The sequence below is a fragment of the Sarcophilus harrisii genome, chromosome 6, assembly GCF_902635505.1.
Source record: "Sarcophilus harrisii chromosome 6, mSarHar1.11, whole genome shotgun sequence".
Classification (NCBI taxonomy): domain Eukaryota; kingdom Metazoa; phylum Chordata; class Mammalia; order Dasyuromorphia; family Dasyuridae; genus Sarcophilus; species Sarcophilus harrisii.
The window spans coordinates 228,454,729-228,526,817 of NC_045431.1; the positions used below are offsets into that span (position 1 = coordinate 228,454,729).

Genomic DNA, 72,089 nt, shown 5'->3' on the forward strand with positions numbered 1-72,089 from the left:
TGTTGCTGATACTGTGAACAAAGGTCTGAGTACAAAGATTTGCTTTGCACTGGTGCGTGTAAATTTTTCCAGTTTTTTTTAAATTCCAATTGGCCTTGGAGTTTCAAATGCCTTAAGGTGCTTAAGATAAAAGTTCCAGTCTCCTACTTACTTGCACTAGCCCCTAATTCTTATTTTGAAGTCCTAATCACAGGGCCCTGTTGAGATCTTCTTGAATTTGTTAAATTACAAATTAGATAAATTGCCACAATAAAAGGATTCCCCAGAATTCAGGATTTACTTGATAATTATGATCTATTGTGGGAGAACAACAAAACCATTAATAGAGGACCCCTTGACTTTCAGGACTGGGGTCTTCACAGTGATTTATTTGCTTTTCTCTTCTTTTTTCTTTCTTTTCTTCTTTCTTGGGGAGTAGGGAATTGGGTTAAGTGATTTGGTCCAGGGTTTCACAGCTAAGAAGAGTTTCATGTCTGAGATCACATTTGAATTCAGGTCCTCCTGACATCAGAGCCAGTGCTCTATCCACTGCCCCTGATTTGTTTGCTTATGAATTTTGTAACCATTTTTTCCTTCTACCTATTTCTCCTTTACTAAAATAAGAATGGCAAATTATGCTGGTAAAACTAATATAAGAATTCAAAATAAAAATTAAAAAAATAAACAATTGAGGTCTCTATTTTTTGAAGACCATGGGATTTCATTAAAGAACAAAAAAAAATTGATAGAGACTTCACACACACACACACACACACACACACACACACACTACATTGTATATCATAGCTAAATATACTAGGACCTATATAGCATGACAGGTAGAAAGATTTAACACCTCCATGAAGTAGAATCCTGATTATAGATTTATTTATGCTGTTCCTTGAGTCTGGAGTTTTTCCATGCCTTTGCATAATCTGTCCCATATGGCTGTAATATGCTCCTGTCCCATAGTCACCCTTTTAACTCCTGACTCTTAAAATCTGTAGTTTCCTTCAAGACTCAGTCCATATCCCACCACTTTTATAGAACTTTTTTTATAAATTAAATCTACAATCCATAAAGGTCCTCTCTTAAAATTCTCTCATTCCTTTCCTTTTCTCCCTCCTCCCCGTCTCTTGTCTGCCTCTACCTCTCTGTCTCTCTCAATCACACACGCACACACACACACACACACACACACACATAATGCTGTATCCTCCAAGTGAATATAAACACTCTGATTTTGTTTTCTTTTTGTTTCTTTGTTTGTTGCTGTTGTTTGCCTTCATGTATTCAGTTCTTCTGGGAGTGCTTTGGACATTATAGATGGTAATACATTCTTGTTGAATTGAGTGATGGTAATGAAATGAATCAAAACTCAACATATGGATTATAGTATTACTATCTGAAAATATTAACTGCACCCGAGTTTCTCCTGTGGAATACAAGTTATGAAATTTAGCCAGCAGCAAATTTGCATAAAGCATATTATAGATTTAGAGGTGAGAGAGACCTGAGATGCATTCTAAATACAATCTTTCTTTTACAAATTAAAGATTAGTAAGTGATAAAATTTGATCTTGAACCTATATATGAATAAGAACATACATTTGAGAAGATATGGGTGGATCTGTCCCAATGGAGAGGATAGCCACAATGATGAGAGGATTCATGACCCAAAGCATCATAGAGTTTACAAAACCTTCCTCCATAGTCGGTGGTACCAGTACTATTTTCCCATTTTACAAATAAAGATTTCCTTAGAGAGGTTAAGTGATACCTTCTATGACAAAGTTACTAACATCTGGGATTTAAGCCCATGTTTTCCATCCCTATTTCTCAGTTTTTTACCCTGACATACTTGTATATTCAAGGACAAACAAGTGTTTGTCTATAGATATATACACACATGTACATATATATATATATATACATATATGTATGAATGCATATAATACTTATGTGTGTATAATGGGTGAATGATGGAGAAAGGGGAAAGAGGGCCAAAAAAAAGTGAGTGTTGTTGAGAACTAGCTGATCTAATTAGTATTTACTACTAAAATGTCAAGAGTGATAGAATGGAAGAGAGGCTAGATTTATCCCTTCTCCTACTGGAACTAAGGGCTTGTGCTCAAGTCTGCTTCATATACTTTAATTTTCCTGAAACATAGGTTCCAAAACAAAGTAAATTGGCTACCTTTTCTTGATAGCATGGAAAAAGATGGCTACAGAAAAAAAAAAAAAAAAAAAAAAAACACCAACAAAAACAATATTGTTTACCAGCTTATTTCACAAATTTATCTTGAAGGTGAACAAAGAGGCTTTAAAAAAAATTAAACAATAATTAGCTTAAAGTCACATTGTCTCCACAAAATGGCTCTTGCTGCATATCAAAGGAGAGCCACCTTGGAGCATAGATAAAAAGAGGGATATAGAGTTCACAAGATGTGGGTTCAAATCTTATCTCCACCATTTAACAGTGGCAGTGTAGTACAATAGAAAGAATGGTCCAATTCAACAAGCATTTATTAAATACTCACTCTGGAGTCAGAGGATCTGGGATTACATCCAGCTTGTGATAATGCCTCCCTATGTGACTTCAAGCATCTCAATTAGTTTTCCTGTGTTCACTTGATGCATCTCTGAAATAAGGGGGTGAACTCAAGAGGGTTTTATTCTTTATTCTAATGAAATCACAGGTCTCAATAAAAACTATTACATAAATATGATATGCTATTATTCTCTTTTTATTCAGGGATATACTTGTAGGTTTCCTTTTCTTATTTAAAAATGTGTCAATGTTTATTTCTTTAAAGATATTTATACTAGTCTTGGGTATGTCTTGGTAGACTTATTCTGATGTTTTATGCATTTTGTACAAATTGTTTTTTTTTTTTCTTTAGCAATTTTTTCCTGAATTTTGTTGTTGCTCTGTTGATTTTTGTAGGAAAAATAAAAAAAATAAGAGAATAAACTATATAACCTCTAAGATCCCTTCCAGACCTTAGAAACCTTTTGGCCTCAGACAACTTACTATGGGGTAGATAATAGGTTGCAACCTTCACTGATGGAAAAACTTTCTCCAATTGGAATCTCCCACAATGATAAAACTCAGAGTATTCCCATACATAATAAATAATAGTATCAGGCTCATAAAAAATTCCTTTACTTTATATTCAGTGAGGAATATACATGTAGGGAGCAAAGGTCTATATTATCATCCATTTTTTTTAATATGCAACTTTTGGACAAGAGCAATTACCAGGCTCTTGACCAAAGTCATAATTACTGAGCTCCTTAAATCTTGGCTCTGCAACTGGGGAGTTGTATAAAATTGGGAAAATCATTTCACTTCTCTAACCCCAATATATAAAAAGAGAAGAGTGGGATAATCAACAAAGGGTGTTCTATCTCTAAATCATAGGAAATTAGAAATATGAAACTTTTCTCTGACTTTGTACTATAATAGATGCCACCCCTAGGTATCTTATAAGATTATTAACCTGGTCATTTCATGTCCTGTGCATTTTTGTCATCAGTTAGAGTCAGTCAAGGAACATTCAGACTTATCAATCATTTTCTCTTATTTTTGCTACATGTGCAGACCACTGTTCTCCCCACTCATAAAAACCCTGGATAATTCTTTTGATGTTTTTTGTAAATGTTTACTTTTTTTCTCTAAGTCATGTGGATCAATCTAGATGTTCAATTCTCTAGAGCTATATCAATTATGCTAATTAGGGTATAGAGACATTTCCAATCAATCTAGCTTCAAAATATTATGGAAGTTGGCAGAAACATGGGATTTTTTGAAACATCCAGTTAATGAGACAAGTATTTATAATTTATTATGATTATGCATTAGACATAATGTGATTGTGAAAGCAGTCCTTGCCCATTGGACTGTGAACTCCAATGCAGGACATATCTATTAAGTTATTGGGCATAGAAAATGTATACAGAGGAGGTGCAAAGTCATTTCAGAAGAAAGGTGTTAAAGAAAGGTGCTAACTTCTTTTTTTTTTTTTTTAATAGCCTTTTATTTACAGGATTTATACATGGGTAACTTTACAGCATTAACAATTGCCAAACCTCTTGTTCCAATTTTTCACCTCTTACCCCCCACCCTCCCTAGATGGCAGGATGACCAGTAGATGTCAAATATATTAAAATATAACTTAGATACACAATAAGTATACATGACCAAAACATTATTTTGCTGTACAAAAAGAATCAGACTCTGAATTATTGTACAATTAGCTTGTGAAGGAAATCAAAAATGCATGTGTGCATAAATATAGGGATTGGGGATTTAATGTAATGGTTTTAGTCATCTCCCAGAGTTATTTTTCTGGGCATAGCTAACTCAGTTCATTACTGCTCCATTAGAAATGATTTGGTTGATCTCGTTGCTGAGGATGGCCTGATCCATCAGAACTGGTCATCATCTAGTATATTGTTGAAGTATATAATGATCCCTGGTCCTGCTCATTTCACTCAGCATCAGTTCGTTAAAGTCTCTCAGGCCTTTCTGAAATCATCCTGTTGGTCATTTCTTACAGAACAGTAATATTCCATAATTTTCATATACCACAATTTATTCAGCCATTCTCCAACTGATGGACATCCATTCAGTTTCAGTTTCTAACCACTACAAAAGGGCTGCCGCAAACATTCGTGCACATACAGGTCCCTTTCCCTTCTTTATAATCTCTTTGGGATATAATCCCAGTAAGTAACACTGCTGGATCAAAGGGTATGCACAGTTTGATAACTTTTTGAGCATAGTTCCAAACTACTCTCAAAATGGTTGGATTCGTTCACAACTCCACCAACAATGCATCAATGTCCCAGTTTTCCCATCCCCTCCAACAATCATCATTATTTTTCCTGTCATCTTAGCCTATCTGACAGGTGTGTAGTAGTATCTTAGAGTTGTCTTAATTTGCATTTCTCTGATTAATAATGACTTGGAGCATCTTTTCATATGACTAGAAATAGTTTCAATTTCTTCATCTGAGAATTGTCTTTCATATCACTTTGACCATTTTCAATTGGAGAATGGCTTGATTTTTTATAAATTAGAGTTAATTCTCTATATATTTTGGAAATGAGGCCTTTATCAGAACCTTTGACTGTAAAAATATTTTCCCAGTTTATTGCTTCCCTTCTAATCTTGTCTGCATTAGTTTTGTTTGTACAAAAACTTTTCAGTTTGGTATAATTGAAATTTTCTATTTTGTGATCAGTAATGATCTCTAGTTCTGTTTTGGTCATAAAGACCTTCCACAGGTCTGAGAGGTAAACTATCCTATGTTCCTCTAATTTATTAATAATTTCATTCTTTATGCCTAGGTCATGAACCCATTTTGACCTTATCTTGGTGTACAGCGTTAAGTATGGATCAATGCCTAAGGGTGCTAACTTCTTAAGGGACTGGGAAAGGCTTCCTGAAAAAGGTAGGTTTACAGGTGAGTTCTGAATGAGGCCAGAAGAATAAAGAGGTTTCATTGAAGTGGGAAAGAATTCAAGTCATGGAGTGACTGATTTTTTTTCAGTCTCCATAATGATTTTTGACAGAATCAATTATTATCTAAAACTTAAATTATTTCAAAAGGTACTATGTCATCCTCATTTTCTTGAAAGATTATGAAGTAGAATTTTCAAGGCAGGAAAAATAACCAAAATGCCAGATGGGATGGAAGAATTCAGTAAATTCTATTCAACTCAAGGGCCCTATATTAATCACTTACTCCGTGTTAGGCTCTACTTGGAATACAACCAGAGGAATTAAACAATACTTGTCCTCACGTAGTTTATAATGTGCAGGTGAAAACAATTCATACAAAATAACTAATTATTCAACATATTCATTATAAATTATGAGGTCCTAAAGAAACTAGGTGAAGTTGGCAGAGAAAGCTTGAAGTACTGATAAGATTATGATACCCTGAGGCAAGCAGAGAAGGGCACTGATGGGCATCAGCTCAGCCTTAGAGTCCCATCCTTGTGGAGGGCTTGGATTATCCTACCTGGCTTTATGCAATCAGAAAGTCAAGTTCTGATGTCAACCCACCCAAGTTAAATTTCCCCTATAAATCTACCCATGGTCTATGACATCTTTACTGAATCCCTTTTAGGTTAGCTCACTAAGGTGTTCTGCCCCCATGGTGTCTTTCCTCTCCCCCTCGCCCCCATACCTTATGGTGTCTTTTTCTTTGCTATAACTAATTCTTTTAGGATAATGAACTCCTCTGTGGATTTAGCCTGCCAGCGAATGGCATTTTCCCACTTCATGGCATATTCATTTTTTCCTGGTTAATTGTGAGTTCCATTGGAGAATTTGTCTGTTTCATTGTTAATTATCAAAACCCCTTTCCTTGCTAACTATATGCGCTCCCAAAGCTATTTCATATTTACCATTCCTGATATCTTCATTTTGTCTGTAACCTCTTTTCATACATAAAGAAGAAAGCCTTTGTGAGTTCTTCATAGGTGAGTTACTACTGAGCCCCATCATTTGAATCCCATTCCCAACATTTGATCTTGGATTTCAACCTCATCATTAGATATCTGAACCAAATCTCTACTACTGACTACAACATCTGCAAAGGTTAATAGAGATAATAAAGGTCTCCTTAGAGAAGTGACTCTTTAGCTAAACCTGGAATGGAGTTTGGAAGTTCCAAGATTCTTTCTGACTTGAACATGTAGCAGAACTCTGATGAATGTCCCCTAGGTAAGAAGATCCATATCTGGAGTTCCAAGAGGTAAGAAGGTAAAATACAATAATACTGAATGAACAGAATCTTTGGGATAAGGATAAGAGCCAGACATGATTGAGCCTTCTATAAAAAGTAAAATCAGAATACCAAAAACAAAAATAAGTTCAATTAATGGAAAAAGAATTCTGATTCTGCTCATCTTTATCAACACAGAGTGAGATAATGAAATTGCTTTGATGAGTCAGTAATGAATCCACTCAGATAATGAGATCCTATAATTGGAGTGCTAGAAAGAATCAGGAGTGGGGGATGGAATCCAAGCCTCAGAAACTATCCTCTCCAGTCCATTGCAGTTTCTAACTTTTTCTGCTTCTCATTAGTAATATTGATAGACTGATGGTGTTTTCCTTTCATTCTACCCAGGATCTCTCAATTTAAGGTCAGTTTAGTTCAATCCAACCAATATTTTACTTATCATTCATGGTAATATGTTCAGCATTAGGAACAATAACTGTCCTCAAGAGGCTTACCCTGAACTGGGGAGGAGATATCCACAAACAACTTTTGCAAGAGAAATGTGCATTGTACTAAGAAGATATTGAAATAAAGTATAGGTCAAACAGGAGATAAGTTTCTTGAGGAACTTGCATCTCTATATCCTCAACATCTACAGAATTTAAGCTATTAGAATCATAAGGCCCATCTGGGGATCTCCAGATAAGGGAATGAGTAAAAAAACAGGTTTCAGATGAGACAATGCAAACCACCATCAATGACCTCCTTTGGTTCTTCAGCCCTTTTATCTAGGGAACAATCATTAGAGTTCTGGCACATGTTCAAGTCAGAAAACCTCAGTGTATGGGAACACTGCCCATAACCAACCACTCCAAGGAATAGAAAATTGAAAGCATAACAGGAACTCTATCTACATCTGGTCCAAAAAAATGATAAAAGAAAAAATCTGGCTGACCAGACAACAAAATCCTGGAAATGCCTTCAAAACTCATTGTACTTGGCAAATGAGTCCCATTTCAAATAAACATTCATGAGGACAGAGACTAGGCAACATTTATTCCTAAATATTTACTTAATTAATTAACTGATTAATGTATTGTCACCTTTTTAACTTAATAAAAGTATGCTAACATGATTCCTTTGAATATCAAAATCCTTTCTACATCAGTAAATCAATGGATCTACCATTATATTCATTCTGCCTTCACTGAAGAGAACCACCCATCCCTTCCTTCTTAATCCTTGCTCCAATGTTCCTGCCTACAAACTCCCACCAAAGACTCTAGCTCATACCTTGGGAATCCAGTAGGCTACATTCTGCCCAACCCATTGTTTTGTGCATTTGATTTCCTGTGATAGTAATCAAAGCAACGCTATCATTGCTAGAAAGCACAAGCTAAACAACTGTCTTAGGAAATTCCTTATTATCCCTATGACCTCTCTGACCAAAACATTCCTTCCTAATTACTATTTCTCTATAAATCATCTACAATTAAGATATAAGCTATTTTAGAGAAGGTAGGTAGGTATATGAGCAGCAAGCATTAAGTGCTTACAATGTGCCAGACATTGTGCTAAGACCTGGGGATGCAAAAGCAAGGAAAAAATACGGACAGCTTATATTTTTACTTACATTCTAATGGAAAAGACAATACAAGAAAGTACTTCAAAAGCAGGGTGGGGTGGTAAAAGTACTTTGGATGTTAAAGTCCAGAAAATAAGAAGCTCTTAAATAAAGGGAATAAAGATTGGACAGCCTAAATCCCTTTCCAAAAATGAGTCTATGAAAGCAACTCACAAAATAGAAAAGGGCAGATAGCTATTTCAGGATGAGAAAGTCCCAAGTGTTGAGCAGTGCTCCATTATGACACAGCAATGGAGGCAGGATGTTGAAGTCTGAAAAAGGACCGAGTTTCTTTTTGTGTTTGTATGCCTAATCTTTGGCATAGTATTTGGAACATCATAACATCATAAGCACTTAATAAATGCTTATTCACAGGTTTTAAAAGAGATTTTCTTCAAAGTATACATGTGGGAAGCAGAGAGAGGTCCTTTCTAGTTCTTTTTCTATGTACCAATGGAGCACTTGATCTATCTATTATCTTGTACTTTCACAATAAGATATCTCCATTTCCTTTTCTCATCATAAGTTTTCCCTCTCTCTTGGGCCATTTACTGAATATAGATCACCAAAGGAAACATGCTGCAATTTACTTGCACCCACCATGCCTTTCTCAGTTGTTCCTCAAGTTATTCTTCCTAATTCCTAATGAGGAGGTTTTGAGTCACTAGATGGGATTGGCAGAAAAGTCCTGAATTACTGATAGAATTATTCCCTGAGACAAGCAGGGAAGGGATCCACTCACTTACAGCTCCACCCTTATGGAGGTCTTGGGTAATCCCTCTTTACTATAGTCTATTGGAAAACCTAGTTACATCAAACTCATCAAGGCTAAACTTCCCCACTAAATCTGTCCATGACCTAGGCTACTTTGCTGAATCCTTTTTGGGGGTAGTCCATCATGGAATTCTTTCCTCTCAGCTCCTCCTTCATCCCTCGCAACGTCTTTCTCCTTCTGATAGCTAACTAACGCTTTTAGGGTGCTAACTTCCTCTATGGATTTAACCTTCCAGTCAATGGTGTACTCCCTCCTCATCATGTATTCCCTTTCTCCTGATTAATTGTGAATTCCACTGGGAACTTGTATTTCCATTTTTAATTGTCAAAACCCCTTTCCTTGCTAACTATATGCTCTCCCAAATCTATTTCAAATATACCACTTCTGGTATCTATTTTACTTCTTCATTTTGTCTGTATTCTCTTACCATAAATAAAAATACCTTTCATCAAGGGAGAGAGGTCATTGTGAATTCATCACCAAACCTCAACATTTGGTTCCCATACCAATCTCATCAGCATCCCAGCAAAATGTATTTCTTCAGCCTCTATAGGACACCAGCTATTTAATCTCCCAGAAAGCTATCACCAAACCTACAACTGTAGGGAAACCAGCACATCATTAACAGCTGATCTCCTGCATAAAGAAGGAGGTTCACTGGCACCAGTGGTTACCGACTACACAGACACAGACCACCCTGCAAAGTGGTAATCCAGAACTTTGTTTGAAAACCACCTATGATAGAATGATCACCGCATCCTAAGGCAATCTATTCTGAATCTCTAAAGGTTGTAATGATTAGGGAGATTTTTCTTATATCAAGTCTTTTTGCATCTTCTACCCACTCCTTCTACCCTCAGGAACTAATCAATACAGTCATTCTTTCTCCATTTGACAGCCTTGCAAATAATTGAAGACAGATATCATGTCTATTCTCTTCTTCTTTCAAGTTTTTTTTCTTAGGTAAAACATCCCTAATTCTGTAGAAGCTTATGCAAAAGTAGGTTTATCCCATGATATTATTGTAATTATATTGATGGAGGATGGAAAGAGTAGATGGACCCCACATGAATTTAACCTTCATATCTTGACAAAGTTCTTGAAATCTACCCAAAAGGCCTGCAGAGAACACTACAGATCAATAATGGAAAGCATTACATAATCCATTTAGTACCTAATGGTCCTTTTCAAAATCTTAGTCTAAGGAGGAATTTTGGGGTCACAAAGAACAGGGCTTCTTAAACTTTTTCTACTTGTGACCCTTTTTCACCCAAGAAAATTTTCCATAACCCCAGGTATATAGGCATATAAAATACATATTTGTCAGAATTTGAAGGTATCTAAATTAGATATCAATTAAGAAATTTGAGGATTGGTAATAATCAAATTAAGACAGAGGAATGAAGAATACAGCATTTCTTGTGGCTTCAGTGTTTTCACTTGTGTCCACAGGCAGGGAAAAGAAGATCAGCTTTAAAATGAGAAAAATAATCCAAAGAGTGCAAAAGAATGGAAAGACTGACCTTGAGAAATTATCAAGGTCTGGGGCCCAAACTCAAAATGTACTTCATCTTGTTTGAACTGGTGTTCTTATTTCCAGTTTTTCATTAGGGCTATTTCAGAAGACAATCTGAAATAGAGAGAGGAAATCAATATCACAGTTGATCAAAGCTAGGTACAATCATAATGCCACCATTAGTGTGAGCACTGATGGAAAGCAGAATTCATTAGTCATATAATAACTGCAATAACTAAGACTTCTGCAAGAGGAACAGAAACCATTTCTCATACATTATCTCCAATTGATCTGCGCCACATGCTTGGGAGGCATTGCAGGCATAAGACTTGCAGCGAAGGAAACTGAGACCTGGGCAGCAAAGAGACTTCAACAGCATCACATAATATATTGATTCATTTGACACCTTTCTATTGTGTGAGATGCTAGGAGCTGGTCGGAACATCTTTCAATTCTCTCATAAATTGTGTATTCTCTTTCTTCCGGTAATGGATTTTTCCCCAAGCAGCCAACCAGTCAGCACATGGACAAATCATCAATGAATATTAGCACTTATTATCATATTTGTAAAACAAGGACCTTTGTCACTGCCCTAATCAAAAGTTTTCCATGGCTCCCTATTGCTGCTGTGATATTTTTTTTAAAGCTTTAATTCACATTGAAAGTCATCCACAATCTGGCTTCCTCCTACCTTTCTAGTCTGATTTCCTATTATTGCACTTCACACATCTGTGTTCTTGCCAAAGTAGTCTAGTTAATTCTCATATAGCACTTCATCTCTATGCCTTTGCCAGGCTATACTCCCTTACCCTGAATGCTCTCCTTCCTTCCCATCAGGTTTTAGAATGCCTAGTTTCCCCAGTGGCACAGCTCAGGAGACACATGCTATCTTGATAAAATCAACTATTAGTCTTCCCCTCCCTTTGAAAATATTTTTATATTAAATTATTCACGAATATGGAATATCAATAACCTTTCCAAAGTTCATAAACACATAAACCATTTTTTTAATTTTTAAAAGATTAAAACATTTTAAAAAACATACTATTTAATTTTTTTCAAAATTTCATGCTTATTTATTTTTTTCTTGTCTTTTCTTTTTTCATTAATGACAAAGCAAAAAGTAGATATAGATTCATAGACAGATAAGTTACAACAGTGAAATAAATTTGATTTCCCTTGCAAACCAATTTATTTTATTTTATGCATTTCAAAACTTTTTTTGTAAGAAGGGGATTCATAGACTTCACCAGAATGCCAAAGGGCTTCAGGATAGAAGGATCCCCAATTAACAACACGAGCTTTTTGAGGGCAAGAATTACCCTGGAATTGTATGTGTATCCCTTAGTCTAGCTCCATGGCATAACGTACAAATTTAAGAAATGTTGTTTGAATTGATGTTGGACATATGACAGTGCATGATTCATTTCTGCTTTTTCCCAGAGAATACCAATGTTATGAAGAGAGATAATGAAAAAGAGAACATCACTAGATAACTATTGTCATAGTAAAAGAACAATATCTCAGACATATTGCTTATGACAACACCTGTTCATTTTGATAGTGTTTCCCTGATACACTTGGCACTCACTTTCCTGACATATGACCATTATAACAAATGCTTTCCAATTTTTATCTAGCCTTTGTTGCCCATTAACTCATGGTTGATTTAAGCAACATTTTATTTATTCTTCCTACAGGTCTTTCTTAAAACTTCCAGCTAGTAGTGGTGTTTCCCATATACTCCTCCAATATTTCTTTGGATTAAGGTATATATATTTTGCATAATTACCCACTGTACAGAGTTTCCTCCAATAAAACATAAGTTCATTGAGGGTAAATTATTTTATAGTTTTGACATGATATCTCCAATACCTTGTAACCTACTGCATTTTTTGTTCTTCATGATCCCATGGACCATAACCTTCTATCTCCACTATCCCACAAAGTACATCCAAGTTCGTGTTCATTGTTTCCATACTATTACCATCTCATCCTCTATCATCCCTTTTTATTGTCTTTATTCTTTCCCAGCATCAGGGTCTTGTCCAATGAATCCTGTCTTATCATGTAGGCAAAGTATTTAAGTTTCAGCTTCATTATTTAACCTTCCAGGGAAAATCCTGAATTAACTTAAGTATTGATGGCTTTGATCTCCTTGCTGTCCAAGGGACTCTCAAAAGTCTCCTCCAGCATTACAACTCAAAAATCAGTGCTCGGCTTTCCTTACAATTCAACTCTCTCAGTCATTCATTAAAACTGGAAAAATCACAGTTTTGCCTTTCCAGAGCTCTGTCAGCAAGATGATGTCTCTGCTGTTTACCTTGCTGTCTAAATTTGACAGTTTCCCTTCCAAGGAAGGGATTTTAATTCCATGGCTGCAGTCAGCATTTGCAATGATTTTTGAGCCCAAGAATCTCACAATGCTTCCTTTTCTCTTCCCTCCGTTTGCCAGAAAGTGATGGGGCTAGTTGCCAAAATCTTGGGTTTCTTGATATTAAGCATCAAGCCAGTTTTAATTCTATTCTTTCATCCTCGTTCAGAGACTTCTTAATTCCTCTTCACTTTCTGTCATTGTCTCCATATTTGTGATTGTTATTTCGTCCAGCAACCTAAATTCAAGCTTTTGATTCACTGAACTTTTTCAAGTGATATACTCTGCATAGACGTGAAATAAAGAACTCCTTTCCAGTCTAAAACCACTTGTTCCACATTTAGTTTTGTTACTTGTATACAAGTATTTCTAGAGATATATAAAATGATCTGGTACTCCCTTCACTTTGAGTACTTGCCACATTTTCTTATGATCCACACAATTTAAGTGTTTAGGGTACTCAGTGAAGCAAAATAGATTTTTTTGGGTTTGTTTGTTTTTTTTCTGGGACTCCCTCCTTTCTTCATAATCCAGCAAATGTTGGCAATTTGGTCTCTAGTTCTCTGTCTCTTCCAAAAAACACCAGGCTCTTCTTCTGGTAATTCTCAGTTCACATATTACTGAGGCCTACCTTGGAGAATTTTAAACATAAGTTTCCTGGCATGTGAAATAGGTGTAATTGTTTGGCAGTGGTAGCATTCCTTGGTATTGCCCTTCTTTAAGATCGTGACATAAACAGATAATTTCCAATCCAATCACTATTATTGTTCATATTCACTAACTTATGGAGTACAGCATTTTAGCAGCAGCAGCATTTAGGGTTTTAAATAGCTCAGCTAAGAACTCATCATTTCCATTAGCCTTGTTTTTTAATAATGCTTCCTGTGAGGGATGTGGAAGATTCTTACTCAAAATGATTACTCAAAGATCACTCAGTAGAAAGCAGAAAAGTTGTTTATTAAAACCTCTGGAGAATGAGCCGTCCCATCACGAGATAAGAAAGAGAGAGCTCGTGGTAGGAAGGCTAAAGCATTAGTAAAGATATACAGCTTTTATAGGTTCTGTTATAAAGGTAATCATCATAATCATCATAAGTTGGGGAGCATTGAGAAATAGGTGCCTTCTCCCCTAATTGAATGTTAAATATGGGTGCCAAAGGCAGATTAGAACAGAAAGCTTTGTTTCCCTGATTCTGAGAGGAATCATCCATCAGACCTTCAAAATTCAGATTACTGAGCTCACATCATTTAAAACTAATAGTCTAAATATTGATAACATTGAACAATGATAAATGTCCTCATTTCTGGTTATGTAAATATATCTAAAGTTTTAAGTAAATATTGGCTTGCACACACCATACTTATGTAAGTCACAGACATAGAAATAATAAAAATAAAACACATAAAAAGAATTCATACGTTCCTGTAAATTCTTCACTTTATCTTTCTATTCCACACATTCCTAAGGCCTACTTGATTTCATTCTCTAGGATGTCTAGATCTAGATAAGTACCCATACAATCATGATTATCAGTTTAAGATCAATCATGAGTTTTTTTTATGTATTCTAGCTACCTCTTTTTAATTGCTTCTACTTCTTTTATCATGCCTTTTTCATGAAAGTATTCCTCGAATCTTGAATTTACTTGACTATATCTCTTGTCTTTCCCTTCTATTATTTTCTTCTATTTTTTTTTTTTTTTGCATTTCTCATTAAGAAAAGCTTTCAACCTCTCTTTTTCTCTAGAATTTTGCATTCAGCTGAATATATCTTTCTTGCTATTCTCTGGAATTCTGCATTCAGTAAAGTACATATCTTTCTCTTTTTTTCCTTTATTTTTACTTTTCTTCTTTTCTCAGATATTTATAAAATCTCATCAAGTGGTCATTTTGCTTTCTTCCTCTTCTTTTTGTTTGGAAGGATTTTTGCTGCTGCTTTCTATATAATATTGTGAATCCCTTTCCAGAGTTCTTCATATTCTTCAAATAATCCTTTAAATCTATTCATCACCTCCATTTCATATTCATAAAGAATATTATTTATAGCGAGAGAATTTCCTTTTGTCACTGGATGCATCCATAGCTGAGCTTCCTTTCAATTTTGGTTTAGCTGCTTCATTAGTATTGGAACTACTAGCAATTCTCTGCTCGCCTCCAGTAGTAAATAGTATTTCTGACCTGAGGAGCTCATCTCAATGTCATCTCTTTTATAATTTTAGAACTGACCAATAACTATTTTTTGGCAAAGATCCTGTAGTGGTTTGCCATTTTCTTCTCCATTGGATTACCTTTTGTCACAACTCTCCACTATGACCTGTCTAATCTGCATGTATAACTCACAGTTTCCCTCCAGGCAAGACGGTAATTGCAAGGTGTGTGGAGCTGATGTATTATTGACACTTAATAAGTGTTTTTAATTCAATTATACATCACTTGTTACAAAAGAATGTTCTAAACTCTCCCCAAACACCATTATCCTTCGTTGGTGAATAATCACATCAGACAATATTAAAACGTGACAATCCATTGTGTGTTAGAAGTCAAATTCAGCTTTGTATTTTACCTAAGATTGTATAGTTGAACGATCATGAGCCACAAAATAACACACTTTGGCTTGTCTTCCTTAACCCCAAAGGTAATTTAAAATAAATTACTTCAAAATTTTCAGAACCGCATGCTGATTTATTTTTTTTTCCTTTCTTCATTTTTTTTTTTTCATTAGAGACAAAGCAAACACATTTTTCTAAGGGAAAAAAACCCAGCTGTTTCAAACTAGATGAAAAATCAGGGTGGATATAAGTTCATAACTGCCCATCTAGTTTCTTTGTCTCAGGGGGGTTCCACAGGAGATTATTAGTGTTAGATTTTCATATTCCTAATAATAATAAAAATAATACCACTTCAGATTCTTCTCGAGTCCTGCCTTATAATAGCTAAAAGCATTTTCACTTGTATTATCTCATTTCTCTTCTCCACATCCCTGAAAATTGGTAGAAACAAATATTATAACTTCTATTTTACAAGTGTGGAAACTGAGCTGCAGGGAATTGAGATGACTAAGCCAAACTTACTCACTAAGTCAATGGCAGATAAAGCATCAGTCTGGGAATTTCCATTCTAACACCCCTTTCATCAGACCACATAGCCTGTATCATGTTTAATAATAAGGTATTTTCCCCAATTATATGTAACAACAGATTTAACATTTATTGTTTTTCAAAGTCTTCCCATGAAAATTCTTTCTCTCCATCCCACCCCTTCCTCTCCCCCAAGATGACAAACAATCTGATATAAGCTATACATATGCAATTATTTCAAATATTTCCATATTAGTAATTTAATTATATTATATAATACATATAATATAATAATAATATAATTCAGTGATATAATTAATTAGTAATTTAATAGGAAAGGAAGGAAGAAAAAAGAAGTAGGAAAGGAGGGAAGGAAAGAGGGCAGGAGGGAGGAGGAAGGAAGGAAGGGAAATAGAGAGGAAGAAGAGAGTGAGGAAAAAGAAAAGTAGCATACTTCATTTGATATTCAGATGACATCAGTTCTTCCTCAGGAGTGTGTAACATTTATCATGAGTCCTTTGTAACTGTCTTGGATCACTCTATTACTGAAAATAGCTAAATCATTAACAGTTGTTCAGCATATAATATTGCTGTTACTGTGTGCAATGTTCTGATTCTACTTGCTTCACTCTGAATTAGTTCACATAATTCTGTCCAGGTTTTTTCTGAAATGATTCCACTGGTCATTGCTTATTGTACAATAATATTCCATTTATAATCTTAGACCACAACGTCTTCAACCATCCCCTAATTGATGGACATCCCCTCCGTTTTCAATTCTTAGCCACTATAAAAAGCTGCTTTAAATATTTTTGTACAAATAGGTTCTTTTCTTCTCTCTTTCTTTAACATTTTTAGGGGGATATAGAGTTAATAGTAATATTTCTGGATCTATAATTCTTTGGACATAGTTTCAAATTGCTGTCCAGAATGGTTCACAATTCCACCAACAAAGCATTAGTGTCCCTGTTTTCCCATCTCCCCTCTAACATTTATCATTTTCTTTTTCTGTCACATTAGCCAATCTAATGGGTATAAAGTGGTACCTCACAGATCACATAGTCTGTCAAAACAGAAATCATTCCAAGAGGCAATGAATATAAATCCTTCTCAACTGTAGAAGAATGATAATATTCTTTCCAAGCACAACTCAGTTGAGATCTCTGATAGAATAGATTTTTTTTATGCCAGAATTCCAATTGTTAACATTTTCTCCCAATTGAAATTGTTTATTTAGGAGAATTCAGATTTGGGGGGGGGGGTAAAGATTTCTCTCCATCTTAAGATTTTAGAGAGTTGCCTGGAGCCAGGGAGTGGTTTAATAACTTAATCAAGGTTATACAACTACTTTGTATTATGATACACATGTATGTGTTGAATTTCATTATTTTATTCTTTCTTTACACATATCTTCATTGAATGTAATTCTTGCAGGATGTGGTTTGTTTGGTTTTTCTTTTTATCCATCGTAAGAGCACAGGACAGATATACATTCCTGTTTGGTTGAATTTATACTAAAGATTCCTTAGCTTATCACTGCATCCCACTATGCTTAGGTGTACACTCAACAGACAAAAATCTCCCTTCAGAGAGAGGGGAAAAAAAGTTTTTACTATGATAAATAGGAAGTAGAGGCTTCTATAAGGAGTTTGAAGTCCTAGTTTCCCCTAGTTGCTCCACAATTCCATCCAGGCTCTGCCACCCTAGTGCAACCTAGGATATTAATGCCTTCCACCATGAATTAGCCTGCCTCCAATGATTCCTTATCACCAAGTGCAGCAACACAATTCAGCAGGAGATTTACACCTGAGGTGAATTATCAGCAAGGGCTTGGGCAAACCCTATGTTTCAGAAAGTCTGACACTTTAAAAAATAGCTTGGTGACCAGGATTTCAAGAAACAATAAATAAAACCCCATCAACAGCTCGAGGGCCAATAGTTCTAATCCTATAATCATCCTAAAGAGAGATTAGAGCTTTTCTCCTGTAATTTGTGACTTTGAAGACTCAGTGAGGTGATTATTACCACTACAACCCCCTCTTTATTTTCTTCCCTTTTTCTTTCTAATTGGATTGTTTATGAGGATACAGCACTCTTTTTTCCCCCTGAGGTTAAATGCCAGGGAACAAACTGAAGGTCAGTTGACCCAAATATATTTATTGGATTTTTCCTTTTAGCTTTTTCTTTTTTTACATCAAATAAAAAACTAACAGGATCACCTTTGAATCACAACCAATTCACTGCTTTATTAGTGCTTACTATTACTATTTATTGCTTACTATGGCTTGACATTATGAGGGATATGGTGGGTAAAACTGGAAGTTCTTACCTTCAAGAACCTTATAATCTCATATAATTGTGTGTGTGTGTGTGTGTGTGTGTGTGTGAAATACAAGAGAACTGCTAAGAAAACAGCAAAATTTTGGGGTTACCGTGTAACTGTCAAAATTCAAAAATAACCATTTAAAATTAATCATCGTTTGTTCACTAATAGGCATTAATGAGAGCATTGAGGCCAAAAGATATTATTTCAAAAAGTAAATAATTATATTGGTAGGATATTCTGGAAATTATAACTCTTTGTCATAGCATTCAACAACCTCAGTGACACAATGATGAATTGACATAGAAATATACTACAAGTGAGCCAATATGTGTTATAACCCCATGTATATCAATAAAAATTTATTATACAGTTAGTATATTCCATAAACTCATGTAGACATTGGAAACACAAATATTAATAAGATTTTTTTGTCTTCAGTGTGCTCACGGTCTAGTAAATAGGCTGAAGCATTTACTGGGACTACACATATTTGTATATTGGGGGAAGGGGGAGTGATTGGCCTAAAATAACTGTATATTTTGAAAACAAATACAAATTTTCACTTATCTAAGGTTCATTAATCTTTAAGAGAATTGTTTCAATTCCATAGGGCTTTTATCGGTTTTGTCAATTTTTCATCTAATTTACGTGGGTAAATATGGTCTGTCATACTTGAATAAATTTCTGATCCAGACAGATCCAGCACTACCTTAAGAGGTAGAAAAAGGAAATCAACCTAGAACTCCTTTCTGAACTCCTCCTCAGTGTCTCATCAGAGCTTTCTTCTTCATCAAAACCAAATGGATACAGGGAGGTAGCACACACTCAACTTAGGATAACCAGGAACATGTGGCCCATTAGAGTCAAATCACCCCATCTGTCTCATGTTGGAAATCCATTTCCCTCTATCTGTTTTCACAAGTTCTATAAACCTGCCAGTTTTTAAAAGCCCAAAGTCTGTCAAATACCTCCTAGCCCAAGAAGCAAAATTGAGGAAAAGAAGATGTAGTGGGCATTAATTCAGAAAGTCAATCTTTAAAATCAAATTGGATGGTTTTATTTGAGAAAACGAGTTTAAGTTGCAAAATACCAAGTAGTTTCACTACCTGTCCTTATCTACGGAGATAAACATTCCTACTATGATGAAATAAATGAATTCTTAGACCCATGGAATCTAAGAGATAAAAAGAATTTTAGAGACCAGGTAGTCTCGTCCTTACCTGTAAAATAAATCCTTCATCCTCACTCTTTTAATGATACTTATTTGATGATATGTCTCAGTGAAGATTAAAATAAAGTAGCATCTCAGAATAATATGCCATCAACCTTCAAGAGAAAACATAATGTCTCAAGATTTCTTCATTCGTCACTAGCATTGGATCAAAATGCTAGTATTTTGGGGGGAAGTGAAAGATTACTACCTACTTATGAAACTGTCCTTGACCATCATTGGAGATTTGAAAGTAATAGTGATATGAATAAAAATGATGGAATGTTAGTATTTTAAGACAGACTTGGAGATAAGAGGAAGCCGTTTAGTTCACTCCATTAATTTCACAGATCAGAAAACAAGTCCCAAAATATCAGGTAATTTGCTCAAGGTCTTAAAAATTTGTGAACAGCAGGTCCAGGATTCGAAGATGATCTTTTGTCAATTTCTTCACTCTTTCTGTATCACCATGGTATCATCCACAATGTGACAGCTGGGCCTAATTAATGGAGAGCTTCATTGGTATATTTTTGCTATCAAAAGAATATGAGAAAGATCATTAGTCCATTGGGTAAAATCTCTGAGGCAAAATTGAGGGAAGATATGTTTGAGAATCACACAGAATGGACAGGCATGGATGAGTTTGTTGGAGAGAATATCCACTTCACTAAGATTCTGGATCCATTGGAATATTAGGACTATTTTCTATTTAAATATAAATTAAAAGTTGTGTTTAGATATGTATGAATTAAAACCTAAACTATATTAAGATAAGATTATGCTCTAAAAGCTTTAAAGTTATAGCATATATTTAATTAGCAAATGCAGACATTTCTTTCAAATTTAATGAATTTGTGGTCATTTAACAAATATTTATGGAACTATTGATGAAGGATAGAGGAAGCTTGAAATAGGTTAAAAAAAAAAATACAGGGGGAAATTGCTCCGTTCCAATTGTTTTTCTTCACGTTTGGGATTTTAGGCCAAACACTAGAATAAAATTGGTATGTTATCATTTTCTGTTTCTTAAAATGACCATAGGGTGAGAAGAAAAAAGCAGGAAAAGAGAAAGGAACTTAGAAGAACAAATGAGCTCTTTCTTCTAATAAATTATCCATGAGAAATTAGAAAATTTTGATAAGCTGAGCTATACCCCATAGTATAAAAAAATCTCAGACTTTTGACACCAACTCACCCTGAAAGCCTTTAAGTACTTGAGAGATTTATAATTAATAATGTGAAGATTTAGGGGGAGTGGAAAATATCATTCAATTCAAGCTCATAGGGTAAAAGCCTGGGTTAAAATAAGTCATGACTGAAAATAAGTAAATATTAGTAACTTACACTTTGGCAATTATCTTCCTTTTAATGATAGGGACTGGGCCATTGATTTCATTGGTACAGGGAATTTCTGAGTGAAAAAAATGACCTCTAACAAATTCTTTTCTCCAATTCATAGTCATAGAAAATTGTCAAGAGCAGTGATATCAAGCTCAAATAGAAACAGAGCCATTAATACTTAACGTAAATAAGATTATCTTGCTAAATATTGAACTCCTTTGAAAATATGATATTATCTATGTTTTATTATATTTTAATATTTTTGTTTTATATTTTTCAAATAAATTTTAATAAAGTTCTGGTAGAGCTGAGAATTGTTGTCAGCCACATGCTGCCCTCAGGCCCAATATTTGATGATGCTTTTGTCCAAGAGCACTGAGGTTGGGCTACTTGCTCAGAGTCATATGTGTCATAGGTGGGATTTGAATCAAGGTCATCCTGGTTTTGAAGTTGTAACCTATATGATCCAGAACCTATCTTCTCTCATTCTTTTCAATCTCTTTCAAAATTGTATGTCATTCAGTAAGAATAAGAAGAAAAACAGAAAGCTGGGGAACAATTTTACAGATAATGTTTCTAATAAATGCCTCATTTCTCAACTATATCGAGAACTGAGTCAAAGTTATAAGAATGAAAGGTATTCCCCAATTAATAAACTGAAACACTAGCATTGCTAGTAGAATTGTAAACTCTCCATTCTGGAAGGCAATCTGGAACTCTGCCCAAAGGGCTATAAAATTGTTTATACCCTTTAATCTAGCACTACCACTAGTACTCCCACAAGTTGTTGTTTTTTTTTTTTAATTTCATTTATTTATTTTGCTGAGGCAATTGGAGTTAAGGCAAGTCACAGCTAGGAAGTGTCTGAAATCATATTTGAACTCAGGTCCTCCTGACTTCAGGGCTGGTGCTCTATACACTGCGCCACCTAGCTGCCCCAAAGTGTTTTGTTTTGTTTTGTTTTTTAAGGGAAAAGAACATTTTTTGGTACAAGAATATTTGTAGCAGGTCCTTTTATAATGGCTAAGAATTGAAATTTGAAAGGATGCTCATCAATTGGGGAATGGTGAACAAGTTGTGGTATATGAATGTAATATAATACCATAGTGTAACAAGAAATTATGAGCAGGCAGATTTCAGAAAAACCTGGGAAACACCTACGTGAAGTGATGCTGAGTGAAGTGAGCAGGAACCAGGATAATCTTGTACACAGTTACAACCATATTGTGTGATGAACAACTATGACAGATCTAGCTCTTCTCAGCAGTATAGTGACCAAGAAAATTTTTAAATAGTCATGATGGAAAATGTTATCCACAATCAAAGAAAGAAGTATGGAGTCTGAATGCAAATGGAAACATATTATTTTCACTTTTTTGTTTCTTGTTTTTTTTCTTTTTCATGGTTTTTCCCTTTTGTTCTTTTTTCACAATGTGAGTAATATAGAAATATGTTTTGCATGATTACATATGTATAAACTATCTCAGATTTCTGTCTTGGGCAGGAGGGAGAGGAGAGAAAGATACAAATTAAAACTAAAAATATTATAAAATGAATATTGAAAACTATCTTTACATGTAATTAGAAAATACTATAAATGGGGGAATTATATCTTTTAAAGAAGCAACTTTTTAATATTTATGATCTTTAAATTAATAGCATTATATCCTAGGAGCTCATCACTCTGTGGTGAAAGAAGCAGAAAATCCTTATTCCAATGCAAAGTATAATCAAAAGACTATGATATTTAGCAATAAATCCCAATAGTTCCAACCAAAACAAAAAAATACATAAATCTTACCTATTCAGAGTCAAAGAAATTAAGGATCATTTTTCTCTCAATTCCCTGGAAATGACTAAAATGGTTTTGAAGCTTTATAGGATGACAATTTTATAAATTATAACAAAGGTAATCATGTCTGAGTTACATTTTAAATGCAACCAGTCCTTTAGAACTGAATCACAGAATCATAAAGGGAGAAATGAAGGGAACAAAGACTTAACAAAGTATCTACTATGTGCCAGATGTTATTAGTTTATAAATATTATTTTATTTGATCGTCACAAAAGTTTGGAAGCTTCTAGGTAGCACAGTGGATAGAACAATGGCTTAGACACAGAAAGGTACATTTTCATGAGTTTAAATCTGGCCAGAGACAGTGGTTAGCTGTGTGACTCTGGGCAACTCACTTAACTCTGCTTCAGTTCCTTATCCATAAAATGAGCTGTAAAAGGAAATGGCAAACTATTCCAGTATCTCTGCCAAGAAAAGTCCCAGAAGGAATCATGGCGAGCCAGATGTGACTAAAAAATGACTTAACAACAAAAAATACAACAGTTTTAGAAATAAACTATTAGTGTCACCAAGGGAAATCATCTGTTTCATAAATGAAAGTTGAATCGAACTCTTATTTTAACATCGCCTACATTTCCCATTGTATCTTTTCTATCCCTCCTTCCAAAAGAGCATCTATAAAAATTTTTAAAAAGGAAAAAAAATAGTTCAGAAAAACTAACCAATCTATCAAAAAATCTGTATTCCACATCCGGAGTCCTCCACTTCAGCAAAGAAAGAAGCAAAGGTGTCTTCTCATATATCTTCTTTGTCATAACCCTGGTAATTTAAATCTTACCACATTGTGTTATTCTTCCCTTACATCCTTTTCATGGATCAGCTTAATTCATTTTGTATCAGTTCTTATGTCTTTACATGTTTCTATATATTTTTCATATTCATAAATTTTGGAGTGGTAAAATTTTATTGCATTATCAAAAGTCGTTAAATTATTCTCTAATAAATTGTGCATCTATTTTTTTAATTTCTACAACAAAATAAATAAAGATATTTTGATAAACACAGGAACTTTCTTTTTGTCATTGTATTTTTTGGAATATATGTCTAGCAGTTAAATCTCTGGGTCAAAGATTATTAACTTTTCATTTAATCTATTTGCACAATTCCAAATTTCCAGAGTGACTGGACCAATTTACTGATGTATCAAAAATCTATTATTAATCTATCTTTCCACAATTCATCCAATATTGACTCCTCATATTTTGTCATCTTTCTCAACTTTTTAATTGAGAGGCAATCTCAAAAGGTTATTTTTTTATTGCATTTCTTTTATTATTGATGATTTGAAGGGATTTTTTTAATATGGCTGGTAATAGTTTGCATTTCTCCTTTTAAAAACCATTTATGTCATTTGACCATTTATTTATTAAAGAATGTGTCAAATCTTCCACCAAAAACATTAATTTCTCCCACAATATACCAGGAAAAGAATTGTCACTCTTCTGTGTAACAATCTATGGTAATGAGAATTACCTACCACCTCTTCCTCCACCAAGATACTATATTCTTATTAATAATTCTGATTTTTGAAAGTCTATCCCTATATTGAGCTAATATCTGCCTACTTATAATATTCATATTTGTCTAGTGATGTCCTAAAATAGTTCGTCCAATTGAACTTCCATAAATAACAATTCAAATACTTACATATAGCTTACAAGACTCTAGCAGGTCTTTTCTTCTACTGACTAAAAGTCCCTGGGAGCCTTAAAATTATATTCAAGGAACATAAATTTTCAACTTCTTTCAAAATGTAGAAAATTCAGATACTGGTATCATGAATACAGTGTTGGACTTGAAATTTTTTAAAAATGGATTCAAATCCTACCACTACTAGCTATGTGACTCTGGGCAAGTCAAGTAACTTCACTCAATTTCAGTTTCCTTATCTATAAATTGAGATGAATAATAGTATATACCTTACATTTTAAAATATCCAGAAATAGAGATGTAATATCACTAAATGGATCTCATCTTAGGAGCTAAACTTTCTTTCTCTTTTGCTTTGCTAACAGTGGGGATGGTTTGTCCTGGCCCTGCTCTCATATGGCCTAGCAACACATATTTCATCTTTCTTATTTTTTTCATAAAGTAATCCTTTCCAAAACACTTGAATCATTTTAACAATTTTAACTTCAATCATTTATCTTAGAATTATGAAACTTCTGACTCACATTGCAATGGAAAAGTTCCATTAAACCAGGTCACCCTGACCTACCAGGCACTTTAATAGGAAACCAACTGACCTGGCAACACTATGAACCAAGAATTGCTTTTTTATTCTTTCCAAGTCTTCTCTCAAATTTCACCTCTTCCATGAAGCCTCCTTAATGTTCCCAGATGAAGTAATCACTCTTTCCTGAACTTTTTTTCAGAGTATTTTGTCAATAATGTTTTTATTCCTATAAATCAATTGATCAGTCAAAAAGCATTATTAAGTGCCTGTGACTGATATAATATTATATATATATATATAATATTATATATTATATTTGGTTCAGTATATATAGAGACATAAATTATAATATTTACTATATTTGTCTATGTGTATACTATATCTTATCAGTAGGCTCCAAACCCAGTCAGGACAAAAACTGTGATTTTTTTTTTTTCATCTTTGAGACTCTGCTACAATGGTTTACATATGGTAGGCAAATAGATAAACAAACAAACAAATAAATAAATAAATATTCAACCATTCTACCATGTCTGATTCTTCATAATCACATTTGGGATTTTCTTGGCAAAGATATTGATTCACCATGTCCTCCTCCTGCTCAATTTACAAATGAAGAAACTGAGGCAAACAGGGTTAAATGATTTGCCCAGAGTCCCACGCATTCTTTATCATGTTGATACATTCACACTCTTTATCACCCTTTTAGTATTAGGAAAATACTCCCCAGATGCTTCCCAGTAGCCCCGATTATCATTCCTGTATTCTTAAAGTTAGACCAAAGAAACACAAAATCTAAAGGATGTTACCAAGCTGTAAAACACATTAACTGTGTTACTAGTAATGAACTGAATACCTATTATCTAGCTAAGTTTGGAGAGACTCATGAACAAGTGTTCCCTAGGAGAATGATAGTTTTGTCTGTGACCACTACCAAATACCACTTGCTTCACAGAATATGAAAAGAAAATTTCCAAAAGCAGAAACACAAATTGTTAACGATCATTTGAAAAGATATTCCAATTCATTAACAAGATGCAAGTAGAAAAGACATGTTTGAAATACCACCTCATACCTAAAAAATTGGCAAAACTAATTTAAAACAATGCTATAGTAAGTACTCTTATTCATCGATGGTAGAATTTGGACACAAATAGAATTTTTGGAAAGCAACCTGGTGGTGCACCACAAAAATTACAAAACTCATCATATCATCTGATCAGTATTTCATTATTGGGAATATAGCCTGAATGTATTACAATAAAAAGGGGGTTAGCATATATTTAAATGTATTTATTCAAATGTATTCAATACATCTATTCAAAGATTTAATAGTAGCATTACTTGTAACTGAAAAAAATAGAGGCAAGCTGAACGTTCAACAATATAGAAATGGTTAAACAAATCAGGATAAATTGATAAATAGAATAGTACAGAACGAGATCAAAATGGTTTAGAATATTAAGAAATATCCAACAACCTCTATGACATATTACCCAGTAAAAAGTAAAGCCAGAAGAACATAAGACATGGTAAAATTGACCATATAAGACAAGACAATGGAAATGAATGAGCAAGTAATTAATATCCAACAACCTCTATGACATATTGTCCAGTGAAAAGTAGAGCCAGAAGAACATAAGACATGGTAAAAATGATCATATAAGACAAGACAATGGAAACAAATGAGTAAGTGATCACAAATGATACATTACATAGACATAATATAAACTTTGGGGTTTGGGATCACCTCCTCATTCCTCTGATCCACAAATAAAAATTATTCTTCTCATTTGTGAACCCTCATGGACATTCTTTAACATGTTTGTACATTTACACTCTTTATCACCCTTATAGTACACAGTAACATAGTCCTCAGATGCTTCCCAATAGCACACAGAGGCAATGACTAAAAGGTTATATTTTGTTCAATGATATTGATTTTTATGATATTTTAATTTGATTTATGATTATTAAGAATAATGATATTTTATTTTAAGATTTACAAAGCAAATGTAATTGGTTGACATTAAATATTCAGTTTATAATAAAAATAATTTTAAACATCTTCTGATTTAGAGAGCACTTATTATTTCTCAATGCAGGGAGTGCCCCCACAGATGAACTCACAGAACCTTCAAGTACATGAACTATGTACTGATATGTATACAATGCATAAGTATATTTGAGTATAAGTCAGTGAGCATTTATTAAACACTTATTGTGTGACTGGCACTGTCCTAGGTTATGGGAATACAAATACCAAAAATAAAAACAATCCCTACTTTTAATGACCTTAAATTCTAAAGGGAAAAGAATTATAAAAAGAAGCCACAAAGTGGTGAGTGGTAAGAGAGAAACAGGGAGAAAGCATTTATTAAAAGCCTACTATGCATCAGGCATTATGCTAAGTGCTTCACAAATATTATCTAATTTTATAATTGACAAGGGCATGCCAGGAAACTGAATCATTTTCATTTTAATTGTCTTAGGAAAATCTGAAGATCATCTGACAGGATAAGATACAAGACAGTGAAATCCTTTCTCAAACTAAACCATCAAGCGTTCTAACTCTATTGCAGAGAGCCCAACTCCAGTGGGCTGGCCACAATGTTTAATTCCAAATATATGCCTACCAGAATAACTTATTTTATGGAAAACTCACACAGAGAACTTTAGGATCTATTGTATAACATGGAAGACACTGACACATGAACGCCCAGAATGATGTGCCCTCCTCAGAGAAGGTTTTGTGCTCTATGAGCAAAGCAGAATTGAATTAGATCAGAAAAGACTCAAAATGTACAAAGTTAGAGAATCCATCCCAAATGTTCATAGGGAGTATTTGTGTCCAACCTGTGGCAGAATATTGCAAGCTTGTATTGGTCTGATCAGCCAGTCGGACATAATTGATTCTATCATAGTGATATCATTTTGGTCCTCTTGAAAACAAAGAAAAACAATATACTACTTGAAGGCAGGAGCACCATGTCATATTTGTTATTCTAGTTCCAGTACAATGCCTTGATTATTACAAGAACTCATTTTTTTTATTAAATTATTTTGAATTTAAATGATTCCAAGAAAGAAAAAAAATGCTAAATTTCTTCATTAATTCATTAGTTATTTTGTTGGGCAAATTGAGTTGGTCGTCTATTTCTGGAAATCTATCTAAGCTATCTATTATGGAAAATGCAGAAATTAGATTCAATGACTTCTAACATTCCTGCAAATTCTTTTGTGAGTATCTTCTGTCATATGACATATCAAATGACAAAACTACTTACAATGCTGCATTTCTCATTTAACATATCTCTGTATTAAAATAATTCATCATATTTCAGGAGTAGATTTTAAGTTCTGGAGGACTAACAACTTTATCTTCTCTATGCTTGATATTTACACAGTGCTCTCAACACAATAGCTGCCCCCTTTATGCCTGATGAATTTGCTCGGTTGAATAGATTACAGCTTAATAATGTTGTTTCTATGTGCTATAACATGGGATAATTTTGTTAATTATAACATGATTCAATAAAACCATTAAACTTCTTTTGTTTTTAGAATTCACATTCAAAATTCATCATTTGAAATGGGAATCCATTTGTTCCTTACAGACTAAGTAATAAGAAACATTTAAAAGAAATTAGAAATGATTTCTTGCCCTCAGAGAACTTCCAAAGGCATGTTAAATTAGAGAATAAGAAATACATTTTTTGGACTTGGAGCTGGAAAAGTGAAAGCATGATCTGTAAAAGAGACAAAAATATAGTGTCAAAACACCTAGGATTTAATTTTACTTCTGAGAGTTCATTTATGATTATAGACAATCATTTAGCATTTTTCAATTTCAGTGTCCTAATATGATCTAGATGCTATCATTATCCCCACTTTACAAATAAGAAAATCGAGGCTGAGAAAATTTTAGCAATTTGCCCTAATTACGAGGCAGGATTTAAACTCAACTCTTTCTGATTCTAAGCACAGAATTCTAAAGTGAAGTCGAATCATATCCAATGATAATTTCACTACCTAACCTACAAGGTTGTTTTAACCTTAATGAGCTACATAAAAATGAGACCTTATTTTCAGACCCTGTTATATCCCTACATCTCTTGTCTCTCACAATATCTATTGAAATTTTTCTGGAAATGATTTATAACTAAAAATAACCAGAAAAATTAACATTCCTATGGTGGTGTTCTCTGGTGACATCAACACACAGGATTTTCAGTCCTCAACTTATAGGATTGAATTGCTCCAATGTATTATTTTAATATAAAGAAAATCATTTGAGAAACAATAGGAGTATGTCACTTGTCTATCTCCTACAAAGGCTGTGTATATTCTGAAAACCCAAGAGAGCCAGAAACCAGACCAATGCTAGTCCAAACAAAACCCCATTTGGGGTATCAATAACTAATTACATTACAGTTCCACCTGAGTAACGTAGATTGATGGTTTCATTATAGCATTTAATTAGATTGTTTTTAATGTATCAAATAGAAAGGTTTTACTTGGAGAAGGAACAGCTGTTGCAGGTCACATGGAAGGGACATGATTGAGAAACAGAAAAGGGCTAACTTTCTGGTAAAGCCAAGTTATCTTTAAGTAGTTTGGAAGGCATTCTGAGAAAGGGAACAATGTCTGCCAGCTGTCAAATTTAATTTGAATCAACATGTATGAACATTGTCACTAATGATACCGATGAGGGATGCGATAAGTTGTAGCAACAAGAGAAATCATTATGAGAAGACTGACTTGATCTAACAGGGCCAACTCCAACTCTCCATCTCACTTCCCCAGATTATAGTTTCCATCTGGTCTCCAAATCATGGACAGTGGGACTCTGGTTCCAAGTAGGTAGTCTCTGTTGATTGGCTAAATTGGTTTCAGCATGTTGGTCAGCCTTTTGGCAGGCGGAGTAGTATCTCAGTGGGTTAGCTGCCAAAGTGATTTTCATGAAGCACATGTTGGATTGGGTCAGATGGGAGGTGAAACAAAAGTATGGTGAAGCAATGGTTTGGACCCTTCCTGAAATGGTGGGTAGTGCTAAGGGAATCATCCATCAAGGAATCAGATCAGAAGTTTCTCAAAGACTGGGAAGGCCACTAGTGAGCAAATGTTTTGTGCAAGCCAAATTTGTGAGATCTACAGATTAGCAAATATTTTTCAGTAGCAGTGATTATAGTTGATTATTATTCACAAAATGAGAGTAAGAGACAAAAAGTGGAAAAAGAGAGACAGGATGGACCATTATTCTCCTAGTCACTGAGACTGAAGATTTTGCCATCATCTTTGACTCTTCCCTCTCCATCCCCTTCGCAACTAATTTGTCATGAAATTCTGAAAATTCTAACTTTTCATTGTCTCATATCAATCCATTTGTTTCCACTTTCATTGGTATATCCTACTTTAGATAGTCATTACCTCTTTCCTGAGTTATTGTAAATACTCTCCCACCCTCCATTCTTCCACCTTCTTTATCCTATATTTAAAAGCCCAACTGCTCATTTGTCTCTCCTGATGAAATACTTTCACTGACCTTTTCTTACCAAATGAAAAATTTTTAGATTACTATTCTAGATTCTCCATGAACTCTCCCCAAGTTTTCTTTTCATCTTTTTCTCTCCTACTTCTTCCCTTCATACCAATCAAAGCAGATTACTTGCTATTCCCTGAGCATGACTTATGGTTAACATACAAGACACTGTATATCCCCAACCTTTCTTTTCACTTTTTTCTCTCCTACTTTTTCCCTTCACACCAGTCAAATGGACTACTTGCAATTCCCTGAGCATGACTTATGGTTAATATACAAGACACTGTGTATGCTATCTCCTCAGTCTATAATGTCCTGCTACCTAAATCTCTTGTGTTTGTTAAAAAAATAATATATAGCTTTTAAGACTCAGTTCAGGTGCTGCCTCCTCCGTGAACCAGCTTTTTTCCTTGATTATTTTTTTACCTTCTGTTAGAAGCAATTTCTCTCTACTTTCCCAAAGTCCTTTTTAAACATTCTCATGGTCTTCATTACATCTGCCTTATGTTATAATTATTCATGTATTCCTTATCTCCTATAATCAATTTGCAAAGGAAAGGACTATGTCTAATTCATATCTGCATCCCCCATGGCTCATTGCATAGAACACTGTATATAGTAGATGCTCAATAAATATTTAGGCAGTGAAGCTGAATAAAATCATTGATGGAGTGGCTTGATCACTGGGCAGCTTAAAAAGGTACAGCCATATCTTCATAATTCATAATAATGGAGGAAGGGGAAACAGATAATTTAAAGTCACCAATAATTCAATGATAATTCAAGTTGAATTCAAAATGAAATTTTAACTTCAATTCTGACTTCTCAACTCTGTATGGTGACAACACAGAAACAGTTCTCAGTCTTTTCCTCTCCTTTGAAAAAAGTGCTGAGAGTGAAAGGGGCATAAAGATGAATGCCAATGGAAGGGTATTAGAACAATGGGTCTGGATAATTCACAAACTGCAAAGTCAATAGATGATGATCAATAGATGACTATAGCTGAATTCAACCAATTTGAATTCTGAGAGTTTATGTCTAACACTCCTTCTAGCTTATTCTCCAAATAAGCACTTGAACATCTTCATATTGGGTCCCCATGGATAGCTATTCTCATGTTATTTAAGATTAAGCCGTGGGCTCAGGGTTGTACTACTCTGGTACGTGAGCCTCCACCAATGAACCCAGACATCAGACACAATTAGCTCAAATAACATCATTTTCTCGGATCCATAGTAGGAATAGTGTCTCATAAACTTAATTCAAAATCTCTCACCAGTTAATACAATACAAACAGATACAACAGTGATGAGGAACATATGCGGAAGGGAGAGAATGCATGGGGATGGGATAATTCATACTTTTGATACTGCAGGACCCAAATATCCTTTCCCTCCTACTGGACCCCTTCCACTATTCTCACCTAGATGTCATATCCAGGTTTAATTATGCAAGTGAGCTCTTGGAATCTTCTCTTTACAACATGATTATCAATTGCAATGGAAAGTTCTCCCTCACATCCACAGTCAGAGTTCTTCTTTGTTGCTAGAGCTCCTCATTGGGAAAGCAACTACCTTGCTTTGTTCTCAGTCTTTCTGTGGCCATTTCGGTCTGAAGAGGAGATCATTTATTTCTGTTTCATATTGGATAGGATGGTTTTTCTTGGACAAGTGGTTCTGATAAAAGGAAGCTTCTTAAACTGTGGATCATGGTCCCATGTGGGGCCATATAACTGAATGTGGGGGACACAAAATTATGATTTATTATCAGTAAATGTTTGACTTGTATACCTATTTTATTCACACACACGTAGGATTGTGTAAAACTTTCTCAGGTGAAAAGGGGTCACAAATAGAAAAGTTTAAAAAGCCCTGTAAAGATGGCCTGATTTATGGGCACAAGGAAGAGGGGATAAGTCTTTCTTTGACTGTTTGATTCTGCCTAGACTAGACTCAAGTTTCTGAGCTCAAACTTTTAAAGACCATCAGCAATGTGGCCAGTCCCTTTCTACCTCAAGGCCAGGCTTCTCTCCCATTTAACTGAGGTGAAATCCTTCACACTTGGCCAAAGCTATCCCCTTCTAATTCTATCAAGCAAAAGTTTTTTCACACTTCATAAAAAATAAAAGGATACATTTAAATCTTTGCATTGTTAATGTATTAACATCATCCCTTTTTATACTCTGTGGTAACTACAGCAATTTTGGGATGGGGAGGCAGAAGGAAAACACAAATCTTTTCCCTTACATATGCATCATAGAATCAAAAATTTTCAAAGCAATTTTAGAACATATAATCCAATCCCCCAATTTTGCAGAAAAAAGAAACTGAAGGCTGAATAGGTGAAATGACTTCTTGAAAGTCAAATATCTAGTTACAAAGCAGAGCTCAGACTAAACATTAAATGTTTAACATTAAAACAAGGACAGTATTCCAAGGTTTGGAATGTGAAAAGATTGTAGAATCATTTTCTTGGTCCTCTTGAAGAATTAGAAATGGTGATCAGAGGCTGCACTAAGAGAGATTTAAGCTTCATTTAAGGAAAATATTTCCTATTTTAATTATCCGTATTCTCATCTCATGGTTTCATTCAAGTTCCCAATAAAATGTCACTTTCCACAGGGATCCTTTCCCAATTGCTATTATCTCTGGAACCTTTTCTCTGTTTATTATTTTCTCTTTATCCTTTATATAATTGATGCATGCTTGTTTGCATGTTGCCTTTAGATCATGAATTCTACTAGACTATGAGCTCCACAGATTGTGAGGGCCTTAAGAAAAGGAATTCTCTTTCAACTCTTTTTAATATTCCTAGTGCTAAATGCACCTAGTAGGCACCTAATAAATATTTATTGAAGATTAAAGATCTCCTGAGGAGGTAGGAGTTACCATTCAAACATGGTCTTCAAGCAAGGCTAGATGTCATGTCATACAACATGTCAGCAACAATATAATACATGTGGACTACCTGCCAGCTAGGGGAGGGAGGTGGGGGAAAACAGGAGATAATTTGGAACAGAAGGCTTTGCAAGTGTCAGTGTTGAAAAATTTCCCATGCATATGTTTTGTAAATAAAAAGCTTTAATAAAATAATATACATAGACATAATATATGTGCTGAAAGGAACTGGGTGTCCCCTAAGGCCCTATGATTTAAAGAACTTAAAATGAGGACATTCACATTTCTTCTTTTATAGATAAAGAAATTGAAGCCTGTTTCAGGAGTATGCTGGAGTCAGCTCACAGAGCCTCATAAGAGCTGATTGTTAAATTTTTAGCACCAGTATTTATACTTTGGAAATCAGAAAATGTTATAAATTATTATTTTATTGATATAATTGATATGCCAGATTATTTTCTTTATGTCCTTGTTATTTATCTTATTGATTACCTAGAATTAAGACAGTGATAGAAAACTATTAAAAATAGAGATTAAATTTAAAAGTGTGTCCTGAATTTTTTTTGTTAAACATAGTACAATTTACCATTACCTATTGAGATTTATTGACTTGAAAAATAGTATGTAAGGGGCAGCTAGGTGAAGCTGTGCATAGAGCACCAGCCTTGAAGTCAGGAGGTGCTGAGTTCAAATTTGACCTCAGATGCTTAATATTTCTAACTGTGTGACCCTGGGCAAATCGCTTAATCCCAATTGCCTCAGCAAAAAAAAAAAAAAAAAAAAAAAAAAAAAAAAAATAAATATATATATATATATATATATATATATATAGTCCTAATGGAACCTTCAGTGTGAATGACTCTATACCACACCAGAGAATAATAGCAGGCCCAGAATTTGCCTGAGAACAGTACAACTAACGAGGCACTTTTCCCTAGATTTCATGATCTGAGACAGAGATATGGGCTCATGAGTAGTCGGGCATTTGAAGAAAAGGAACCTCTCTAACAACTTTTCTGTTGTTAGTTCCTCAGACATGTGGATACAAATCTGCTTTGTGTGTGTATCTTGTTTGTACAAAACTGATTTTAGGTCATTTCTTCCATTATTTTGTGAGTTCTTTGGGGTCAAGGATTGTTTTTTGCCTTTCTTTGTATCCTCAGGACTTAGCACAGTATCTGACACGTGGTAGAAACCTAAATCCTACTGACTGACCAACTGACTAATGACCTGTGCTTCCACTTCTAGTCAAGAGTCACCGGGCACAATTCTAGTATAATGGAAGACCTTAGGGAGTTGTGATCGTCATTTATCTTTCTATCTCTGCCAAACTAATGTGATGGCTGGTTCATATACTAAGGCTAACTAATGCTTTATTGTTTCAGATTTGAGCACATTTTTTGCACTCCAAGACATGATCAATGTTTACACTTCTGACTGAATACTTCTAATGGTAAAAAGCTCACTAAACTTAGATGTTGTCTTTATTTCTGATTGTCTATTGAACCTCCCAGGCCTTTTTCCGATGAACATTTTCTACCTAGTCATTCCTCCATTTCCTATTTTCCCTTACTTTTGTAAACTCAAGTATAAGACATAATAATAACACATCCAGTGTTGCAATATTTACAAAGTCAGCGAGAATTTATTAAACATCAAAGCTCATTGGATCTTATGCTGTGTTCAGAAAGATATTGCAGAGAATAATGTTTTATCATACTTGTCAGATTATGTTTAAAGTAGGCTGTCAAATTCTAGTTGTTTAATTTAGAGAAAGAAATTGAGAATCTGGGGTATGGCCAGGGTAAGGGAATTGGGATGGTGAAGGACCTTGAGATCATGATTATGATATTCTTTCCTCTCAAAATTTGAAACACATTCAAAGATACTATCTGATTTATCACTACAATATTCTTTGAAGATAAGTCAGGGAAGGGATTTTTCTCAATTATAGATAACTGTAAAGAGAGAAAAATATCACAGGTAGGGATAGTATATAGACAATATAGGACAGAAAATCTGCATTCAAATCCAGGACTCAGGTACTCCTTACCAGTGCAGTCTTGCATAGCTCACTTTCTCACTCTGGGGTACAGTTTTCTTATCTGTAAAATAAACATGTTGGATTAGATAGCTACTGAGGGTCTTTTCTGTACTCCCTTTCTCTGTCTTGAGGTCTTAAATAAAAGTCTAGTTCTAAATGCTATTACAAGCCCAGGGTCTCGTAGGAAATAAAAAATAGTTAACCATAATTCATTAAACACCTATTATATGACAGGCTCTATGCTAAGTATATTTTAGAAGATAAAAACATACTCTCTTTCCTCAAGGAACTCACATTCTAATGTGAAGATGACATAAAAACAAATATATACACAAGAAATATATACAAATATACAAATAAATATAAATATATTTATATATAAATGTATATATATATATACAAATACAAATATATACACAAGAAATATATAGGTTTAAATAGGGGTTAATCTCAGAGGATCAACTCACTGGAAGAGAAAGTCTCTTACAGAATGATCTAGTCTTGAAGGAAGCCAGAGAAGCCATAATGCAGAAGCAAGGAGGGAAAGCATTAAGAGACAGCCATTGAAAAGGCACAAAATTGGAAGACGCAAGAAATTGGAAAACTAATATTGCTAAATCTTGTGGAGTGTGGAGAGAAGCCAAGTATATGAAGAAGATAGGAAGGGGCCAAGTTTCTAAAGTTACTTATTTTAAAGTTAAGTAAGGGAACCCAAGAATCCTACCTCCAATTTCTGTTAGTGTTTTCCACTGTGTTCTATCATTTCAGCCAATAATGAGAAAGATTTGCAACTCAGAAAGAAGTTAATTGGAAAACATAATAAAGAAGCAGGAGTTCCCATATATGGATGAATCATTAACATTTTCTTACCTTCCTTTTATAACTTTAAAAGCCCAGTCAGCCCAAAGACAGTTATTTCAGTACATATCCCAATATCACCTAATGATAATTAATCTTCCGGAAAACAATGCTGGCTGTTGTTTCTCTAGAGTATCAGAGAGATAAGTTTGAACTCAGTGAATCACACCCAAAGGGTATCTCTAACCTTCAAATGTGCTGCTAGATTATTTAACTTTCAGACAGTTTAATACAGTTTCTGATTGTTAATATAATTTTAATATCTAATGGTGTAAAAGGTCAGTGATGTGGTGCAGCAAAGGCAGGAGAGAAAACAGTCATCAAATGGGGTTGGGAGTTCTTATTCACTGACTAAAAATTCTTTTTAAAAAGTGTTTTGTTGCTACAGAATAGATTCACAATTGAAAGAAAGAAGCTGTCATTCAATTGGGAGGATAAAAATAGAGAATTGATTCCCTCTGTTCTGTGTTACCCAGTGATATGTGGTTACTAGTCAGAATTCTTATTCAATCACAATGGCAAAGGGTTTTGCCAGGGTGCCCAAATTTAAGGAACATTGGCAATATGAGTATTCTTTCAGCCTGAGGGTTATATGGATAATTGGTGCCCAGAAAGTTCATTCTCCCCAACCCTGTCCTTATTTCAATCTATCTGTCAATACATGACACCCTCGTATGCAAAGAGATAGCTTTTCTCCCCCTTTCCAAATCCTGTGTACCCATTCCCAACAGTCCCACTATAAAATGTCTACCAGTTTTGTTTATTTCTATATAAATTATATACGCAGCTTAAGTGGCCTATTATGTGACCATGACAAATCATTTAACCTCTCCCAAACTCAGTTTCCTCATCTATAAAATGGGGATAATGATGGGACCTGCTCTATAAGGTTGCTGTGGAGATCAAATGAGAGATAATTTATGTTACGTGCTTTGGAAAAAAATCTATTAAAATGGTGGTTTCTATTGTTACTAGACTTCTCAAGGACAGAGCTTTTTTCATTTGGGTTTTTGTATCCACAGTGACCCTATTGCTACAATAGTCCAAATTTACTCCCCCTGTAACCCAAAGCCTAGAGAGATAACCATTACTTTGTATTTCATCATCACTGCAAAACTCAGTGGCCACTTCTAGTTCCTCCTAAAGACTGGAAGGACAAGAAATCAATGGTTACAGTTCAGAGGAGAGAATTTTGGCTAACCTCCTGGAGGTTATACCATGCCTGGTGAAAGTCCAACCAAACAGAGAAGACCATCCTCAGTATGTATATCCATATGTCATTAGTTTATCACACCTAATCTTTTGTATGGCATGATAACTAAAAGTTATCAAACCTTTCTATATCTTTCCAAGGGGTTTCTAAGTCAGTAGTCTGGCAACTCAATTTCAGAGTTGACTCTGAAGTCATGAATGAATGAAGTCAGAAGGACTTAGAAGTCATTCTATCTAATCTGAATTTGGACAAAAATTCATTCTACAATATATCTGACAATTTGTCATTTAGTTTTTGATTAAACAACTGAAATAAGAAGACTCTACAATCTTCCAAAGTAGTGGATTTTACTTTTATTCTCTTCAAATTAATAAGAAATTTTTCCTTTTATCAAGTCTCTATCCCATAGGAACAAATAGGGAAAAAAACATATACAATCACTCTTCCATGTGTCAGTCCTTTAAATAATTGAAGATTCATATCATCCTTTTCCCAATTAATTTTTTCTCAAGTAAAGCATCCCTAATCATCCAACCCATGTACGTATGCCATGATATCAAGGCTCTTAACCATTTTTATTGCCTTCTGGACATATCCCCAATTATTAATGCCTTTCCCTAAATGCAATAATCAGACGTTAGCCCACTACTTCAAATATAGTATGGTCAGTATGATAAAAACTTCTTTTTTTAATATCTCTGACTACAACCTAAGATCCAATGAGCTTTGATGACTGTGCTATTTAACTTGAGCTAGAAATCTATTAAAGCCCCCAGATCTTTTTTTTTTGATGAACTGCTTCTTACTGAGTCATGTCTCCACTTCCTTTTTTCCATATTTTTGTAAATTCAAGTATAAGATATAATAATAATATATGATATTTCAAAATTTACAAAATGATTCATAATTGTTATCTAATTTGATCATCACAATTCTGTAATGTAATTTGTAAAGTATATGATATTGTTATTCTGTTTACAAAGGAAGAAACTTGAAGTTTCAGCTATTATATGACTTACCCAGTAACAACTAAAAATTATCTGTGAAAAGATTTAAATTTAGGTCTTTATGACTCCAGGTCATTTTGAAGGTAGAAACAACTAAGAGATTATGGGAATAATTATAATATACATCCCCAAATCAAGATGTACAATAATTAAGAAACTGAAATTGGAATTGGAAAGGTCTACATTTATCCCTTAAGTTTTTGCTCCTCCTCAGTATCTGTTTTAAGATTATACATTATATGAGCAGGACCAGGAGGTCATTATATACTTCAACAACAATACTATATGATGATCAATTCTGATGGACATGGCCATCTCCAGCAATGAGATGAACCAAATCAGTTCCAATGGAGCAGTAATGAACTGAACCAGCTACATTCAGTGAAAGAACTCTGGGAGATGACTAAGAACCACTACATAGAATTCCCAATCCCTCTATCTTTGTCCGTCTGCATTTTTGATTTCCTTCACAGGTTAATTGTACACTATTTCAGAGTCTGATTCTTTTTGTACAGCAAAATAACTGTTAGGACATGTATACTTATATTGTATTTAATTTATACTTTAGCATATTTAACATGTTTTGGTCAACCTGCCATCTAGAGGAAAGGGTAGGGGGAAGAAGGGGGAAAATTGGAACAAAAGGTTTGGCAATTGTCAATGCTGTAAAATTACCCATGCAAAATCTTTTGTAAATAAAAAGCTATTTTAAAAAGATTATACATTATAGGCAAGTTGTCTATCTGCCTTATTAAAGGGAGATTCCATGCAGAGTTCCCAATTGTGATGAAATCACGAAATTACTTCCTCCCCTCAAAAAACTAATAAGACCCATTAAATGTGACCCAGAAAGCTAGTCTGTCAAGAATTCTTTTTCATCCTCCTTCTAGTGAAATTATAAAAAAGAAAAAATAACAGCACAGAATGATGAGAAATAAAAAATGTCTTGAATTCCTCAAAGAAAAAAAAAGAAGAAATTGATTGAAGGACTAGCCCCGAAGAGGAAATGTTAATGGACATAATATCACCATGGTTGGATCTCTTGCTAGTACTCTCAGGCATCTATTATGAGCTCTGTAATGTATAATACTTTTTGACAATGTCTTAAACAAAGGCACTAATTTGTCGAATTGAAGTTGACATTCAACAATGTTTCTTAAATACCCACTATGCAAGCAAAGTACCCTACTAAGTGCCAACAGTGTAGAAGTAACATCTCTGCTACATCTTTGTGTATTCAACAAGTACTTATGAAATACACCTTCTGCTTGCCCTTATAACTTGGGGCAGACAAGTTACTTAACAAAAAAGCAGCCTTTTAGTGGTCTAAGTAGAATGTCTTGTGGTGTGATTTGTTATTTCTATTTCCCTCCACTTGTAAGTCTCTAGCTAAAGTAATTTAAAGTTCAAAACAAAGCAGAGAGATCCTTTTCCTTCCTACCTCAGTTTCCAATCATTCTTTCTTATTGAGTGACAATAAATTAAATAACCATTGCCAGCAAGGGGATTGTGAAGATCATAATTAACAAACTAGGCAGCTGGAGGATTTACAATGAAGTTTGATCCTAGTCCTCTTTCACTGGAAAGTAGCATCATCCCAATCTCATTTGCCAGTAATTAGCTGTCTTTACTGCCTTGTAAATAGTGCTTTAATTATTGTGCTTCTTAGTTCAGAAGCTGGAACTCAGTATTCTTACTGGATTTCATGTTCAGGCCATTCCTTCCCCCAATCACTCCCACCGCTGTCCCTGTCTTCCCCAAGTAGAATGGATTATGCAATACAATTGGCAGTTCCATTCAGAGAGGATTAAAGTGGGTCAGAAGGAATAAAGTAATAAATGGGTAATACTGCCCAAGCCAAGCTGCCTCTTCCTCATCTTTCATTAATGGATCTTCTCATCCCTCTCATTCTTATGTCTCTGGAGGGATTAAGTTATGTAGGTAAAGAAACTCAGAGACTAGCTTTAGAAAGATTCAAGTAAGCCCTCTAAAATATGCACCTACCAGGACTTCCAAATCTTAGACACAGAGGCTTACATTAATTAAAATGTGACCAGGATTTTTAATCAAAGAATGCTAGAGCCAGATAGAAATTCAGATTCCAAGCCTTCATTGTATAGATGCAGAAATAATAGAAAAGACCCTATTCATCTAAAGACAATACGGTGCTAGCGAACTGAGATTTGGAATACATCTGGTAAATATGGAATCACCGGGATTTCACATTCATCTTCTCATTGACTGGCTCTCCCATTGGTGAATGCTATTTTTTCTGAATTCTTGTGCTGTTTGGCTCCAGTCATATAGACACAAGAAGTCCAAAGATAACTCTCCTTCTCCCCACCCCTAATAAACAACTAGATGTTTTTTTCCTAGTCAAGAGATGCTAGTCATAAAATCATATATTTGAAGCTTAGTAGAAATCTTAGGTGTTACCTAATCCAGCCATTTCATTTTCTTGATGAAGAAATTAAGACTTTGAAACGTTTGAGCAACTCAGGTCACAATAAATTTATTTAATCAGGAAACAAACATGTATTAAGCACTTATTATGTGTCAGGAAGTTTGCTAAACTCTAAAAATACAAAGAAAGACCAAAAATATTGTCCAGGATTTCAAGAAGCTCACAGTATAATGATGGAGACAACAAACATCTAAGTACAGAGATTTATACAGGATAAATTGTGAATAATTTCAAAAAGGAGGCATCACAATTAAGGTGGACTGATAAAGTTTCCCCGTAGAAAGTGGGGTTTTAATTAAGATTTGAAAGATGCCAGGGAATCCAGGAGACAGCAATGAAAAGGGAAAGCATTTCAGTGATAGGAAACATCCAGTGAGAATTATCAGAGTTGAGAGATGAAGCATCATCTTGTTGGAGGAAGAAGGATACCAGTATTCCTGGACCCTAGAGTATGTGGAGGAAAGTACAATGAAAAACAGGAAAAGAACATTTTATGAAGGGTTTTGATAGCAAAAAAATAAATAAATAAATAAAGGATTTTATATTTGAACCTAGAGTTAATAGTCACCAAAGTTTATTAAATAGGAGGGGTGCTAAGATATGATAAGATCTGTGTTTAAGATAAACTAATATGGATAACTAATTATGAGTAGTCCACTCTGACCAGAACGGGAACTACATATGTTGAGAGAGTAATGATTAATAAGCCCAGAATATCATTCAGGGCTTATTAATCATTACTCTCTCAACATATGTAGTATAAGTATTAGTTATGCCATCTCCTCCCCTCCTAGTCCTTTACATAAGCTGTTTCCTTTTACAGACAGATATAGGGCATAGTGGACAAAGCACTGCACTTGAATCAAGTGAGGAGCTCAATTCTGACCTCTAACACTGACACTCTATGTGACCTTGGGCAAGAGCCTCAACTGCTGTCTGCCTCAGTTTCCTCAATTATAAAATGTGAATAATAATGGTATCAATTTCACAGGATTGTTGGGAGAATCAGTTCAGCTAATATTTGTAAAAATGATTAGCCTAGTACTTAGCACACAGAAAACACTATATAAATGAATACTCCTTTACTCCTCACCCCTGCCCAGGCCTAGAAAGTGTCCTTTTTCATCTTCACTTCTTGGAACTTCTATATGGAGATTCCTACTTGGAACTTGCCTCAAGTGCCATGTTATCAGGACTTTAAGAACCTTTGCTTCAAGATTCATTTTGATCACTTCTATGAAGACCCCCCCCCCATTCTCCCAGATATCAAAACTCTTGCTCATTTTTCAGATTATCGTCTATTTGCTTACCTGTGTACCTTTTATAACCTTCTTCCTGCCTCACACTAAAATTTAATCTTCTTGGAGAGAGCGATTATTTGTTTTTGGATACCCAGTACCTAGAACAGTGTCTAGCACATAGCATGGACTTAATTCAAGGTTACTGAATTTAACTGAACTAAATCAAATATCATATAAAGATCAGCTGGAGAAATCGAGAATATTGAGAAATATTTGCTGGAATGAGCTGGATTATGTTATCCCACCCTGAGTCTTTGCAAATGAGAAAATGTTAGACAGAATGTGCTGTTTTTCCCCATGGCTGCCCTTGCCAAGTGACACTGACAGAAAGTGTCTGTCGATCACCATGGTACCCAGACACTCAGTCAGAGACATATGCAGTAAAGATTTTCATGCCATAAACTCTTCCTTCCTTTGCCTGGGGTCTTGAAAATCTCCTGGGGTGACACTTTAAGTGGGTGGTATCCTTCCTTTCACTCAACCAAACTGCTGCTCCCAGCTTGGATTCGGGGCATGTATAACATGGGAGGCAGCCCCTCACTTGCTCCTGAGCCTCTTCTGCCAACTGTTGGGGAACTCATCCAAGAATGAGCAGAATTAGTTTGGGAGCATCCGGCATTTAGTTAGGAGCAGCCTAGGTTAGAGAGACAACAGGAGCCAAGTCTTTGTGACTGACTTAACTTGAGGGGTTTAGTCCTGTTCCTTCTCAGGGCAAGTGTGATTTCTTTTCAGAGTTTCTTTTAAGGCATTTTGGCTAAAAGTTCCCATTAGAAGAGAAGATGTCTTCATCGTAAATATTCACCTCTCTATCACCCAAAGAAACCAGATCACATATAATCCAAAATAATAGGCAAACCAAAGCCAAATCTAGCATATCTGAGAGATTACATTTCTTCTCTTTGGCTGCAAAAGTCAGAACTACAAGATGGGTGAACTTGCCTCAAAAATAAATTTAAACTTGATGTAAGGGAAAATTCCAAATAATTAAAGTCAAAATAGAATGCTTTGCTACTATTCTTTTAACTTTAATATATGCATACTTCTTAAAATAAAAGAAGCCAAGTATACATAACAAGTTCATGGAGTCTCATAGAGGTTTCTGTTCTATTTTGTATATTGAAATATCTGTGTTGACAGTTATTAAGTTCACAATGAAGAAGAAAATTTAATTTAAGCAAGGATTAAAATCATGCCATAGAGGAATTAGCTGCTTCAGGATATAGTAGATTCTCCCTATCTATCAGTTTATAAGCAGTGTGAGACTTCACTTTCTGGGAATATCAGAAGGATTCTTATTCAATTATTGGTTAGAATAGATAGCCACTAAAGGCTCTTCCAAATCGGAGTTCTATTGTTCTTAGAAAACCCATGGATACTTTGGACATTAATTCCCCTCCTACACTCCAGTCCTGCCACACTAGCCTTTTCTGTTTTCCTCTCAAATAACATGTGATCTCCCTTTTCAATGCTTTTATATAAATTCAACTTTCATGTGTGAAAAATTCTTCTTCCTCACTTCTGCCTCTTAGAATTCCTACTTCCCTTTATTTTGGAGAACAATTTGGAACTGTGCTCAAAAGGTTATCAAACAGGGCATACCCTTTGATCCAGCAATGTTTCTACTTAGTTTATATACCAAAGAGATCTTAAAGGAGGGAAAGGGACCCACATGTACAAAAATGTTTGTGGCAGCCCTTTTTGTAGTAGCTAAAAAATGGAAACTGAGTGGATGCCCATCAATTGGAGAATGGCTGAATAAGTTGTGGTACATGAATGTTATGGATTATTGTTGTTCTATAAGAAATAATCAGCAGGATGATTTCAAAGAGATCTAGAGAGACTTATATGAATTGATGCTAAGTGAAATGAGCAGAATTCATAGTTTCTTTCAGAAATCAAGTCTCTTGATGATTGAAATACCATTTCCTGATCCAAGACCTTGATCTACCATGCTACTCATATTTCCTTCCCCCTACCATTCCCTTATATGTACTAACCTTTTATTTATATTTGATCATTTACTCAATATAATGGTAGCTCCTTGATGTCAGGGATAATTTGATTTTTGTACCGTTAGCAACTAGTAATCATTTAATAAAATCTTCTTGATTTATTGACAGAACCAAAAGGGACCTTACAGATCATCTTGCTTTTGAAGGCTAAGAATGCTAAATCTTAAGGAGAGATGACTTACCTAAGTGACTAAAATGACAATTTCATAATAGGGTAATAAGGTTTTGAATCCATGTCCCCCTGATTATATAGTTAGTGCTCTTTCCTGCGTAAAAGACTGCCTCTCATAATGTAGGTATTCCTTGCTCCCTTGCTAAACAAAGGCCTTTGCCATTGTTTATCCCAGCCACAAAGTTCTTCTGGAAGCCAACTTTCAGGTAATGAAAGTCTCATTATTTAACTGGGGTGATCCTCCAGTATCAAGAAGTGTATGGTAAGGATAATAAAAGTTAGATATCAATATATGATAATTATATACTTGTTATAAACCTGGTCATAACAACATACTCATTATGGTACTAATAATAGGATATAAGCATCCTCATTTACAATCTCACTGTCATCTTTAGGGCTATTATGTCTTTATCTTGTGCTCTTTTATAGAAAAAAATTTGGGTCATCTAGGATACTTCGTTCCCTTGACTACACACCTAAAACTGGACCAGCTCTAGCAAGTGTATTGAGGCAGCAGCACTAAGCAGCTCCCATTAATGAACTAAGGGATCTCATCACCTCAGAGCCACCCACTACTGTCTTTTACCTTTACTCTCATTTGTTAATTGTAGTTCCCATTCCAGCAGCAGAAGGTCGGGGTGGGCCAGCAGGATGGTGTTGCACTGAAATCACTCCCAATAAAAATGTGCCTGTAATGCTCCAATGGCTTTCACGCCACAGTAATGCGCCCATAAAATCAAGGAACATATGTAGAGGCAGCTGCTGGCGCCTAGGATGGAATGCTTAAAATATGGGGCTGTTGAAAAACTCTGATAGATTTTACTGCCAGCCAACTATATTTTTTTATAGTCGGCTATATGAACCCACACAAAAAATGATGCTTTCCTTTAGTGTGTTTATTCATGGCATCATTTACAACAAAGTAATTCAAGTGTACAACAAACCAAGAGGTTGGGGCTTACTACTGGTTATTCACCAATGATTTCATGCAATCCTGAAAAAAAGCTCAATAACTACTTCTTGATGAGTATGATAAGAAGCTCTTAATATCTAGAAAGGAAACTATCATCTCCACAGCCCATTTACACCATGCCTATCCCTTAGGACACTTTTGATTTCTCAATATAGGCTCTTCACTCTCTATCTTGAAATGGAGTTTGGAACCATTTAGATCTAGGGAAACAAGGGTAGCATAGTTATAGCACTGGAGGCAATGTATTGTAGTGTATAGATAGCTGGCTTCTGAAGTGTGTAACCTGGAAAAATTATTTAAATTCTCAAAGCTACTGTCCCCTCTCTAAGATTATAAATGGGGGAGCAGAAAGAGATCTTCATTGCTCGAGATGCCTCATTAAAAATTCTCTATATAAAAAAATCACAGGTCCAGAAAAAAAATTAACGTCAGCATAATACACTGGGTAGAGTATATAAAATTTAAGATCAGAAAGAACTAGATTCCTGTCTAGGCTCTGATACATACTGAACATGAAACCTTAACCTCTGCCCCTGAATAAATTTTCCACAAGTTGTCCATCTATATTTTTTGAGAATGTGTCCATGGTCAGAGTTCTCTATACCAATGAAAATACAGATGAAGATACAATTCCCACTCATATATGCCCATGAAAAATCAAGTATATAGGCTAAAATCTTTCTCTGGAATCATATCACAGCATGGAAGTGGCCCTGAATTTTGTGGGCTGTTCAAATCGATGACAACACATTGAACCTAGTTCGCCATATTGGAAATGCTTTACTTATGCCCCTGGTGAACCATCTATGTTTTATGATCTGCCTGGGTAAATTCAAAGAAGCACATTCCTAGATTAGCCAGGAGGTGATTAATACTTTGGTTGCCACTACTTTCACAGACTGCAAATGATGGCAGAGATGGGTGGCAATCTCTATCAGTGGAGGGAAGTTATCATGCTGACAGTCATAGACTCTTCAAGTATCAAATACTGAGGTATGAAAAGGATGAAGGAAGAGTAGAATGATTTTCACACTTGTACAGTAATGAAGGACTGACAGAGTCTGTTTATTTTCCCTCTCAAACCAATTCTTCATAAGGCTAATCTTGCATTACTAGTCAAAGACTTCTCAATCACTTCCCAACCACCCACCAAAGGTGATTGTGGGGTGTGCAATATCTTGCATCCCCAAAACTCCCTGAATCTCTTGTCTCATGTATAAATTATGACAATTCTAGAAATCACATCAATTACCTCTCTTCTGTAGGACATTCACATAGACATAACTTGATAATAAACCAAAATATTTCTTCATAACAAGAGCATAAGGTACTAAAATTTAAACGATGTTAAGATTTTGAAATTCTGGTATTTGTAACCTCGGTGCTTACTATAGTATCTGGCACACAGATAATGATTCATAAGGGCTCATTGATTTTTCAGTCAACTGATTTATTTATTTTATATATATATATATATATATATATATACATATATGTGTATATATATACATATATACATATATTATGGATGAGAAAACTAAGACCTACTTGAAGAAGGGAACAATTTGACTTGAGCATAGCCACATAAGCTACTGCAAGAGCTGGATTTGGAATCCATATCTTTAGATTGCCAAATATAGTGCAAATTAAATCATTACATAAAGCAGTTAAAGAACAATTCAGAGAGAACACGTGGTCAAGTGCTAAGTTGTGATATAAGATCTATAAGATCTTGTAGAAAATTAAGGTCACTATAGATTAGCCAAATACCTGGAACACAATATTTAATCATACTTATTGATTCATTGATTGACTGATTCATTCGATCTATCAACAAATGCTTTAAAAGAGGAGAAGGGGCTCAAACTGAGTCATGTAATATAGCTGTTTTGCCAAGATGAAAGAGTTGAGGAAAGACCCATATTGAAGCAAAACAGCAATTCTACTGCATTTTTCCTGAAGGACAAAATAAACTGTGATCCTATTCATGCAAAGTAAATTCTATCCCAGATGAATAATTCTACAGCCCAAATTAAAAATTAAGAAGGTCCCAGGAGCTTCCAATTTACAGACCAAGAGCAGAGTTTCAAGATATTCTGCTTCGGGTGGGAGTGGGGGTGGGGTCTCACTAAGTGTACAATGGATAGAGCACCAGGGTTGGAATCAAATGGAAGAAAATGGCAAACATTCCCGGATCTTTGCCAAGAAAACCCCAAATGGTGTCACAAAGAATCAGATATAGCTAAAACGACTGAACACTGCTCCTCTTTTTCCTCCCCCACTTACTTCCATCTGTTTGTTCCTTTCTTCTTTCTTTTTTGACTCTTTTCTTCACTTTTCCTTTTCTTTCTCCTCTTCATTTTCCCTCTCCTTTTCCTCCTCCTTCTTCTTCCCGATGCTAAATAGGACAATTACATAAATCTAATCAATTGTCTCTGTTTTAAAGATCATACACACTCTCACACACAACTTGACAGGAAACAAAAATATTGCACTTTACCGAGAGCACAATTCCCCTAATCTTTGAGATGCACAATTCTCCTAATCTTTGAAATGCAGTATGCTAAGGTAGAAAGAGTATTGGATTTATAGCAAGGAGACCTACGTTCTCAGCCTGACTCTGACATTTAGATCGTAAGATTTAGAGTGTGAAAGGACTTTGGGAACACTGAGCCCAATGACCTCATTCTACACATCAGGAAAGAGATTCAGAGAGATTTGGTTACTCGTGTACGATCCCACAAACATGTATTTGTATAGTAGCTAGGATTTGGACTTAGGACTAAAGCACTTTGGACCACTCCAATCTGTCTTTCATTGCCCCAAACACACATCAATATTTTAATGTCTGAGCCACAAAGGCAGAAAGGTTTCAGGACTGCAGTGAGCCAGGAATTGTTCAAAGCAGGAAGGGTCTGTTTCATTCAAACATTGACACTAATTCATCTCCTGACAACACTGAACAAATGAAATGAGGACATGGTATTTCCAAGCTTTATTTCTATGGCTCAGGTGAAAAGCTATTAATGGAAATCAAAGGCCAGATGGACTGGCCAAACTATCCAGCTCGAAGGGTTAGTGTTGCAGAAACCATCTGTGGCTTTTTCACATGCCTCAGTGACAGAGGGGGTGAAAGCCCAAACTCACATAGAAAATTATGAAGGAGGGAGCAGGAGGTCCACTGATCTCCCTTAGCATGCCATGGCTAGGAGAAAAAAGGATATTTAGAGGAAATACATTGGCTTTTATAAGTCACTAAAACAGCCAGGAACTGCTTTGTAGTTTTATCAGATAGAGTTGGACATGACTAAAGTGACTGAACAACACTATTCCTCTTCCTTCTCCCCCACTTACTTTTCTTCCATCTCTTCCTTATGAAACAGGAGCTCTTCAATGGAATTATTCCCAGATCTTATATGAATGGATGAATAAATAAATCTTTGTATGTCTACAAGAAATAGTCAGGAAAAGTTCTTGGAAAGAATGGATTCCTTCCCAATGTTTCTGTTGCAGCATTCAAATGGTACTATAAAATATGGCAGAGGAATGTCAACCCAAAGGGCTTCTTTATGGAAATATGTGGTATTGATAATGCCATCTGATACCTATATCTTGCCCTAGACTTTTGAAATTATAATTGTGCCAGTGTCAGATGTTAGATGGCAAGTGTTTAAGGTAGTTCTAAACAAGAAAATTAGGCATTTTCCTTCCATTGCAGAGGAGGAAATTGGGACCCAGAGTAATAGAGGGATTTCTTTAGGATTACATAGTCAATGATCAAAGTAGGACTTAAACTACAGTCACCTGGCTGCATGTCCACTCTATATAAAATTAATAAAAACCTGAAATTGAAAGAAAACTGTGAGATCATCTAGTCCAATGTTGTTCTTCAGTCATTTCAGAGAATGAGAAATGGACAAAATAGGCGACTTAGCTAAGATCACATAGTTGGTAAGAAATAGATCTGTAATTCATATTCAAGTTCTATTGCTTGAAATCCAGAACACCACAGTATGACTCCTTCCCTTAAAAGATAAATTCAATAATAATAAAATATTTCCTTTCTTATTTTCCTGTCTTTGAACCAGGCACTGAGAATTTCAAACCAAACATCAAGGGAATCTTATAAAGAGCCAATGAAAATTATGCCCATGACTTTTAGAAGGTGGGACATGGGATTCCTGCCTTTTGAGCTGTTTAAAGATTAGTGATCATGAAACTAGAACATCTTCTCGAACAGGATCACCAGGAAAATCTTCCTCCTATCAGTGAATCGATCTATCAATAAACATTTATTATATATCTACTGGAATCCAAACACTATGCTAGGCCCTGAAGATACAATGACAAAGGTGAAGTAGGCCCTGGAAGCTTCTCTCCATTAACATTAGTGCAGCTGCTGCCACCTCAGTTCAGTTTCTCAAGTCCCAAAAGAACTATTGCAGTCATCTTCTAATTACTCTTTCTTTCTTGAGTTTATCCTCATTCAAATTTCTCCACTAGATAGGTCCATGACTCCCTATAACTTGATCAAAATGTTTATCATTTCATCATTCCCTCTGCCTCATGACTCCTAACCTTCTTCAAACTCACTATGACTCATTCTTCCATTACTTGGTTCTTTCCCTGGCCATCACTCTTGCACTGGCTACCTTCTCCTTCCTTCAGCTCAACCTCACATTATCATCTATTCTCAAGTACAAAGTCCTTTTATCCTATCACCCATCATGTCCCACCAAGCTTCAATCCTGATTGTTCTGTCCATCAGCTACTTCAGTCCTACTTACATGCTGCTGATTGAAACTAGAGGAAATCACAAAAAAAAAAAAACAATTTTAAATAGTGTCACTACAAATGTATTGCACTTTCAATGTGACTCTCAGTGCAGCAAGGTGATCCTTTATACTTTCTTAATTGATTCACTGTGGATTTCCCAAACCTTTTCAATCTCCTCTCATACTTTCTATGGCTCCTCCTTCTCCTCTCACTTTCCCAACTGAGAACCTCGTCTCTTATTTTAATGAAAAAATAAGATCATTCAGTGAGAGCTTACTCTTCTTCTCAACTCATATTATTCAAATGACTTCCTCTACTATCTTCTTCATCACTCCTGTAGGGAGCCGGCACTAATCTACGGCCACATAAGGCCACATTCCTAACCTTGAATAGTAATCTCCTAATCACATCATACCAAAGACTTTCTGAATAGGAATCTCCTAATCACATCCTACATGACCAAGCACTGCCCTAATTTTGAATAGGCAGATATCTAGGCATCCCCTAATCACATCATAGAGCTTCCTACAACTGGAGACACCTGAGCAGCTCATCCTTGGGAGGGATACCAATCCTTTGTCTAGGACCCCACCCTGTACTATGTTTGTACAACCCTGCTTCCTTTCCTACTGCTATATATATCAGTACTATTGCACCCATTAAAAGGAGGCTTGATCAGATGGATTTGTCTTGCCTCCATTTTGCGTGTCCCCTCTCTCTTGCCCTTATCTCTTTTCTTCCAGGGTCCACACACTCTGCCTCACAGGACGAGGCAACTTCAGTCTCACAAAAAAAGACCTTCTTGTCAAATGCAAAAATGATACCATTCTAGTTCATCTTCTCCAACAGATTGTAATTTCTCTCATCTCTGTTCTCTCATTAATCTTCAATCTCATCCTGCATGATGGCTTTTTTCTTGTTGCCCACAAACATTCTCATATCTCTATCATCCTTACAAATTGGACTCACTTTATATCCTCTAATTATTGTCTTATTTCTCATTATTCTCTTTCATAGCCAAACTCCTTAGAAAAGTAGTGCCTCTATCCCTTTCATCTAACAGCCCCACTCTCCTCATCTCTAATTTTGTATCTCCAACTGCCTTTTGGATACATCTTAAGCTCAATAAATACACAAGTAAACTAATTTTCTTTTCTTCAAAAATCTCCTCCTCCTACTTTCCTGTCACCATCAAGTCCACAACCATCCACTTAGATTTGTAACCTAAGCAGCTTCAGTTACTTACTTTTTCTACCAGCCTCCATTCATTTGGTTTCCAAGTTCTTTCTGTTCTACCTTTGCAATATCATATTTTCCATCTTCTCTCCTCCAACACTGCCAAAATGCTAATAAAAGGAAGGCACATTTCAACATCTTTCATTCTTTTTTTTTTTACATATTAGAAGTTGAAGCTCAGAAAATTTTATCAATTGCCCACTGTCATATAATAAGTTAGTGCCAGAGGCCAGAATAAACCCCAGATTCCCTGACCCCTGATAGAAAGCCCTCTTTACCATACCATATTACCTGTCCATTATTTCTAAAATGCAACATTCATTTCTATGATTTTTTTCATTGTTTCAAAAGCACCAACACTTTGTAAGACGTTTGCTGCTTGTAACTAAAGGGCAGGAACAATGTTTTTGGTCTATGCTATGCAGCAAATATAGGATGTCAATGTCAATCTAGAATTGAGGTGACCGTGGTCCTGAAGGAATACTTGTCATACAGCATCCTTTCAATATGCCACTTACCCAGTCCACACCTTATTAGTGGGCTTATATAGTTGATATCTCAAGGCACTAAAAAGAACCAACAAAAGCAAAGCACCTGCTCAGTCAATGAGTGTTCATTAAACCCCTGCTGCTATAACAAGCACTAGGGTTGGAAAAACAAGAAGGAAATTGTTCCTGATGTTAAAGACCCGAAAATGTCTGATTTCACAAGGCATAGGTTCCCAAAGCATAGGGATAGCAACTGGACTTATGATTTCATTAGTACAGGGAACTCCTTACCCAATGCACCTTCTCTGCAACTTCTGTTCCTAGTAAGTTCTCTATGGAAGTCATGAAATTATGATTTATTATCAATAAATGTTTGACATGTAAATGTATTTATATACCTATTTATCAAGGGTCATGTAAAAATTTCTTATACAACAAGAATTGAGGGTGGAAAATATTTAAGAAACTTTGACCTAAATCACTGAGAAATTAAAACCTACCATAGGTTGTATAAACAGTATTTGTCAAAGGTAAATGGGAAAGGAAGTTTTCCTTTCTTCAGATCCTTCCAGTATCTAACAACAATTCCACACTGAACATTTAAAATGGAATTGGATTTACCAAAAAAAAAAAAAAATGCCCTGATTTTTAAGAACTTCTAGTTGAGGAAATAAGTAGATCTTCACTGACTACAGTGATAATGTTAATTCTCCAGGATGTCAGAGACACTAAATCACCTTCCTTCCTTGATACTTCTTGACAAAACAAGTGTTCCCTAAGTGTAAACCCTGCCCAATTTGCAGAATAAAATAATGATTTATTGCCAAGGTGAAGAACTTTCTAAAAGGCCATTCTGAGGACTCCTGTCACAAAGACTCAGGAAGGACAAAAAGGAAAAAAGAATATCAGTGAATGCATATGGCTAGCAAGAAGGGTTTAGAGAAGCAACATCTTAACCAATTTCAAGTAAAGAATGTGACATCCCATGCCCAGGTAAGACTGCGAGTACAGGTTGGCAACCTGTTAGTAATAGTGTGCCAAGGATCCAATCTGCTATGCTGGGACATGCAGGCAACATGCTGACTCCTGCCTATCATGAACAGGTGGAACTGGAGCAGGGAAGCACCTCTCGAGTGAGGCTGTAAGTGGCACATGGTAGAGAGGCAGACATGGCAGCAGTAAGCAACAACACATGACTATGAAATGAAAACAGAGGATTTCAGAATTATTTCACAGATAATAAAACTAAAACACAAAAGCATGAAGTTACTTCTTCAAGTTCCCAGAGCTTAACAACTTCTCATGGTTACCTCTTACTTCTAAAGTTACTCAGTAACTTTCATGGCTCTTTACAATTTACACCTAGTATATTTTTTCCAGTCTTATACATTACTACTTCGTGTACTCTATGGTCTCCCTAAATGGACCTAGTTTCTGTTTCCTAAATGCAGCACTGCTTCTCCCACCTCCAAGCTTTTACCTAGGCTGTCTTCCATGCCAAGAATGCATTTCTCCTGCACCCACATCTCTTAGAATTCCTAATAGCTTTCAAGGCTCAATTCCTGGCTGAGCTGATCTAAGAAGTCTTTTCTGATCCAATTATTGTTATTATTCTCTCTCCTACACACATAATGAGAGACAGAGACAGAAAGAGACAAAGAAAGAGAGACAGAAACAGAGAAAGAAAGATGGGGACAGAAAGACACATACACATACACTTTGTACCTTAACCCACTCAGTCATATGTAAATTGCTTGGGGGAAGGTATTAGTTCTAACTTTGTTTTTATGTCCCCAGCATCCCAACTAATTCCTTAATTAGTAGGTACTTAATAAATGTTTCTTGATGTGTCATCAAGAAGAAACAACAAAATTTAATTTGTTGAAAACTGGCTCAATCACTATCACAACCCAAGTTCTTAATTTCCAAGATAGAAAGATGCTGTTTCGACTACATCACATACTCTCATTCATAGCCTATAGATTAAAAATCTCTAATTCATAATATTGTGTCAATATTACATAATGTATATGTAGATATATCTACATATAATGTAGTATGTATATGTGCACATCATCCATTTTTAAACCCAATTTATGTTTCCTTGATTTTTAAAAATAAGAAATATTCTCATACCAGAGGCTTCCATACTAAGTCCTACTGAGGGATTGGAAAGCTTATTTTGCTGTCTTCTTTTTACTGTATTTTTTGAGTAGGAAGAGATGGGGGCAAAAAAGGGAGAGGAAATGACAAATTTAAGTAAAAAAAAAATTTGCATCTGCCATCAACAGCTGTTAAACATCACACAAAACATGTTCCAGAAAGTTTCTGACCAATCTGAGCTTTTTCCAAGCAACTTTTATCCATGGAACATTGCTGTGGATTTGGGATTTTGAGATCATTACCAGTAACCACCCCTGAAGTACTTGAGGAGACAACCAACCGCAATTTCTTATAGAACTCACCAAGACTTCAGCTCTTTGAATTTGCCCAGACAGGACCCAATTATAGGCAAAAGGTATGTGGGGAAATCTTTGTAGCATCTGAATCTTAGTTTTGCACCATGCTAAATATGCAACCATTTACAAATAGCCAAATGTGTGTAGTGTAGGCTTAACATCCAGGGGTGGACTGAATTTTTCATTTCTCTTATGAATGTTTGAGAATTTTGTTGTCATAGCCACAAGCTGCAACCTCACAGTAAATTTCCATTAGCATCATGGAGAGAGCCATAATCCTAAAGTTCCAACTGTTAGGATTTTCCACCCCCTAACCACCCTCACAATGTCCTAGAAATATGTATTTTTCTCCAAAACTCTAATTCTCTTTCTGTGCAGATAATTACTGCTATAGCTTCTGAAGGCTTACCCTCACCTTCCCCCTGACAAAAAAAATGGAAGTCTTTGGGAGATATAACTCAGAAACTCAGCAGCATCTAACCTTAGCCACCATTGGAAATCACATGGCTATTTCAACTATTTTTGCCTCTCTAATCAAGACCATTCACTTATCAAAATGTTATTGAGTGCTTATTATGTGCAGAGCACTATTCCAGGTACTAGAAAATGTACAAAGAAGATAAAGTCAGATTTTCTATCTACATGGAGTTTACCTTCTAGTGAAAAGAAAGGGGGAAATAGGAAATATATTCTGCAAGCAGAAAATACATAATGATCAAACATAGTCAACTGAATCATTTCTAAAGATATTCTCTCCTCCATCAATGATCACACACAAATTTATAAATGTAGTCACTGTGCACTTAAATATATGATTCAACAAATCAACTTATATAACAACAAATGATGAGAAACCATGTCATATAATGAACAGGATTTAGTAGAATACTGTCCTCGGGGCCAAGAAGACTTGAGTTCAGATTGTACCCCTGAACTTTCCTTGTTTTTTTATTTAAACTCTCACAGACACAAGCAATTTTCTAAGAAACATCTAGCACAAGTTGTGATTTGTATTAATAGAATTTACTCCCAAATGGATTAAATCACAAATACTTGTCATATTCAGAACTGACAAATGAAAAGGTCAAGAAAGTCAGGTCTGAAGAAGAAGCAAGAAAATTATGCTTCATTTCAACTATTGAAATATTAATAGGCCGATGAGATCTATCACTGGAAGAAACCTTAGGAATCATCTAGTTTAATCCCCATCACTTTGTACATTAGGAAACTGACATCAAGGGGTTAAATGACTTCCTTGAGGTTACACAGCTAATATATAGCAGAGTCACAGGATGCCCAAGCTAAATCCAAATCTCTTACTCATTCCACTAAATTATGACAATTGTCAGACAGAATATTCTATTTGTCTTCAGCTCTCTCTCTCACCCCATCCAAAAATTTTTGAGAACTATAGACACCATTTCATGGGACACTTGTCACTTCCTGCTGCAGTAATCATGTTGGATATCTCTGTCCAGTTCCAAGACCTTCTCTTTACCCAGAAGCCACATAACACCCTATAGAATACTATCCAAAAGTTAGTTCAGGGTATCATATATTTAGATGCTGAAGGGATTTGAGAGAGTATCTAGTCTTGGCTATTCAATTTATAGAAAACAAAACTAAGGACTAGAAAAACAAAGTGACTCCCCAAGATCACAGAGGCAGAACTGAGATTAGAACCCAGGTCTGGAAGCTCCAAAGCCAGTGTTCTTTCCCTTTAATAATATTATCATGATGAAAACTATAATGAGTAAGCAAGAATAGGTAATCTCTTCCTCAGTAAAGGTCCTTCTTTCTTCTCCATGCCTCATCCAGGTATTCCACGATCATTTTCCCCTCTCCTCCCTCTAGGGATTGAACGCTTTCTTCTAAGTGGGGTATTGGCAGTGATCAACTTCCCCTCTGAGATTGATGTATACTGAGCCTGAGAGGCAGCGAAGTGTCATGTAAATAGTAAACCTTACCGTGTGCTTGCGTCTAAGTACCACTGTGAAAAGTTGCCCATTTCTGAGTTTATGCCTGCCACACATCATTCTTCCTGCAGTTTCCTCTAGCTCCTCCAATCAATTCCATCTAATCATTCCCCTTTTATTGTGCTTCTGAAGGAGGAAAGAATTAGCATCTCCCACAGGTATCTTGTTTGAAATAAAGATTACACACACACAAAAAAAAATGAGCTCAAAACCAATTATGAGGCACATCCAAATGACCCCTTGCCCATACCAAAAAGGGAGGAAGTAAATAATATGCTTTGCCAATGTGTGTGTGTGTGTGTGTGTGTGTGTGTGTGTGTTCAAAGGTGGGGAGAGAGGGAGGAGAAAACTAAACTCTGCTAAAAGGGAAAAAATACTTTTCTTTCTTGGTTCCTTCATCTTCCTTTGAAATTTCCACCTGCAGTCTCTGATTTATGTTCCTCGGTGACAAGACAATGGAACACCCCACACACACACACTCCACACGAACACACATCTCCCAACCCTTTATATCATTTTGCAACTTCCATTTCAAGAGCCTGCAGAGGCAAGTGATGTTTCCCAGTGTAAAAATGAGTATAAATACCACTGTCTCCAGAGATTTCTCATCCATCGTAGAAACAACTTCTCTTTGATGGCTTGAACACATAGGTAAAGGCTGTAGCTAAATAATTTGCCTTGTCAAATGCCCTTGCTTCAGAAAGGAGGGAGGCTGCAATATAATACATTTATCAGATAACTTCCCATCACACACATACACACATACACACACACACACACTCTCTCATGAACACACACACACACACACACACACACACACACAAATTCAATTCTGGCTATTAAATCATAAAAAGTAATTCTTAAATAGGTCACACATATCACTAAAATACATACTACATGATCTGATAATAAATAGAATGGAAAGTCTTCTTTTGTTTCCATGAAGGCAATTTCAAATATAACCTATATTGCAAATGATCCAAAACATACTTAATTGTCCTGACTTAGTTTTTGAAAACAGAAGGGCCTATCTCATAAAAATACTAGGGAATGTGTATTGATAGCCAAAATGCTGTCTTGATATCAATAATAAGTGAGGATGCTTTTCGTATGAAACCCAGGATCTAAATCTGAAGAAAATTCCTACAGTGAGGTAATATAAGTCATTGAGAATTTGTTATAAAACACTTATTATATATATATATATATATATATATATATATATATATTGACATATTTAACATGTATTGTGCTATCTGCCATCTAGGGGAAGGGATGTGGGAAAGGAGGGAAAAAGTTGGAGCAGAAGGTTTTGCAAAAGTCAATATTGAAAAATTACCTATGCATATGTTTTGCAAATAAAAAACTAAAATAAAAAAACAAAACACTTATGATATTCAAGCACTGTTCTAGTTCCTGAGGATGACAAAGCAGAGTCAAAATAATCCTGCTCTTTAAGTAGCTTACATTCTAATGAAAGGGAAATTTTACAAACACACACATAGAGAGATAGGTAGATGGGTAGATAGGTAGATAAGTAGGTAGGTAGGTAGATAGATAGATAGATAGATGGATGGATAGATAAATGTAAAACTTACACACACATGTACAGAGACAGAGAGAAAGATGCCCATAAGCCAAATGTGAAATTCAGATATGTATCAGAGTGTTAACAACTAGAATGGGGATGAAAATTGAGAAGTAGGTAATACCTATGATAAAGGTACTTTGAGATAGAAAGATCAATCATTTAAAAGAGAGAGACCATATTCTAGTCATGGGAATAGTTTGTGCAAAGGAAGAGAAAGAGAGATTTGTTATATAATGGATAGGCAAAAGCAAATAATTTAATTTGTCTTTCAGTATGTATGACATGCCTTGTCATGCTGTGTGATCCTGCCCATCTCTTACTAAGCATCCTTTATAGAAAATGTCTCCAATAGTGAAGAGAGCAAGGGAGGCCATTAGGGAGAGAAGTAGTAGAGAAAAGAAGGACAAAAGGAGGGAGGGATGGAGAACAGACAAGTAAGCTATAGTTAAGAGGGATTTAATTAATGTATGATCAAATCTTATGTTTTCAATACTCAAGATCATGGCATCCTGAACATTACTAATAATATTAAATAATCCTCTCTATTCAAAACTCCTACCCAAGACAAACTAATGTCTTCCTTAGCTGCATAAACATATTTTGTATTTTTCTTAAATTCATACCTTCATTCCTAAAAGTTCCTTCACTTGAAATGTTATTGCTTGTGTCTAACTACTCAAATCCTGACTGTCTCTCAAGCTCCAACTGAAAAGGTGGAACTTTGATGAGGCCAATATTAATCATTAAAGGACCTCTCTGTCCTTAGAAGTTTTGTATTATTTTTGTTCCACCACACCTGTGACACAATCATAGATTCATAGAGTTGTAAGGGACCCAGAGGTCAGAATATCATTAAGATGCTTGAGTTGGAAGGAGCAAATAGGCTATCTTATTAAACTTGACCTTTATTTTACAGATAAGAGAACTGGTATCTAAACAAGATACATGACCTGTACAAGATCCCATGGGTGGTATTATTGGAAGCAAAAAATTAAACTAGGTTCTCTGACTCTAGAAGTAGTTAAAGTGATCTAGTCCAACCTACACCTGAACAAGAGTCAGTCCCCTCTAAGAATGCCCAACAAGTGATCATACGATTATTTTCTTAACAGCCCCTAATGAATAGAAACCATTATCTTCCAAGTCAGCCCAATCTAAGATAGCTCTAAATATTAAGATTCATGTAATTTTAAGTTTCACAACAATGATCTTAAATCAGCTTCTCTGGGGTTTGACTCTGGGGTCAAATTGAACAAATCTAATCTCTTTTCTATATGACAACCTTCAAATACTCATCAATAGCTCCCATGTTGCCTCTTTCCTTCTATAAGCTAAACAATCTCAGCTGTTTCAGCCAACTTTCCTTTCCCCTGAGATAAATAGTAAACTATTTGGGGGCAATGACCATATCTTGTACCATATTTTTAGCTTTAATAAGTACCTCATATAGTTTACAAGTAGTTGAGTCGTCATAAATTCCTGATTTAATTTCTTTTAATAAACGTTCAGAAAATCACTGCATATAAACAAATGTTGGCAGCAATGTGGAAAAACTGGTACGCTAATGCATTGTTAGTAGAGTTGTGAACTGATCCAGACATTCTGGAGAGCAATTTGGAACTATGCCCAAAAGCTTATAAAACTTTGATCCAGCGGTGTCACTATTGGGTCTATATCCCAAAGAGATCATACCCACATGTGCAAAAATGTTTGTATATTCTCTTTTTGTAGTGGCAAGGAATTGGAAATTGAGTAGATGTCCATCAGTTGAGGAATGGCTGAATAAATTATAGTATATGAATGTAATGGAATATTATTTTTCTATAAGAAATGATGAGCATGCTGATTTCAGAAAAGCCAAGACTTACATTAACTTATTCTGAGTGAAGTGAACAGAACCAGGGAACATTGTACACAGAAACAGCAAGATTATGTGATGACCAGCCATAATAGATTTAATTCTTCTCATCAATGTGGTGATCGAACACAATTCCAAAAGACTTGGGATAGAACATGCCATCCAGATCCAGACAGAGAACTCTGAAGGCTAAATGTGGATTAAAGCACACTGTTTTTGCTTCTTTTTCATTTGCTTTTTCTTTCTTGTGGTTTTTCTCCCTTTTGTCTGACTTTCTTTCACAACATGACAAATATAGAAATATGTTTAAAATAATTGTACATGTATAATCTCTATCAGATTGCTTTCTTTCTTGGAGATAGGTAAGGTATGGAATGGAGGGGGTTAAAATTTGGAACTCAAAACCTTACAAAAAGGAATGTTGGAGATTATATTTGTGTATAATTTGAAAATAAAAAAACTATTGAGAGAGAAAAATATATAATACATTAAGATACTGTGCTAGAAAATAAAAATGCAGAGAAAGATACCATAAGACCTTCATCTAAAATATGTTTAAATCTTACTGGAGTGGGGAGAATATGTAAAAATAATTATAATAAGTGGGGAAAACATTATCAATGCAAGGAGAAAAATAGAAACAGAATTTGTGATTACATCAATATAAACAACTCCTGTATGATGAAAATTTTTCTCCTAAAGCTGATCTGTAGCTTCTCTACATCTTAGCAAATTGCCCAAAATAATAAAAGCTTAAGTGATTTATGACTCAGGGTCACAAAATCAGTATGATAAGAGATGGGATGTGAACTAAGGGTTCATTGGCTCTGACATCAGCTTTTAATCCACTACATCACATTGTCTTTCATAAGGGAGTTCTCCAGGCAAAATCTTAAGAGAAATTTGGAGAGGAATAACTTATTTTCATCTAGGGGAATCCAGAAGAATTAAGAGAAGATGTGATAACTAAAATGGTGATTGAAGAAAGATGAGGACTTTAACAAGCAAAGAAAGGAGGTGAGAAATTGGAGTATGTGGTGAATTCACCTCCAAAATGTAACTCTCATCACAAGTTTTATTGAGAGGTCATATAGAGACCCAAAGTCAGAGTCAAGAAGACTTGAGTTCATATCCCGTTTCTGACATCAACTATCTGTAAGACTATGGGAAATCATTTAATTCTTCTGAACTTCAGCTTTCGAATTTGTAGAATAGGAATAATAATACCAAAAGGATTTTAAGATTCCAATAAAATAATGTCTGAAAAGGCACAGCAATGTACAATAATTAATAAATTACTAACTTTGAAATCTTAAAGAACCACATTCAAATTAGTAGATTGCAACCTTTAGACTGTGGCTTATTCTCTTCATTAACAATAACAACAATGACATCTACTTCCCAAAGAAATAAATAAATGAAATCATACTTATAAAGCACTTCCCAAACTTCAAGCACCATGTAAATGTGAGCTAGTATTATGGTAGAAAGTACTTTGCAGACTTTAAATTGCTAGATAAATGTCAGCAAGTCTTATTGCAGCCCATGCTTTGAGACACTGTCTATGCTTCCATTGGGTGACCTTGACTGAATCAACATAACTGTGAGAGCCACAGTGAAAACAGAAAAACGTTTATCTCCATGGTGGTATAATTCAAAATTTCAATTCAAGATATGCATTTTGCACCTACTTTGTACAGAACCCTCTGATGAGGGCATGAGTTCTTTCTATGAGGATTCATAATCTAATAGAGAGGATGTGACTCAAATAGGCAGGATAAATGGTCAAATGTGACAAAGGCAAAAGGAGAGAGCTTGAAAATAATTGTCTCAGAAAATCATGGAGAGACTTCACTTTCAGCCAGGGAACAATCAAGGAAAAATTATATGCAGGAGGTGCCACCTGAACTGGTCTTTGAAGAAACTTCAATTTAACAAGAATTTACTAAGTACTACCATGTGTGAGGAACTGTCCTAGGTGCTGATAATATAAAGCCAATAGTGAAAATGATCCTTTCCTTCAAATAGTTTACATTATTTGGGGATGGAAAAAAGGGAAATAAAACAAATGCATAGATAAATAAGAAGAAAGATGCAAATATTTGTAATGTAAATGCAAATGTAATGTAAATGTAAATGCAAAATAATTTTAGTCTAGATAGAATACTCACCATTACTATAATCAAGAAAGACAGGAAACAAGCATTTATTTATTACTTATTATTACTAACAATCACGGAAAGCACTTTATAAACATCTCACTTAATCTTCACAACCTTATAAAGTAAGTCTTATTATTATCTCTTTTTTACAGCTGAGGAAACTGAGGCAGCTAGATGTCATATGATTTGTCCAATGTTACATAGTTAAGTGTCTAAGGATGAGTTTGAAAAAAATTTCCTGACTCCAGAAACAGCAATCTATCCAAGTGTTGTACCCAGCTGCCTCTGGGCAACTGAACCTCATATGAGCTGACCCTTCAGGATAATTATAACATTTTAAAACGATGAGCTTTGGAAGGGGAATATTCCAAAAATTATTTCTCCCAAAATGGTAAAAAGAAAAACTGGAAACATCCTTTTTTATAATCTCACCACAGCATAAGAAAGCTTTCTAATATATGTCATTGAATGTTGATGAAAAAAGGTCATCTTATTGCTATAACAATATTATAGAATACCCTCTAAAAGGGGTAACCATCTCTTTGTGCCTCATATCCCATTCTTTATACCCTGACTACATCTCTGTCTTTTTGATCAGGATGTTCTTAGTGCCAATAATGCATTCTTTCTTCTCTTCTACTTCTTAGAGTCTCTTGTTTTATTCAGCCCAAGTATACCATTTACATGGCCTTTCTTGAGCTCAAAGGTCATAGTGTCCTTCATCCTAAGATTATTTTCTTTTTGTATCTCTTCTATTAGTGTATGTACTACATTGTCCTGTAAGCTCCCTGAGGACAGAATTGTTTTATTTTTGTCTTTACATTTCCAGAACTTAGCACAGTACCTGGTACATACTAAGCTCTTTACAAATGCTAAGATTGACCAATAATCACAGCAATGCTTTGCTGATGTAGAACAGGTGCTTGCTATTGGTTTTGGTACAGCCCAGATAGAAATATGGAGGAGTAGAATTCTGGGTTCTCCCATCACTAGGCACATTTGAAGCCTGACTTTCCACAGCATTAGGAGATGCCTCTGATTTCTTACAATTATCTCTAGGTCAGAATCAGGAAGACAGCATCATTTTCTGAAGACCTGGAGTCCAAAGGCAGAATGAAATCAAACAAAGAAAATAAATTAAAGCAGATGATTGCCCCAAAGGAAAAATAAATGACTTCATTTTCTCCACTTCCTAATCCATTTAATAAACATAGTAACCAAAGTAGCAATTTGATAGTAGATTTATTAAAAGGAAATAACTAAAGAAGACAAAGGAAAAACTCTTAGGGCTCTTAAATTCAAATTTGGAAGCAGCCAGTCTGGGTTAGTATAGATATTCTGTACCTTAAAAAAATCAAAAAATATGAATAGTTAATAAAATGTGCCTAGTTACTAGCCTAGTGGGAAGACAGCATATTTTTAGCTGGCACTGCAGTGTATGACATGGAATATAATATGAGGGATTTAGATTCTTTTCTCTCCTGTTAATCAAAGAGTTCCACTTGGAACATTTTTCATCATTTTGCCAAACATGGCTGTGTGCGTAATCTGAGGCTGTGTTCTATTCCATCTATCTCTGAATGTTTAATTCACTCCAGTGACCTGATGGGTAGCTCTTTAAAAGGTAAAAGCTCTGCATAGTCTGTACCAAATCATTTCATCTATTAGAAAAGGGTCATTTGTCCATGATAGTTTCTATAGAGTGATTTTAATGGACAAAAGGGCTAGAAGGACCCTAGAATATAAAGCATAGAAGATCAGAACTAGAAAGAATTATGTAACATAGAACATAGAATATTAGAACTAGAGGTGAGATAGAACAGTATTCCATCCAAAAGAGACCTAAGAATATAAACACAGGATGTCAGAGTTGTATTGGAATATACAGAAGAGCTGTTGGAATACACAGGAGCCACCTGACAGTGGCTGCTGGAGATCCAACCCAAAATGGATCTCCTCCTGTGAGAGGATGATACAAGGAGACTGAGAGGCAGTTACTGTTCTCTGATTTCTCTGACTGAGAGGCCATTGCATTGTCTGACCTGTCTCCTCTTCCTTCTGCCTCCAATTTATCTCACTCCCAATCCACAACACCTGTGTCAGCAAAGTCTGCCTTGCAACTCCTTCAGATGTTATGATCCACAGCTGTGGAGGTTCTAGGAGAATTGACCTGTCCCTTAACAAAGTTGTAATCTGAAAGTGTAAAATATCAAAACTGGAAGAGAACTTATAACATAGACTGTCAGAGCTGGCAGGGTTCATAGACTATAGAACACAGAATACAAAGTTAAAAGACATTTTAGAACAGAGAGCTGAAAGGACAAAAATAGAATGCTAAAGCTAGAAAGGAGCTTAGAACATAGGGTCAAAAAATGAAGGGAGATTGGAACACAGGACATAGAATGTGAAAACTGGGAGAGATCCTTGAACAAAGAATGGCAATAGTTAAAAGAAATTTAGAATAAATAACGTCAGACCTGGAAGGAGCCTTCAAACAGGATATCATAATCAGCTTTTTATTGATGTAGGCTTCCAGAGTTAAGCATTCTATCTTGATTTCTCCCAGCATTTGCTTCATAGGCTCCTACATAAAGCAAATGGTAGGATAGAAGAGATCCTATCTCTGTCTCTCTAACTTCCAGTTACACACTGCTACCTGATTCCCAGGGAGGATACCACACTAAATCTGAATCACTAAAGCCTACCTGGACTCATTCTTCAATCATTAATAATCCCCTTATCTAACATATCCTTCCCATCTCAGTGACTTCAAAGTCTTGGCTGGCATTATTCAAACCCACAACCCTCACTGATTGTGCTCTTAAATCCCTCAAATTAACTCTGTCCATCAGCCCACTCTAAAGCTAAATACTGTGTTCTCTGCCATATAATTTAATTTTTTAAATCTTACTTTTATCTTAAATTTTATTTTTCTGACTCCTTCCATCTTCTCAAATTGATTCCTTCCTAAAGATGTGATCTACCTGGACCTATTTTCCAGCACAGGTTTCAATTTCATTTATATCCTACATCTCTTTTAGAGTTGACAAAGTTGTGAAACTCCTTTGGTCCCAATTCCAGGCTCATCCTCTATCTCTATCAGTCAATAAACTTTTTCTTTGAGATTTATTCAATCCATATCTATCACCCAGTCAAGACTCTGGTAACTATTATCTACCACCACCCAGGACATTCCCATTTATTCCTTAATAAGTTCGGTGTGTGACAAGCCATCACCTACAAGCATTCCAATTTTATTTTCACAAACTGAAATGCCCTTATCTGAGGCAATCTGTTGTTATTCCATCACTCTTCTTTCAACTCCAAACCCTGTTCTTCATCCTCATCCCAACTCTAAATCTTTCCAGATACCTGGAATGGCCACACATTCCTCCCTTTCTGATCTTGGTGATTTGCTTATAATTTACTAATAATTGTTTGGTGAACCAGTTCAACAGTCCATTGGCCTTCTCATCTCCCCACATTCTATTATGGATTTTATCCTGCCAAACTTCAGCTTTGGATTACTCCTACCATCAGCTGCCTTTACTCCTACCCACATGTTGCAAAATAAAGTTAGAGAAAAATCATAAAATGATGATGAATGGATCTGCCACAAATTTATGTTACATAAGCTCAACTGAGCCTGCACTGTGGCAAGACAATAGTTTACACTTCCATAAGCTATTCATTATCACTCACAATAGCTTTTCCAAACTTTTCAGTCTTCTTCAAACCTCCCATGGTTTCTCCTCCAATCTGTCATTTTAAGAACCTTATTTCATATTTCAAAGGGAAAAATTATGTCATTTATTGAGAATTACTTCTTATTTCATCTTCATCTCAAATCATTCAGATGTCTTCCCCCACTATTTTCTCCTTCACTTATGTTTTATGAAGAAAAATCCCTCATCCTTGCCAAAGCAAACACTTCTTCATACATAAGTAATTCTATTTCAACCCATCTTCTCCAACAGATTTCTCCCTATATTATCTCTTTTAAGTCATCAATGCTCTCTTGATTGCCCAATTCAATGATTTTTTCTCAATTCTCATCCTTCATGAGCTGTTTGCAGTCTTTGACATGTCAAGTACCCCCTTATTCTTGAGATTCTCTTCACTTTAGGTCTATACAGCGTCCTAATTCTCCTTTTACCATTCCCTGTCAATAGTCTTTGATGAATCTTCATCATCTGACTTTAGGTATGTCCTAAATCTATGTGCTGTATCTCATCTCCCTCTTACTCTTTGGTGATCTTATCAACTCCAATGCATAAAATTATTACTTTTTTGTTAATGATTATTTGATTTACTTATCCAGCCCTAATCTTTGATCTCACACTTCCAATTACCTAGTAGACCTCTTGTGGTGGATGCTATGTGCATATGTGAAATTCAAACTCACTCTTCCTAAAGAGCATCACCATTATCCCACTCATCAAGGCTCACTACCTACGTGTCACCCTCAACTCTTCATTCTCTTTCACCTTCCATATCCAGTCAGTTGCCAAGTCCAGCCAATCCAAACTTCACACCTTATTTTTTCATCTTTCTCTCTTCTATTACTAAAAATGCTCTTTTGTGGGCTCTCATCATCTCATACGTTCACTAATACCATAGGAAAATAGTGCTGCTGGTTCATGTTTCTTTCCACTCTATTCCATCCCCTCCACAATTGTGAAACTGATTTTCTGACCAGCACAGATCTGACCTTCTCACAGGTCTGACTACCCCCAGTCAATAAACTCCAACAGTTCCCTATAATATCTAGGATCAAATATTCGATCCTCAGTTTGCTATTTAAAAACTTTGATAATTGTATTCCTTCTTACCTTCCCTGTTTTCTTATATCTTTCTCCTTCTCACTTACTCTGGATTCCAGTGACACTGGTCTCCCTGCTATTTCTCAAACAATAAACTCCATCTCTTAAATTTAGTCACTTTAACTGGATTTCTCCCATATATGGAATTTCCTCCTGTCCACTAGCTTCATTAGCTATTTTAAAATCCTAGAAAGAAACCTATTCATTTACAAGAAGTTTTTTTTTTCAAATCCCAATAATAATACTGCCTCCCTTCTAAGAACTCTAATTTATCATCACAAATTTATATCTGTATATATGTATGTATGCATGCATACGTATGTGTATACATACACACACAGCGACACACACACATACACATATATATATATATACATATGTATACATACATAAATACACAGAGATGAAAATGTATAGACAACTAAGTTCAAGCTAGATAGATAGATATATGTACAAACTAGACATATATGTATATACAATTGTATATGTATGTATGTAGAAAAATTGAATGGAGATTCAAGAGCTATATTGGATGGGGTGGGCAAAATTGGAATGGAACCTGAGTAAGTGAGCATTCAGTAAGACAGTGATGAGAGAACAAGAAAAAGGAACTATTTTAAATGTTATATATATATATATATATATATATATATATATATATAATGTATGTATATATATACATATGTATTGTGTTATATATATACATATATTGTATTATATATATATAAGAATATGCATGCATGCATTGTTCATGGATAAAACATACATATATAGTTTACAATGCAATATATGTGCATATATTGTACTATACATGTATACACATATATTGTTTGTATACAATTGTTCATATATTTTTTCCTCCATTAAACTGTGATCTCTTAGAGAGCAAGAACTTATTTTGCCTTTATTTGTAACTCCAATGCTTAATCCAGTGACTGGCATGCAGTGTGTGCTTAATAAATGCTTTTTAAAAAATGTTCCTTGTCTTGAACTAAAGAAAACAAAATTAAATAATAGAATATAGGCTGTCATAACTGAAAAGGATATTAGAAGAGAGATTATAAAATGTCAGACCAGAAAGGGACCTGAGAATTGAAAATAGACTGTTATAACCAAATGGAATTTTAGAACAAAAAACAGTTATTTTTAAAAGACCACAGGAGTTCTCTAATTCAATGTTCTAATTTTATCAGTGAAACATGTGAGTCCTAGAAAGAGAAAGTAATTTTCACAACATCCCCCAGACGGTTGGGGTGAAATCAGGACTAGAGCCCAGATCGTCTGATCTAGATTCTGGGGCAATTTCTACTGTACCATGTGACTTTTCCACTGCCTGATCCTCAAACATAGCTCTCCAGTTTTTGTCTATGTGACTTTCCACTGGCTCTCTCAAGTTCATCCTGAAATGGATACCTTCTTCTCCTTTATTTTTTAGAACACTGACTCAGAACAAATATTATATTCTCTAAAAAACATTTCTTGATCCACTTAACTTCTAGTATCCTCCTCACTCAAATTACCTATGTCTCTTAACTGCTATGGATAGTTAATATCCATATTATATGGATGCATACATGCAAACCTTTATAAATGTACATGTCTACATTATGTGCATGATATATTATAATATGATACTACACCTGTATATATCTATGTCCATGAGTAGATAGATAGATAGAGATATACAGAGAGAGAGAGAGAGAGAGAGAGTGAGTGAGTAGGAATGGCTGGAGGGAAACAGGAATGCTTATAGTTGCCTCCTTTCCAAAGGTAGAAAGAAAGAATGGTCACTTGCCATTTAAAATTTCATCTCGCTTTCTAAAATGAAGGGGTAGAGTTGTGTCCTGAGAAGTGAGAGTGCTAACCTTTATTTTTGGTATGAGCCATGTCCCATGCGCCATATTGGGAATTGGAGTTCATGCAAATATTTTCCTCTCCTCTGGTTTTTATTGCTTGTGAGTACTTACTTACATCATTGTATTTCATGTTCCTGATAAAAAGATTTTCCTAATGAATCCCTGAGAAAAAATGCTGACCTTAAGCCCCAGTTCAATGTCTTCTTTAATTTAAGGAATTATCAATTCATAGCTAAGGGAGACTCTTACACCAAAGGAGTCACACACAGAGCATAGTACTGGCTTTTCTGTGTTTACGAGGCCAGTGCCCCTGTTTAGTTCTACAAGGTTGAACTAATATAACCTTCCAATTAGGGACTGAACCCAACATAGTGTTTGATGGTCATTATAAGCCATCTTGCTACTAAGATATTTAGAGAGATTTCAAGACTGAATCTCATTAACCCTGACATTTCAGAAGTGGTAGCTCTGCATTGTTAAGAACCCTATTATGGGATACTGCTAAAATCTCCCTGACCTTTCAACTCTGCTTGCCCATTATTCTTAGCCCCAAGTGCTTAACTGAACTTCTTTCTATATTACTAGTGCCTAATTAAGAATCTAAGCCCTGTAATACATTAAAAAGAAAAATGGACTTAGGGCCATTATACCTGGGTTCAAATTCTGCCTTTTAGACTATAAATTATGAGATGAAGATGATAATGATGATAGTGTTCATATATAGCACTTTAACTTTTGAAGAGCACTGCACAAATATTATTTGTTTTTATCATCACAACTCTGGGAGTAATAGAACTATTTATTATTCCCATTTACAGAGGAGAATATGGAGGCAGACAAAGGTCTAAAAAGTCACTGAAACCAGATTTGATTCCATCTTCTTGGTTCCAATTTCATATCCAATGTACTCTCTAGTTGCCTTTGAGGTACTTTTTATCTTTGAGATATCTAGCTGAGCCCTTCAACCATTTCCAAATTTAAGAGGTCGTTAGTCCATTTCTTGGGTTTCACAAGTATTCTTGATCTTTAATGTAATATAGAATGGAAACTGCTGGATGATAAGGAGTGCCTAACAAAAATAAGGCAGTTATATGTTTCTTGAAAGAAAGGATGAATGACCAGATGATCCATGTGGTATTCCCAATGACCTCTATTCTTATTTTGGAGTCACAAGTGAACAACTGTCAAGGCTGAAGATAGGAGACTATAGAAACTGATTTAAATTTTGTCAAATATTCTCTTGTGGATGCCAGGAAATGGTAGCAATCATTTTCATTGTTCTATTCTAAGAAAATCCATTAAAAGAGAAAACTAGGCCTTTGAAAAATTCATTGAATCCTTTGCCCCTCATTTTATAGAATTTCAGAGTTAGAAGCACTTCATTAAGCATTTCAAATAAACCTTACCCCCTTCTCCACCAAAAATAAGTCATTTATACAGCATACCTGACAGATCATCATTCAGCTATTGCTTAAAGCCCTCTTCCTGAAAGGAAACTTTTCTAAGGAATACCATTCCTCATTCAGATAAACCTAATGATTAGGAAGTTCTTACTTTCATCAAATCTACATCTCCCCTTTGCAACTTTCATCAATTTATTTGATTTTCTTCATTTTAAGAGAATTATGAAGGTATGCATCATATTTGTGAGCTCTTTTCCTTAAAAAGCTCAATGTTGAGAGCATAAGAATTTGCTATTCTCATTTTACAGATGAAGAAATTAACCTTCAGGATAGATAAAATGGCTCTTCCAGTATCACATGATTAATATGTGACAAATTCAGATTTCTTTCTATGAAAGAAAGAAAAATACCACCACAAAACCAGAAGAGACAATAAGGATCATTTAGTCCATTTTATAGATGAGAATACAGAGGTCCAGAGATTTTAGATGATTCATCCAAGATCATATCCCTAGTAACTTCTATAGTCCCTGAAATCTTGCTAATGGTCATGTGATCACCAATCTTGAGCCAAAAAAGGATCTCAGAGACCATCTGGTGCAATGCTTTTATTTTCTATATGAAGCAGGGGAAATGAAGAAAAAAATTAAACAGTAGACATAAAAAGCATGATTTGAATCCTATATCCATAGTATCAGATGTGAAAAACTAATTAGACTTCTCTGTTAGAGATGCTGTCCCTCTCTAGTAAATTCTTGACCCTTGCCTTTGTCACCAAGCATTAATCACTAGTGCAAAACATGAAAACCATATGTACCCAAAGGAGGAAGAACGAGAGCGAGACAAAACCTGGCTCTCAGGTTAAAAGTAATTGTTGTAAGCTCATTCATTTCCTTTCTTCTTTTGCCAAGACTCAAGATCACTTTGTCCAAGGTCCAGATACCCCTCTGCTAAATGAACTAGTTTTTAGTAACTGCTCACCCAAAACTCCTCTGTATTTATATGGTTTGTGCTTTTGATTCATCTAATTGGTGTCTATGTTGTTTCCTCACAGTGGAATATAAGTTCCTTGAAGGAAGGATCTTTTTCACTTCTTTCTCTATCTCCAGGACATTGAAAACAGGGAAACAGTAAATACTTACTAAATATTAGATGAATAAATGTTTGAATTTAAGATTCATCTAAAACTTTACCTTCTGCCCAAAGTTTATTCTGGTCCTCTCCCAAAGTCAAGTACCAAGGTCTTACTCTCCAAGACTAGGATTATCAATCCTTTTTGTGTCATGGAACATTCTACAGTTTAAGGAAGTCTAAGGACTCCTATTAAGGAAAAAAACTGCTTTAAATGTGTAAAATAAAATACAAAGGATTACCAAAGAAATTATATCAAAATAGTTATCTATTTTTTAAACTAAGAGCAATATTTAAGAATGACTTTGAGTGAATGTTATTTTTAATATAATAAAAACCCAAATTAATTATATGATTCAAATTAACATATGAAAAAGATACTATCTTCATCTAGAAAAAGAATTGATAAATAGAAATATGAATATCATAATTTTACATACACACACTATTTTATACATATTATTCTCTATATTTTTTCTCTCAATCTCTCTCCCTTCTTCTTCTCCTTCTTCTCCTTCTTCTCCTTCTTCTTCTTCTTTTTCTTCTTCTTTTCCTCATTCTTCTCCTTCTTCTCCTTCTTCTCCTTCTTCTCCTTCTCCTTCTCCTTCTCCTTCTCCTTCTCCTCCTTCTCCTTCTCCTTCTCCTTCTTATTCTCCTTTTTCTCCTTCTCCTTCTCCTTCTCCTTCTCCTTCTCCTTCTCCTTCTCCTTCTCCTTCTCCTTCTCCTTCTCCTTCTCCTTCTCCTTCTCCTTCTCCTTCTCCTTCTCCTTCTCCTTCTCCTTCTCCTTCTCCTTCTCCTTCTCCTTCTCCTTCTCCTTCTCCTTCTCCTTCTCCTTCTCCTTCTCCTTCTCCT

The 72,089-nt window shown here is 35.2% G+C and overlaps 1 long non-coding RNA gene across 1 annotated transcript; it reads right to left on the reverse strand.

Moving 5' to 3' along the window:
* Positions 1 to 18,019: 18,019 nt before the first annotated feature.
* Positions 18,020 to 47,799, reverse strand: LOC111721447. Its single transcript, XR_002770636.2, has 3 exons — positions 47,765 to 47,799; positions 35,485 to 35,536; positions 18,020 to 20,153 (listed from the first exon to the last, which is right to left on the reverse strand). It is a non-coding gene; the product is annotated as an uncharacterized LOC111721447 (long non-coding RNA).
* Between the last annotated feature and the right edge of the window lie 24,290 nt (positions 47,800 to 72,089).